Here is a 72089-nt window from a genome sequence, read left to right as displayed (position 1 = left end):
AAATAGATTTGATCTTATCTCTAAGCTTTGATATCTATCCATATGTTGGCTCAAAATGGGTTTACATAGTTGCAAATGGGTTTACATAGTTTTTTGTGCCATTACAAATAACTAGATCAATTTTGTGTTACTCAACACTTGATAATACTGATGCTCAACACATATTAAAATTTTGTCTTGCTTGGCACTTGAACTTGCTCAGCATGTATTGCTCATTCAACACTTAAAACTTGCTCGGCTTTGTCTATCTACTTGACACTTACTATTTACTCAACACATGAGTGACTTGGCACTCATTGAAACTTGGCATCTATATTATACTCAACATAAGCGTAGAAAATTTCTTAAGTGTGTTGACACTCAATTGTTGATACCAATCTAAGATCAACGTGAATGTGAATAGAGGAATCTTCAACAAGAGGGCTCCATAGATATTGAATCCTTCAATGACTAACAATGGATCTCCTTGATGAATTGGATGCTTGAATGCTTGAATGCTTGATAATGGATCATCCAATATAATGTCTCCTCATGAAAAGTAGATAATAACTTCACTCATAGATAATGGATGTCAAAATGAGAAGAAGGCTTCTTTATATAGTGATCTAGGGCACAAACTTCTAGAGAGGTCAACATTAGAGAATTAAATCCTAATTAACATTAACCCTGAGAAATGGACCTAGATTAGATACAATTTAAGAGAATACTATTTCAAAACCCAAAACAACTAACTCAAAAGTGAGAAAATGAAACTTTCTGATGCTTGATATCCTGAAACCTCCAAAACTTGAAATTTGGACTTGGGGTTAGGGTTGAGATTGACTCTACCCTAGGTTAGGGTCAAGGTCAACCTTGACCCTTCAGGTCATCATTGACCCAGAAAGTCAAAGTCTCTACTTTCTTACAGAAAGCTATTAGAAAGATGCTAGAAATAGGGGGAGAGGAAGAAATAGAATAGGGGGGAAACAACTAGATCTATCCTAAGACCTATTCAAGGTGCTTGACATGACCCCAAGAAACTTACTTGGAGGGCTAAACACTCTTATCATGGAAGTGCTTCCATTTTATGATGATTTAGTAGGTACATGTGCCAAAAGACTCTATGATGATATAAGGGCCAATCCAACTGGCTTCCCACTTGCATTTATTTTCTAGACTTGCTTATTTTTAGGGTTTTATTAGAGTACTAAATCTCTAATTTGAAAGATAAGTTATTTCACTTTCTTGTTATAGTGTCTAAAAAACCTATGTTAGCATAAATTCTAATGATACTACATTGGGGGAGTATCCTAAGCATTATAGAGTATTGATATGTTGCATTCATGACTGTGTGTGTCATTGATGTCAACATAGCAATATTTCTATAGAGACTAGAAGTATAGAAATTAGAGATCTCATGTTGTGTAGTAACTGAGTAAGGGTTAAGTGATATGAAGTTATGGACATGTACCTAAGAGTGTCTTGTTGACATGGTTAAGAGGATGAAGTTTGAATCAAAGATGTATGACACTTGTGTATGATTTACTATGAATAGTGTAGAAACAAAGTATCTATTTGGTAGTTTCTAATGTTTGCATTATATCTTTTAGCCAATATATAATGAGGTGATGCACAGGTAGCTAGTGATAGAGGATAGTTAGGTGATGATGTTAGTGAGTGCACAAGACTTGGTGTCACACATGTAAATTTTTGTATAGACTGTGAATTGACACTGCTATTGTAATTGTAATTAATTATATATCTTACTCTAATTAATTAGGAAAGCCTTAAGGAGGACTCAAGGAATTATTATGAAGATATGGTATATAGGAAAGATTTTTTTGTTGATTATAATGTGTGTTGAAGTATTGAGATAATTGTTAAAGTGTGAATTGCAAAAAGGAGTAGAGTATTGATTGAATGTGTATAACTTATCCAGGGGATTATTGGATGCACAATTCATGATCTAGTTATAAGATTAGAAGGATTAGAAGTCTAGTTGACAAGACAAAGACAAAGGAAGGAAGTAAAATTTAGTTTTATTATTCTACAAGAAATAATACAAAGATCATCTGGATAGTGGGTTCATTGGTCTTGCCCTCAAAGCTATTTGGACAGTGGATCTAGCTATCTTCCACAACTCCTATCAGGGTTAGAATCTCCTAAAAGGGATTCAAAGTCTCTTAATAGGGACTCATATGTACTAAATATTGTAAAATAATCCTAATAGGGTCTATCCCCTAACAAGGAATATTTATATTACTACATCATCTTGTGGGTACCATCTCCACTAGGGTTTTCCCTTTGATCAAGGGTTTTTATAGTTAACATATTTGGTGTTATTGTGTAAGAATATCTTATTATGGTTTCAGTTTACTTTAATTATATGATTAAGATTGTTTAAAGTTATTATTGGTGATATTATTCATATAACTGATTCACCCCCCGCTCTCAGTTATATCTGTGGACTATATATTCTAACAATTGGTATCAAAGCATAAAGTCCTTGAAGGTTAAGCTTAACAACTTTGGGAGATAAATGGTGAATCTTTTTAGAAAGAATAGTCCTAGATTTGATGGGGCCAACTATGATAGGTAGAAGGAGAAGATCAAGACTCATCTATTATGCATGGGTCCAAGATATTTGATCTTGACAAAGAAAAAAAAATTGAAGAATAAAAGCTAGAAGATTATAGTGAGGAAGAAAAAGATCTATTCATGTGTAATATGAGAGCAAGAGAAGCTCTATTATTAGCCCTTCTAGAGAATGAATACAATCAGGTAAAGTCTCTTGAAACATCTCATCAAATTTGGAAAGCATTAGAATTTACTTTTGAAGGTGATGATCATGCTGAAAGAATGAGGTTACAAAGTTGGACATGTGCATATCAAGATGCTAAAATGATGGAAGATGAATCTATAATAAGTTATATTTTAAAAATATCAGAAATGGTTGTAGGAATTTGATCTCATGGTGGTACCAAATATGATGATGAAGTCATATTGAATATTTTGAAATTTTTGTCACCACCTTTCAAGCCAATTGCACATATGATACAACTAGTGATGCCCTATACTAAGGATTTCACCAAGGAAACCTTGCTTGGTAGATTGGAATCAATAGAAGTAGATTTGAGATAATCTAATGAACTTGCAAGAGTCAAAATATCCTTTAGCTCCCTAAAAATATGACCTAATTTGACAAGGAGTGCAAGCACCTGTGGAGATTTTTCTAGCAGTAGAAGAGCTAACGAGGAAAATAAGATTGAGGAAGGAATAGCCCTTCTGGTGAGAAGAGAAAAAGATGGTAAGAAAATCTTTAAATGTTGGACTTATAATTAATTTGGTCATTATGCATCTAAATTTACTAAGAGAGAGAAAAAGTATAAGGGAAAGTTTAATCTTAGAAGAGATAGAGATAGAAACTATTTATATGCAAATGAGGATGAAGAATATGATGAAAAAGGTAAAAGTGAAAGCAAACATGAATTAGGATATGTGGCTATCAAGGAAGATGATATTGATAGAGAAATTAGAGAAGAAAGAGCTCTAGTTACCCAAGTGGAAAAGAAATCTAATTGGATAATTCATAGTGGTTGTTTACATCACATGACTAGTGATATGAATAAGTTTATTAAGTTCAAGAATTATGATGGAGGAATTTTTAGAGTTGGTAACAATACAACCTGTCATATTACATGAGTTAGATCCTTTAATCCTGATGGTAAAACTAACACTAATGATGTCTATTTTATTGATGGATTGAAGCACAACTTATTGAGTGCTGGACATTATGTAGATAGAGGTTATTAGTTGTAGTTTATTGAGAAGACCTCCACTATCAAAGACAAAGACGGTAAGATGATTAGAACTAGCACTAGATCCAGAGTTAATGTATTTTAGTTGAATCCTATTGAGATGACATGTTTGGCAGAAAATTTTGGTAACAATTGGTTATGACATAAAAGATTATGCCATATAAACTTTGATAATTTTGTGAAGGTTAGTACTACATTTACAGTGAGAGATCTACCAAATATTGTGAACCTTACTAACATTGTATGCAAGGAATGTATTTTGGCTAAGTAGAGGAAAGTGTCTTTTCCTAGCAAGGCATTCATTACCACAGAGAAGTTGGAGATTGTTCACATAGATATAAGTGGTCCTAAAAGAACCAAAGGATTCTATGGTGAAAGGGATTTTATGATTTTTGTTGATGATTTCACTAGAATGATGTGGGTAGCATTTCTTAAAGAGAAATAAGAAGCTTTTGAGAAGTTCAAGATAGTTAAGAATAGAGTTGAGAATGAATTTTGTGTTAAAATTAAATTTTTGAGATCTTATACAGGAGGAGAACTTACCTCTAGAATTATTTAACATATTTTGTGAAGAAAATGGAATCAAAAGATGTTGGAATTGCAAGGGTAAAGAGTAAACTTTGAAGAGTGGGGGGGGGGGGGGGGGGGGGAATCGGTAGTTTAACCTTGAACCCATAAAAAATTCACCATTCATTCATCACATGCATTAACAAGCTGAAATAACATGAAAAGAATATGCATTTAAAACACATAACCATGTAAGCATTCACACACATAACAACATATATGATTACCCAAAAAACCTCCAAGTGAGAAGGTAAAACTGGGGTAGGGATGACACCCAAAAATCTCCACTATTGTAGTAATAAAGTGTATCTAATGAAGGTTACAATGTTTTCACCATGAAACATGATCTACCCTATGAAAGGTCTACCCTATTAAAGGCTTACAAAGACTGTTAGGTCTCACCTTGTTAGAGGATTTCAACACCCTATTAGAAGTGTGCCTTGTTAGAGGACTTCAACTTACAACTAAGAAAACACCATATTAAAGGATTACATATAGCCTGTTAGGACTAATTTGTTAAGAGATTTAACTAAAATCACCTATTAAAATGTTTCAACATAGATCCTATGATTAGCACTTGCTTGCCTGATAATAGATCACCTCTACACAATGTCTTATTGATCCTTCATGATTAGATGTCTTAATGTTGTATTCTTTTCTCTATCCTCTGTTCTTCTCTAACTGATTCTACAATTCACTCTTTCATCATAACTTCTAGGTTACCTTGAATTCTCTACATGTAAACTATCTTGTTCACTTCTTCAATTCCTCCACATTCACTCTCCTCTATCATAAAGAGTTTAGGGCTTCATCCTCCTTAAGAAGACTTAGGTGACTTAGGGTTAAGTATGAATCTATGGCTAAAATTCATCCATTTTTCCACTTAAACCTTCCCTTTTTTTGATTGGTTGCATGTAATTACATAGGGAATCCAAATATAGATTTGTCCTTATGTCCATAATATCAAAATATAATCTTAAGTTAGCTAAAAAATGGTTTACATAGTTGTTTGTGCCATTACAAAAAAATATGTCAGAAGTATGTCACTCGACATATGAAGTCATTGCTGCTCAGCATGCACTATTATGTATACTATGACTCAACACCTACATTACTCAAAATCCACTATTTACTCAGCTCTTGAATCACTCAACATGGTCTATTTGCTCAACACTTGAGTGACTTGGCACATGAGTGACTCAACACTCATTGCAACTTAGCATGGTCTAATATTTACATGTTGTTCTCGACATGTATTACTAGTTCGGCATGAACTAAGTAAATAGCTTAAGTGTGTTGATACTTGTCAAAACTAATTTGAGATCAAAAAAAGACATATATTTGCACCTAGAACACTTGAGAAAAATGAGATTTCTGAGACAAGAAATAAATCTATAGAAAAACAGCTAGAGAGATGCTATTTGAGAATGATGTTTCTAAGACATTCTAGAGAGAAGCAATGAACACAATAGTGTATACTCTGAATAGAGTATAGATTAGAAAAAGTATGGATAAGACACCTTATGAACTATTTTTGGACATTCACCATTAGTCAAATATTTTAGAATATTTGGGAGAAAATTTTATATTAAGAGAGATGATGACATTGGTATGTTTGATCCAAGAAGCAATGAAGGTATGCTTCTTGGCTACTCTTTGAAAAGTAAGGCTTGCATATGTTTTAATTATAGAACTAACACAATAGTTGAGTACACACATGTGAGAATTGATGAGAAGTTTGGAACCAAAAAAAAGATGATAGATTATAATTTAGATGAAGAATTGGATAACTCTAGAATTGTTACACAAAAAGTTGAAGTTTTCCTTAAGACTAAAAATGACTTGCAAAATGATGTGAAAATTATTGAATAGGGAGAAAAGCAGAGATCTAAACCTAGAGAAGGGATAAGAGTTGAGATGTTAACTTCTACCCCTAACAAAAATTTGACAACAAATCACCCTCCTAAGAAGATAATTGGAAGTAAGGACAAAGGAGTAATGTTAAGGAACAAAGTAAATGAGGAGATATGTTTGATATCTCAGGTTGAACCAAAGTGCACAAATAAAGCAGTCAAGGATAATCATTGGATCCAAGAAATGAAGGAAGATTTGGATTAGATAATAAACAATGATACATGGGAATCGGTTCCTAGAACAAAAGACAAGAATGTGATAGTAACTAAATGGGTTTTTATGAATAAGATGAACAAGCAAGGAGAAGTTGTGAGAAACAATGCCACACTTGTTTGTAAAGCTTATTCAAGGCATTGATTATGAGGAGGCATATGCACATGTAGTAAGAATGGAAGTAGTGAGGATGTTTTTGGCATATGAAGCAAACAAGAAATCCAATGTTTATTAGATGGATGCCAATTCTGCATTTTTGAATGGAGAACTAGAAAAAATTCTATATTGAGCAGCCTAAAGGTTTTCCTTTATCAAAAGAAAAAGACATGGTATGCAGATTGAAGAAAGCTCTTTACGGTCTAAAGCAAGCACTAAGAACCTAATATGCAAGGTTGGAAAGATACTTGGCAAAGCTTGGATTTGATAAAGGTATGATAGACAATAACCTATATCTAAAAGAAATTGAAGATGATTTATTGATCATTGTAATATTTGTTGATGACATCATTTTTGGAGGCAATGATGAAGCTAGTGATAAATTTGCTAAAGATATGAAGAAAGAATTTGAAATGAGCATTATAGGAGAAAGGAAGTTTCTCCTCAGATTGTAGATTGAGCAGAATAATGACGGTATATTCATCTCACAAACTAAGTACTTGAAGGACTTGTTGAGAAGATTTGGTCTGGAAAGTTATAAACCTATTGGTACACACATGATAATTGGTCATAAGTTATCTAGAAAAGATGAAACAACTGTAGTAGAACAAAAGAAGAATATATCAATGATTGGAGGTTTGTAGTATCTAACTCACACAAGATTAGATATAGAAAATGTAGTTGGGATAGTAGCTAGATTTCAAGCTAATCCCAAAGAATATCATTTTGCACCTGTAAAGCGAATATTCAAATATCTAAAAGGGACATCTAACCATGGAATTTGGTATGAAAGATCTAATGATTTCACACTTTTCATATATATTGATGCTAACTAGGTAGGCAATATGGATGATAAAAAGAGCACCAATAGTGGAACATTATTTCATGGAGGAAGATTGGTTTCTTGGTTAAGCAAGAAGCAAGATTGTATTTCATAAAGAATAGCTAAGGCAGAGGATGTTGTAGCAACAAATAACTATAATGTAACGCCCCGCCAAGGGATCCAAAAGAATTAACCTAAAGTTTCACTAAGTTTTCTAAACATTTTTTTTTAAAAGTAAGAAAGTATAACATACACATCAAACACATAGTAGCGGAAGCAATAACATGTAATCATCGACAAACATACATTGTAAGTTACATTTCTTAAGGATCCCAAGACGTTGAGTCACGTTTAAATTTAATTAATTCTAAGTCTAACAATTACCACATACGTATGAAAGAATAATTAGAAAGTCCCATGTCCAAAATATACATTTGTTCCGAATGCCTCTTGGCAAATTAATTCGGAATGCTCAATCATCCACTGTACAAGTCACAGGGTATGAAAGGCTTAAAAGAATATACATATGTAAAAATAGAAATGCATCAACCTCTACGAATCCATGATACAAAGTATAGTAAAAATATATGAAACTATTCACCATACATGATACATCCATACATCCATAATGATAAAACATCTATCATAAAATCTAACCATTCATCATAATAATCCAAGAACATAGTGAAGGTAAATGCCAACCAAGAAAACTCTAGCCACGGTGACCAAGAAACGGATCTCAATGGTAAGAGTAAAAGCACTACCACCCGACCGCATGGAACCTAAATGGTCCACTCCCACCGCGCTAAGGAGATAGTCTCAAGTCCCAAATAGGATAACAAAACCTAATATCATAAATACTCTCTAAGTCCAGGAAATCCTATAAGTATGCTAACTCAAGGGTTCCTAAAAAGATTGACATCTAAACCCAGAGGTACCACAAGACACGTAGGAAACCTAATATGCAAGCGAGAAAGTGTCATCGCAAAAGTCATGTAGAAGTTACCCGAGCAATCCCTTAGGAATCTCAAGTCCCTACTGATCCCTGCGGCCACTAGTATCCTCTCGTATTGACGAGGCATACTACAGAATGCAAGGTCGTAACCAAGCGTTCTCTCTACCCCATCCTAGTCTGTACTAGCACTCAAGGCATGGGAGAGAACATACAATTATCTTGTTAGGTTCATTTTCTCTCATTTAGTGTAAATGTTTTCACTTATTAAAACAACTTACAATGGGTTACTCCAGGCAGCCTCTTAGAACCCCGATCCCCATTGCAAGCCACTTCCCGACACTACACATAGATAACCTACCCTAGGCTCATGAAATCACAAATCAAAGAATCATAATAAAATCACCTCAGTCCTATACAAGCAACCAAAAAACATCATGAAAGATAAGCCACAAAAATTACATCAGTTCTTCATGAGCAATAGATAAACATCAAATAATAATCATATGATCATGACAGTTCTCTATCAGCAACTAAAGGCATCAATGATAAATCACAAATTCCAATGGTTCTCCAATGAGCAACCAAAAAGTATCCCAATAGTAAATTACAATACTGATTGAAGACTCCAAAATGGTCAAGTCAAACCATAACATCATCAAGAACATAACAAAAACTTCAGTCCTCTCAAGCGATCGAAAAGCAATCCAAGTATAACTGATCGAGACTCAAAAATGTTTATCAAATATAACTGATCGAGACTCGAAAATGGTTAAGTCAGGTATCTCAAATTTATATACACCACAATGTCACATAAGAAGACAAAAAGCAATAACAACTAGTAAATACAATCATGTCATAGAGCACTCCATCACATTACCATGGTCGGGTTAAGAAAGATCAAGACCAAATCATCCTGACATCACATTCACAACCTCGAGCCTCTGGTAACAACCTAAACTGGTCAACGCTAAACCAACCCCATAACACTCAAAGCATAAAGAAAACATCAAAGTCTCAGAGATTGGATTTGAAATTATATTATTGAGTTAAGGTAAGGTTTATGTTTCAGTTTAACGTCGAATTCAAGTAACTAAGTTTTCACAATTACCCCTTACGATTAACCCATTTCTATAATAACTTCAATTAAGTCAATAATCCAAATCTACCATTTAATCAAATAATATTCATTATTAATTAACTTTAATTAAATTAATCAATAATTACTTGTTCTAATTACTTATTTTAATCTATTCATTAATTGTTAATTTATTAATATTTAACCAAAATTATTAATAAATTAATATTTACAAACTATGTTAATTGTATTATTATTTAATTATTAAATATTAATAAAGATTAAAATATTTATTAATTAAAAAATATATTAAAAATTTATTAATTAAAAATTTTAAATAATAATAAAATTTGTTTTAATAAATAATAAAAATTATATAAAAACCAAAATTAAAAAAAAAATGTTTTAAACATACGTTTATAGCCCGTCAGCTAGCAAGACCCTTGCAGTCTGCCGCAGTCCTGCGATCGCAGGGCCTGCGACGGCAGGTACTCTGTACCTATCATTGTAGTACCTATGAGGCAGGTACTGTCAGCTCCGCCGACAGTGGGGGTGGGCACGGGATAATTCCCTCCCCCCCACTATATCATTTTCAATTTTATATATTATTTTTTAAAAAAACAACGAATTTGTTTTTAATCAATTTTTTTTTTTAATTGAAATTTAATTTTGTTTGAATATAAATATAAATATATATATATATATATATATATATATATATATATATATATATATATATATAAATTTATAAATATGCTAATTTAATTCCTATACATATAAATATATTAAAAGACATTGCCTCCTTCATTAAATTGGTATAGAAATATAGTCAACCATCCGAACTTCTAATTTAGAATTTCAGTCTTAAATTCAACCCTTCCCATTTAAAATTTTGTATACAGAAGTTTATAGACAAGCATATGATAAATTCTAATATCGTAATGTTTAAACATTCATCACAGAGAATTCAGATTTACAAACCCCAGACACGAAGAAGACAAGAAAAGATAATTGCGTATTTAATCGATAATCAAAAACACAAGGCCCTACCTGATCCTGATGCTATTATGCAATCTCTAGGAACTGTAATAGAATTTGCTCCTCTCAATAACCTTCCTCTAGAAAACTTTCTTGGGTATTAGCCTTCTCAAATTCACTTCCAAAAGTTGTCTCCCAAAAATTCCTGTCCAAATTCGTGTCCTCCAAGAATGAACCCCCAAAGTTGTGATAAGCAATTTTCTCCTCAAATCGGGGCACTAATTGTGCATTCACCCGAGAAGACTCTTTGCACAACTAAGTTAACTCCAAATTAACCTTTCTTATCTTTTCTTTTATTTTGCATTCAACTTTCATGCACATTAAGTTGATTTATTAAATAACTTTATTTAATATTCTACTTGACTTCTATTTTAAATTAATTTATTACTTTAATCTCATGTGCACTTTATAAAATTAAAATAACGTTATTAATTTCTATTATTTAATCTTTTAATTTATTTCTCATATTTAAACTCATGCTTAGATCATGCGATCTAGAATCCTTAATAATTTAATATCTTTCAACTTTTAATTTATTTTAGAACTTAATTGATAACATATTTAATTAATTTAAATAACAATAATATTTAGCATTTATTTAAAAATGAACTCCAAATATATTATTATTAAATTAAATAAATATTATCTTGTTCTCAATTTATCTTTGAACTTTAATTTCCAAATTTAATTTTTTTATTTAATTAATTTCTCAATTAATTAAATATTAAAGATATCATATTAATTCTCTATTAAATTAAATCATTAATTAATCTTTTTAATTAGACTTAATTAATAGAAAACACATCAAGCACTCATATAACAACATACGAAAACCCTACATAGAAAAACACATACTAAAACAAAACAAAAAGGGTTATAATCTTGAAATTACATCATTTGATGCATTCGGAGGGTACTTAACTCAGATACTTGTCCTAATTATCAATTAGGACAATTGGCTAAAGGGTTTAGGAATTGGACTTAAGAGTTTATCTCCCCTTTCTTATCATTGAGACAATGCGATAGGGTACGCTCATCCTGGCAATTCAGGGAAGTCGATACCCGGTACCTGCAACCTGCATAAAATCCACGCATGTACAAACACAATATTCTAATCTAAACAGACAATGGCAGGAAGTGGTGCATTGTGTAGATCCTGACTAGCAGGTGACTACGACTCCCTTCCTTAACCACATCAGAAACACCATACATAAATAAAACAAACATGCACACCATACACATGCAGTATGGGGTAAGTATCCATAAGAAGGCACATGTGATAATAAACCATCTAATTAATCATCATCGATAATTGAAAACATTGAATAATCATCATACATGCATGAAATATAGAGTACCAAGTAATCTCATCATATAATAAACTGAGTGTAAAATAACATCTGATAATCTCTAAAATAATAATACTAATCATAAAACATAAATTGGCCTAAAAGAGTTTGGCAATGATATCAGGAATGCGACTTAGGGGTAGGCACTACATATAATCAAGTTATGTGGATGAAAAAAATATTGAAGGATATCATAATTGAGATTAAAGAACCTATTATCATTTACTATGATAACACAAGTACATTGAGTATGTCTAAGAATCATGTATTGCATTCTAAGACAAAGCATATATCAATCAAGTATTATCTACTAAGAGAAAAAGAAACAAAAAAGTAGATTAGATTATAATATATAAGTACCAAAGATTAGATTTTAGATATATTTATGAAGGCTTTTCCTAAAGATACATTTAAGTACATAAGAGGTATGCTTGGGGTTATGCCCTTTCCTACTTTTGAGTAGGAGATGCCGAGAGTGCATTAGTCTAGTGGCACAAAGCACTATTATTTGAATGGACTATATGATGATAACTTATATGGGGGAGTATCTGGTATGTGTTGAGTCATTGAGGACTCTTGGTATTTGGTATATGATATTGAACATTATCTCTAGACACTCAAGTTTGTTAATGACTTGGAGCAACAAATTAACAATTAGTATGTAATAATTGTTTTTATGATTGACACCTTTGACATTGATGTCAATGGGGGAGATATAGGCATGAAAAATGTCTCCAAAGGAATAGAGGATAGTGTCCACAAGAAACACTCCTAAGCAATGGGGTAGAGATATCTTTTTTCAGAGATTTAGATAGATTTGTGTAACAATGCAGGAATATGTAGCCAAAAAAGTTTATTTGGTATTCTTGGAACTTAGATAGTTTTTCATATATATTGGCATCAATGCTAAAGGAGGAGATTTTTAGCATGAATGGTGATGATACTACATTAGAGGAGTATCCTAAGCATTGGAGAGTATTGGTATGTTGCATTCATGACTCTGTTTGTCATTTATGTCAACATGGCAATGTTTTTGTAGAGACTAGAAGTATAACAATCAAAGATCTTATGTTGTGTAGTAACTAGGTAAGGGTTAAGTGATTCATGGTTATGGTAATGTTTTTGAGAGTTTCCTATTGACATTGTTAAGAGGAAAAAGTTTGAATTGAAGATGCATAGTAGTTGTATATGATTTATTATGAGCAACACAAAAATAGAGTATCTGTTTGGCAATTTTTGATGTTTGCATTATATCTTTTAACCAATATATAATGAGGTGATTTCCAATAGTGAGTGCACAAGACTTGGAGTCACATGTGTAAATTTTTGCATAGATTGTGAACTAAGAGTGCTATTATAATTGTAATTAATTATATATCTTATTTTAATTAATTGGGAAAGCCTTAAGGCCAACTCAAGGAATTATTATGAAGATATACTATAAAGGAAAGATGTTTTCCTTGATTTTAATGTGTGTTGAAGTATTGAGATTGTTCTTAAAGTACAAATTGCAAAAAGGAGCAGAGTATTGATTGAATTCATGTAAGTGATCCAAGGTATTATTGGATGTGTAGTTCATGATCTGGTTGCAAGATCAGAAGGAGTAGAAGTTCAGTTGATAGGAAAAAGATAGAGGAAGGAAGTAGAATTCAATTCTTCTATTCTATAAGGGATAATACAAAGATCACTTGGATAGAAGGTTCATTGGTCTTTCTCTTGAAGCTATTGGGGTAGTGGGTCCAACTGTCTTTCAAAACTCCTAACAGGCTTGGTACAAATCCTAATAGGGTTGGAATCTCCTAATAGAGATTCAAAGTCTCCTAACAGGGACTCATATGTATTGAATGTTGTAACAGATTCCTAATAGGATCTATCCTCTAAGAAGGAATATTTATATTACTACATGATCTTGTCAGTACCATCCCCACTGGGGTTTTCCCTCTAATAAAGGGTTTTGCTAGTTAACATATCTAGTGTTATTGTGTATGAGTATCTTGTTGTGGTTTGAGTTTACTTTACTCATATGGTTAAGATTATTTAAACTTATTATTGTTGGTATTATTCTTATAACTAATTCATCCCCCCTCAGTTAAATCAATGGACTATATATTCTAACAACCTATTCTAATACATTTTGAGGTGTTCATGGGTTGTGCATTGATGTTCCTCCAAGAATTTCAATTGTTCTAAGAAGGCCACTCTATAGCCTTCATCTATCATGCCATCATGTAGGGTGAATCTCAAGGATGAGATTTCAACTTCTAAAGGGAGAATTTCTTCACTTCCATACACCAAAGAAAAAGGGGCTTACTCTAGTAGGGATTTGAATGCTTGTTCTATAGGCCCAAAGTGCAAGATTTCACTATAAGTGCTAGTCCTGACTAGTGTCATTGATAGTTCTTTTGAGGATTTTGATGATGTTTCTATTGGTGGCCTTTTCTTGGTGAATGCCTTGGGGATAATGAATTGAAGAGGAGTGGTGAATGATTTGAAACTTTTCACATAGCTCATCAATTATTTAGTTTTTGAAGTACAAGGTATTATCTATTAGGATGAGATGAGGTTGCTAACAATTGGATATATGTAGTGATATAATTGTTGTCATTAATGGCAACACATGATGTACATACTTGTGGTAAACCTTGGAAACAAAGATACTTAGCTTTTGGTATTTAGAAAATTGTTTAAGTATGAAATTGGTTTATAACAATACATTGTTTTATATGTAAAATATTTTTGACATCATATTATGACTAGTGAAGTTAGAAAGAGACAACATACATGTTGATGATGATGTGTATAACCTCAAACATTAGTACATATAGTATGGAAAAGAGATATTTTTGTTTTACCAGTGAAATAGAATAACACAATTAAAGGTAACAAAATAATTAGTTGACCAATTAGGGCCGACATCCTAGATGTTTACTCTAAGTTGGAAAAGTATATTATGGTCTTAGATGACCTAGAAACAATTTGTGAAAAGGAATGGTATTCATGCAAAGGAAATCTTTAGTAATCAAATGTGATGAAGTGTGTAAATTGTATTGTGATAAGTAATATGCAAAATTTTTGTGAAATGATATATTCAAAGTTTTGAGAATTGAATTTTGTGATCTGAGATTGAGTTGAGGTCAGAGATTAGTCAAGTGAGAAGTTACATCACCTATATATCTAAGGACTAATTACTTGTTTGGGTAGTGAACTCTTCTTGTAATTGGAGGTGCATGTTTGGGCAATGAGCTCTTCTTGCATCCATTGTACTACAACTCCTAACAAGGTTGGAATATCCTAATAGAGATTCAAAGTCTCCTAACAAGGACTCTCTATTCTAAATTTTCTCATTGACTCCTAACAGGGTCCATCCTCTAAAAAGGAACATATATAGTAGTATATTATCTAGTAGGTATCATCCCCATTTGGGTTTTCCCTTGGCTAGGGTTTCCCTAGTTAACAAAATATGGTGTAATGAGTTCTCTTTATACATGGTTATTATTTTTTATTAGCGTTAGTTGTTTACTTTCTTATGCATGGTAAAAAGTAATTTAAAATATCTAGTAGGTGAATTTTTTTTTGTAGAATACTAATTCACCCCCCTCTTAATATTCCTTATTTCTAACAATTGGTATCAGAGCATAGTTACTCAAAAGAGGCTTAACAACTTGAGTAAGATCTGTATGGATATAGACCAGTTGATGAAGAACCTTTAAGAGGTACTTGAACAAATTGATCTCCTTACTGAGGAAAGAGATAAGATGAAAGATAGATATGAAGATTCTAAAGTATACATTGGACAGTTGAAGGACAAGATTGAACATCTCAAATCCAAGCCTAAATCAACTGAATCTACTAATGATGATGAATATTCAAAACTAAAAATAGAGTACAAGATCTTGAAACATGAATTGAAGATTACCAATTTAAAGTTAAGTTTGATGAATGATCCTAGAAAAAATGAATCTAATTTGAAGACTAAAACTTTAGATCCTAGAATGAGTCTAGTGAAGAAGATATCTGAATTTAAAACATTGAAAGAAGATCATGAAGAACTTCATAAATAAAACACTATTGTGAAAGGTGAAATAACTCAATGCAAGAAACAACTTGAAAAGATTTACACTAAGAAAGAAAATCTTGATAAATCTATGTCAATACAAAGACCTACCTATGATAAAACTAGTCTTGTTTATCTATTTACCATGTTTGCAAAGAAACCTAAAAGTAAATTAGATCCAAAAGAGAAAGATAAATCTGATGATAAGATTGAATCCAATCAACATTTTGATAAATCCAAAGAAGTTGAGAAGGAAACTGTGAAATTAGATGAACCTAAGTAAGTGGAATCTCCTAAGGAAATTAGGTATGAATTTAGAGGTAAAATTTTTCATGTAATGAAATAGGTCATACAAAAATAAATTGTACAAATAGATCATTTAATCATGTTACAAAATTTTACTGTCATAATTTTCATGGTATTGGTCATAATGCAATTGATTGTAGAAAACCTAAATATGATAATGATAGAAGAAATACTAGAATGTATGGAAACACTAAGCCTATTGATAGAAGAAAATCTAATGAAATGACATCAATATAAAGTAGACCTTATGAAGAAAGGAAGTATATTGTGTGTTATAAGTGTAACAACTTTGGACACACAACTTGGATTTGTCAACACCTATTGATCTATAGAATCCTAGAAGTAGAACCCCAGTATGCTAGTTATGGAACAATTTCAGACATACAAAAAAATATTGTAGAATGGATAGAAGCAATAATGGAAGAAACTTCATAAATGATAGAAGGAATCATGGAAGAAACTTTAGAAATAGAAGCAATAATGGGAGGAACTTTAGAAATGATAGAAGGAATCATGAGAATAACTCTAGAATGAAGAAAGACAATGAATAACAAAAAAATGTAGTCATTGAACTTCAAGAAGAACTCAATGAGGAATTCATAATAGGATTAGACATCTTAGAAGAAAATTTAGATGAAGGTGAGACATGAAAATCAAAGTCATTAATCAAGTTTGATTAAACCAATTTGAAATAAGATTGTTTACAACACCAGAATTGGAAACTTCATTTAGAGATTGAGCCACTTGTAGTGAGGTTGAGGAAAGATGTATCTTGATGACTTTGGATTGTAGCTAAGCTTGCATGCAATATGGAGCTTAGTGGAACAAGTTAAAAAGGAAATAAGAGCTACTATTAGAACAAAGATAGTTTACTCTTTGACACAAGATGAAATTTATGTTTCTACAAAAAATTTCATGAAGCAAAGTTTTGTGAAGCATTTTCATGATGAGAGGAAGCTATGGTGAACTTCAGATAACATTCAAGATTGGAAAGTTGATCTCGAGCAGATATTTAATTTCAGAGTGAAATAAACAACTTTTTTGATTGAGAGAAGTACACAATTAATGCAAGTTCTAGATGATTAAAAGGAGTACAAGCTTGATTATTTCTACATTGGGATCATCTTAGAAGCTAAGAGCACTCAACAAAAATTTGGAAAAAGTAATTTCAAGAAAAACCCTACTTCAAAAAAGGTATTTTATCATTTTCTGCACAAAAATTCTTCAACAAATTTATTTTCAGTGTAATCATGGATATGTCAGTTGTTCAAAATGTTGAGAATATTAAGAGACCCAAATTGAAGGTTGTTGTCTTGGAGCCCTTAGAGGAAAACTCTAATTTGGCCTTATCAATTACTTTGGACAACATAGTATTATTGGAAGATGTAGGAGGCTATATGTGTAGTAAGTTTGAAACTATTGGAAGTGAGTTTATGAATAGAGACACTAATACATTAGGGGTCAATTTGAGATGTCAATTTGTGATGGCGGACAAATGTTATGTGTTTTTTTGGCTTTTTTTTTTCAATTATGGCTTGACAATCTTGCAATTGTGACGTCTAGAAAAGTATGTGTTGCAATTGTGACATAGTCAGGCTATAATTGAAAAAAAAACATTTATTGCATTTTGTTCAAGTATACAATATATGCCATTTGAAAAATTTCCGCCCGTCACATTTTCGTTGGTACAAAGATGATGTGGGCAAGGGGATTGGAATGCTTTGAGAATTTGGATTTTGATCAGGATTGAGATATGCATTTTCTTTAGGGTGTTTGGTGATCTTGAAATTCGAGCATTTTGGATTTGGAGAGGGTGTCCACTCAGGTGAGGAGATCGGTTCATTTGTTAGATGCTATTTGATTGCTTCAATTTTGTTGAGATTGATACAAATGCAATGACATCTTGTATCAGATTTAGCGAGTGGGATTTGTTATATCTTCATTTTGTTCTATTTCTTTTATGATTGTAGTGCCACAAACCCTCCAGTACTAGCTACAAAACCAACATACATTTCTTCCTCCAGAATCTTGGACATACATTAACCACGTTCCAAGGGAAAGCCTAGGTTTTGTACTATATAGAGTAGCTGGTTGAAGGAAGGGTGATTGGCAGGAAGAAGGGTCTCACTGCTAATGTCTAGTATTTACATATCTCCATTTTTTTTTAATGTTAATTGTTATGCATACAAGAATGTAGGGTTGTAGTTTTTTTTAATCAGTTATATGTTAGTTTGAGATATTGTTATTATTTTCCCCATAAGTTTTCCTATGTTAAGAACTATTCATTCTATATGTTAGCTATAAAAATAATTCAATCATGTATATAATAATGTTTTCTTCCCATGTTGTACTTCATTCTCCTTAATGTGCAATGGTATTGTCCTTTTTTATTTACCCTTTCATGTGTTCTATTTTATTCCTCAGGAACTCCAATCCATGCCGATCCCTCTGTATTTCTTTTCAGGATACTCCTGTGATGGTTATACTTCATATCCACTAATGTATTGATTGCTTCTCATTCATAACCCAATACTCACAATAATCTCGAATCAATGCAATTGTGAGTTTTTTCAAATTTGTGACAGGAAATATTGCAATATTTAGAAGAAATTGTTCTTTCACTAAAGAGAAGGCACATGAAATGAAAGTTACTCTGATACCATGATAATAATATGAATAAATTGATAATAACAAATTATTAATCTGAAGGCCGATACTTATATTTTTATTGCTGCCTGTTATATATATTTTCGAAGTCAACCCTCATACTAATATATATATATATATATATATATATATGGACAACCACTTAAAAGTCATACTATATTAGTAATGACCATTCATACAAATGGTGATCATTCATAATGAAAATTAATTATAATTATGTTTATAACTTTATATATATGCATGTATGTATGTTTATTATTTCCACATATATATTAAATATACAAATATATATACAAACTCATATCCATTCCAAATAATAACCAATATAGTTCATATAGAATTCAAGATTAATTCTATATTAATCCATTACTAATTTGACTAAAGCTATAACACTGACAACAATATCATAGATTCATGAATTCAAATACATTTGGCCACAAACAATACAGGCTTACAAAACATACATGTATATACCTATGCTCCATGGTATAATGGCCCGCCTAGGGCAAGACATGAAAAATAGAAAATTGCATTTTTTCAACCAAAAAAAGATATAATAAATTATACATTGAATTCTCTCAAATGACTATGAAGCACTGTGGGAGTTCAAGAAAATGGCATGTTTATTCAACAAACCTTGGTTCTGGCAGTGAACATGCCAGTGGGTTTGGAATTTTATTACACTATGCCAAACTATTCAAAAAGATCTACCAAAACACATAGAGCAAGGAATCAAAGAAAACTAACTAAGAATAACAAGAAAATGTGAATTTCAATTCATATTAAGGTAGTTTCTCGAGTTGCAAGCCAGACTGTGACAAAATTGCAGTGTAAATGCTATTACTTGCTATTAAGGTTTGAGAAAGACCTCAACCAACATGTACACTAGGCCTTGGATGACCTTATATATCTCCATATGCCATGTTCCAACTATTGGAACTAACCCATAACCACCTTTGGAGATTTTGTAAAATCTTGCCCAAATGTTGAAGTTAAAATGACAACTTTACAACTTTGCAACATCTTGACTCCTATCAACCTACCATCACCTCAAATCACTGCAAAATGCCTTCCTTAGCTAAATGAACCATGGCTCCATCCTTTTCAAACAATTACACACTTTGTAGGGTCATTTGGCATGATCTCATTTTTCCAAACTTGGCAATTTCTTGTCATCTATTGGCAACTTTTGCCCAAACACACACAAACTATCCTCAACACCACTTAGACCCTCTTGGAGTCTTTATTAATCAATGACTTGGCTAGGATCACAAAGGCACACAAACTACCCTGACACACCACTTAGACCCTCTTGGAGTCTTTATTCATCAATGACCAGACTAGGATCATTTACAAGCTAGAATATCTTGGGGTTTTAGCCAAAACCCTAGGTCCTCCTACACCATGGTGCTAGGAACATGTTAAATAGATCTACATGAGAAAACTAGCAAATTCAAAATAATTTTGAAAGAAACATAGAACTAGAATGAAAAGGAACAAACTCAAAGCAAATGTTTTTGGTTGATTCAAGATTTCCAAGAACCACTTATGCTCCACCTTTATAAACTTTTAAATTTGGCATGATCTTTAATGGACATCCACTCATCAAAATTCCCATTTGGAACAAGCATAGCTTAAGTTTATGAGAATAAAACAATCATGTGTCCCACAAGATGACATATAGTGAAGAAACCTTTCAAATACTTCATACAAACATGTTTCCCACAAGATGACATCTAGTGAAGAAAACTTTCAAATACTTCATAGGCTTGCAACTCCCATTCCACATCTAGTAAAGAAACCTTTCAAATATTTCACAGGCTTACAACTCTAATTCCACATGCTCTAATAATGGTCAAAAGGTTGTAGAACTCAGCTTTATTCTTGCTAATGGCATTTGATTGTTAGTTTACGAGGCATTTTCAACAGATTTAATTGTGTATATCTAGCAATCATTATACACCATGAAACAACATACCATACTAACTCTAGAATTTTATCAATGTTACTTGGGATGTGTCCTCGACCTAATTTCCCTTGTCCCAACACTGAGGACATTTCCAAGTCTTGGGAATAGCCAATAGACATCCCTCCCACGTCCTAATTTTTGAAAAAAAAAAGGAACATCCCAGAAACTTGGGGACTATGCCCAAAATTGGGGGGCATGCCAAGATGTCCCAAGGATGACTATAGAACTCTTGGAAGTCCTAGTGATGAATACGCATCCTCAACAGGATAGGCTACATCTACACTTTAAAAACACATTTTTCTTTTATAAAATTTTCTTTTTTAATATTAATATTGTTTGGTAGTTAATTCTTGTTATTTGGGGTCCTCTATTTAGTAGTTGGCATTATTACAATAAGAATGTTACAATCATGTTGCATGCTCATAATCATATAGAAAACTATTTGCAAGGTTTTGGGAAAGTATGAAAAGTGCATTACAAACCTAGACCATGCATCTTTATGTCATTTTATGGTAATACATCAGTTCTTGGTTGGTTTTGTGTTGATTTGGGTCCTTTATGGAAGATTTCATGAATTTTGACATCTTACAGTATCATCTTGATCAAGGTTACAATCATGTTGCATGCTTATAATCATATAGCATACTATTTGCTCATTCTATGGCAATACATCAATTCTTTAGACTTGGGTTCTTTAGAAGCATTAGCATTAGCATCAGCTCCAACAACTAGCTCCACAATTAGCAACCCTTGTTCTTGCTACTTCATAATATCTTCACTCTGAGATAGGATCTCAATTGATGATTGAACTATGGTTGGAGATTCCTACTTTTCCACCAGGTGCATCTCAACCTCTTCAGTTATATCTTGTTTCACGAGAGTTTCAAAATTTTCAAGTCTTTTTTCACTAGAATCAACCTTACCTAACTGGCATCCATCTTCCTCAAGTGGTTCATTCATTTCCTTTTGTTTTTCTAAAGACTTTGGTTTCTCTACTTCACCATGTTCCTTAGTAGCACTTGGATGAATGGTTGGCATATCAGTGGCTACAGAATTTGAGGCCTCTTCAATCATGGCTCTCTCATCTAATTGAGCCTTAGTATAAATCTCACCAAGTGATGAAGCAAATACCTGTGACAGACCATTCAATATCATTCTTTAGAAAAAGAATAACCTTAATTTACATTGAAATTAATTGTAATAAAATTAGAACAAAAGTGAATATAATAGATTAGAGAGCATTTGGCATCCCCAGATTTTCATAATAGAAAATGAATTGTCTCTTATTATATGAACATAACTCTCCTGTACTAAATGATAATTGTGTGGTTTATTTTATTTAATAAGTATAATTATGGAGCGGAAAATTTGATAAAATTTTCTATGAAAATTTTGCTAAAAGTGTTAGATGATACTCATCAATGGCAAGTTAAAGCAATGTAAAGTTCTTCTTTTCCTGCAACACATATAACATCAATTATAAATGCTTGCAAGGTATATACTTATGAATAAATATTACATCCTGATTTAAATGTATGAAAAAAAATTTCATTCCTTTTAAGCTTCATTCATCTTGAGGTGTAATTCACAAACTCAAAAATAGTGGCTTTTGTTCTTCAGGATACCTTTAGGGGAAGAGTATGTGAATCCCTTGCATGAGTTATAGCCACACGCTTGGGTATGAAAATTGTATATTTTTTAATCTAATGTATATTTTAACTATACTTTTAGCTTATATGTTTTGAAATTGCTATTAGGCCTTGTAGCTTGTATAATTTGATTGTTGGAGAGCTTCTACAACTAAGAAAGAAGGCCGTTGCATGAGTTATAGCCACACACTCAGGTATGAAAATTGTATATTTTTAAATCTAATGTATATTTTAACTAGACTTTTAGCTTATATGTTTTGAAATTTCTTTTAGTGGCTTAATGTTGTAAGGTCTCTTGAAATAAGACCTTCAGGCGGTTAGTCAATTTTTTACAAATAATCTTATCCACAAATTTGCCTAGAGCAATTGATTGAATGTTATAAAAGGTGATTGGGTTAAATGTCTTAGGAATAAAGTCAAAGAAAGTATTTTTAAAATATTAAAGTATTTAGCTAGGTCTAAGAAGATTTGTGTACTTTCGACAATTTTGTTTAGTTTGTGAAAGTTGTAGACCGAAGTTTTCATAGCTCAATTTTTTCTTTCTGCGAAGAACGATCATGTCAAATAATATAAGTGAAGAACAAAATAAGGAGACAATCGCTAGATTGTGGTCTAACTTGAAAAGAAAAGGTGATGAAAAATGTAATTGTCCTTGCAAAATTTGTAAGGGCTTAAATTGTAGAAGGCTGCTAATCAAAACAATTAAGAGACATTGTAGGGAGAATGGTCACATTGAAGGGGGGCATGACTATCATCCACTGGTAAGTTATTCATTATATCATTTTAACAATTTATATACATATGAAATCACTTGATGATGAGTTGATGATCATGGTTTATTTATGTTAATCAATTTTATATAGGATGATCTCCCCAGGGAAGTACATGATATGAACCACAACAATTCGAAGAATATGGTTTTCAAAGTGGAGGAACATGGAGGTACAAATATCCAAGGTGAAGATAATGATCCCATGGAAGATGATGATCATGTGCCAGAAAACACAATTGAAGATGATGGTATAAATACATTGATCCATGACACATTTAGTCCAAGCATATCTGATGATAATGATGATGATAGCCTTGATGTACTTCTACTTGAGAAGGTCTACGAGCCCCTATACAAAGACTCCCAAACAACTCTTCTCTCTATTGTATTGATGTTGTTGAACTTGAAGGTTATGAATGGTTTATCCAACATAACAATGTCATGTATGTTAGGGTATGTCATATATGTCTTTATAGTTAACCAAGGGTGAATAATGTACCACTGATATTGTTTATATTAACAACTTATATTTTTTGCTGTAGATTGATAGGCAAGTTTCTATTACCACCATCAAATATTCTACCTCACTCATATCAAGAATTATTTGTTGTTATGAAAGATATTGGAATGGAGTATGAAGCAACACATGCTTGTCCCAATGATCATATTATATATTATAAAGAACATGAATTTGCAACACAATGCCTTGTATGTCATATGAGTAGATATCAAACATATCAACTAACAAAAAAGGTGCCTCAAAAGGTTCTTCATTACATCCCCATTATTCCACGGATGTGACAATTATTCAGGTGTAGTAGCTTGGCTCAATTTATGGATTATCATGCACGCAATAGGAATTGAGATGACATTATTCAAATCCCTGCGGATGGTTCAACATTTATGCACATAGAGGAAAAGTGGCAACACTTCAAAGAAGAAACTCATAATCTTAGGCTTTCATTGACAGCGGATGGTGTCAATCCATTTGGAGAGACGAGATCTGTTTACTCAATGTGGCCTATTTTTGTTATCAACAATAACATTCCTCTGTGGATGTCAATAAAGAGGGAGCACATTATACTGGCAATGATTGTTCTAAGTATCTTATCATTTGATAGTTATTAATTTACATGTACTTACAAATATTGTAGTAAAACGGTCACAATAATAATGTAATATTATTGTTCATTCAAGTAGGTAAATATCAAGTTAAAGATATGAATGTATATATTGAGCCTCTTATTGACAAGTTGGTGGAGTTATGGAACGGTGTCACTATGTATGATATGTCTAGACCAATAGGACAAAGACAATTTCAATTCCATGCAATACTTGCATGGACAATACATGATGCCCTAGGGCTAACACATTTTTGTGGTATGTGATAGTGAATTCATGTTGCACATGGTAATTCTAGTTATAAAAATCAACATATTTAATAATCCAATTATATCATTATCTTGTAGGTATTCAAACAAAGGGAAAATTTACATGTCTAGTTTGTGGTCCAAAGATGAAATCTCATCATTCAAAAAGTTTAGGAAAGCAGGTGTTTGATGAGTGTAGACACTTCCTCAACAGGAATCATAAGTATCGAAGTACGGAAAAACATCTTTTCAATGGGAAAGAAGAGACTACATGAAAGCCACAAAGAATGACACCTCGACTATCGAAGTTGGAATATAATAGAATTAATAATTGAGGTATAGTCGTTCCACCTAATGGTTTATGTTTGTAATTTATATATTTCTATTGTGATTTTTGTTTACTAATTGTGTAATTGATGATCATGAAGGTCATCAAGGCAGTACTAACAACCTTCCAAAGGGACTAAAAAGCTATCCTAGACAATTTAGAAGGTTGCCCTACTATGAGCACTTACAAATTGTGCATTTGTTTGATACTATGCATATTGGAAAGAATATAACAGAGACATTGTGGAAAATATTGGATGGAAGGCATGACAAATAAAAAATTGTCAAAATTTGTAATGACATTCATGAATCCAATCATGCATTGAAGAATTTCATTCACTCAAATAGCAACAGAGATCAGATTAATATAAGTTCCCTTCCTTGGTTATTAATGAAGCAGCAAAGTGATGCCATAAAAGAAGTCATACAAAAAATTTGATTTCCCATAGGATTTACTGTGAACATAAACAATCTCATATAAAAAAAAAGTGAATTTGGGCCAGGGCTCAAAATGCATGATTGGCATACTTTCATAAGGGTAAGTTATGTTCTTCTATATTTACAATATATTCATAAACTACGTGTACTATTTGTTATGTTATGTTAGAAAACAATGAAATGATTGGTTTATAATTACTGTAGTATGTGCTTCCTCTATCTCTCCCAGAGACCTTCAACAATAACATCAAACAAGTGATATACAATCTTGGAAAATACATGAGGTAAGTAGTAATGTCTATTCAATTTGTTGTATATATTTATTATATTCGTGATTTGTTTTTCTTGCTATGTAATATATTGTATATTATTTTGTAAAGTCTTGTATCTATATATTTTTTGTGACTTGAATCTCTTAATGTAGGTGGTTGTCATCTAAAGAAATCCATAAAGAAGATATAAACTATTGGAAGAGAAGAATTCCTCATTTACTATGTGAAATGCAAAAGTGTCTACCTCCAACTTTTTTCAATGCACAGGAACACTACCTCATACACCTAGTTGAGGAGATTGAATTGTGTGGACCTATACACACTAGGTCAATGTGGATGGTTAAGAGGCACTTGAAATCTTTGAAGGATTTGGTTCAAAAAGGAGCACATCCCGAGGGTTCTATGGTAGAGGGATATATGATATACCAGACTATGGTGTACATTACTGAATATCTTCCTAAGTTTGCATCAAATATCCATGTAGATCACATTTGGGATCTTGAGCCTTTTAAAAAATTAGAAGGAGAGTACTTGATGGGGAAAGGTACATAGAGAAAAGTGAGAGGTAATAAATTATAAGATGTTATTGTAATAAATAATTTCTTAATCTTCAAAATAAATTGGCAGTAAGTTGTCTATTTTTTTTTTTGTACAGGTGCTCGAGAGTGGGATGCACTACATTTGTATATTGCAAACAATCTGGATTGGATGATAGTATGGATTGAACAATGTCAACATTATAGTTGGACATTAACATGGGAAGGTGTATCTTCATTGGTTAAAGAAGCTCATCATAATGGAGATTCTAATGTTACGTAAAGGGAAATAGATTTAGCATGTGGTTTAAGAGATTTCCAAGCACGCACAAATTTATCAATCACCTGTATGTTTATCAACTCATGATACAATAATTTTGACATGTTTCACATATTATTGTAGGTTAAACACCACAAGGCTATGTTCTATAATGGTCAAAATTTTTGCATCAAAGTGTTGGATGACACGAAGAAAACTTGTGATTCAAGAATAACTAGAGTCTTTCAAGTGACTAATATTTCATCTAGAAACAACTTACATCCTCGAGAGTTTGAAAATTGATACTATGGCATTTTGGATGATATACTTGACTGTGAATTTAGTTCCTTCAAATTAGTACTCTTCATTGTCAAATGGTATAGGCTACAACTTAATCCAAATGATCCTGATAGAACTGTTACGACTTAATCCAAATGATCCTGATAGAACTGTTATTAAACATGATAATGGATTTACAATGTTTCATACAAGGTTATTTGAGCCGATTGGGGATGAGCCCTATGTTCTTCCAAGCCAATGTGAGAAGGTATTTTACTCAGAGGTTCCACATAAACTGGGTTGGTCATTTTGTTGTTAGACATGAATCGAGAGGAAGGCTAATAAAGTATAATGCGATGGAAAAAGAAGATATCAAAGAAGTAGAAGATGATGTAGATGCTGCTACTAATGATGATGATGAAGATGATGTTGATGTTGATGATGATGATGTTGATGATGATGACAACGATGATGACGATGACGACGACAATGATGATGGCGAGGATGATGATGACAATGACGATGATGATGATGACAAGGATGATGATGATGATGACAACGAGGATGATGATGATGAAATTTAGAGGTATGCCATCAATCCTTAATCTATTTAATATTAATTTCTTGATAGAAATATATTTGTCTTATATGGTTACATAGTTTATTCATTATCTATTTAAAAGCTACAAGTTTTAACTAGAAATAGAGTACTGCTAATCTAAATTAACTATTAATCTAAATTAATTAAATAAAACTATTTAAAACACATATTGATGCGTGAATGTATTGAGCCTTATTTTCTTTTAGGTCAAAAGCATTTGTAAGTGTTTAGTTTAGAAAAGGGAATTCATTAAATATCTAAAAAAGGGAGTTGTACCTAGAATAAAATTCATAGGGAAAACATAATATAAGTGCTTAGCCCTTCACTATGCCTACTTCCCTAGTAGGCTTATAATGTGAACTGATTTAAGTGTTATATTATGTAACTTTTAATGTTTTTAATTTTTATGTGATACTTATGATGGATGTGATTATGATTATGATGTGATTATGCTCACAATAATTGAATTACATTTGTAGGAAACTGAACCCCTTTCAGGAGCATCCCACATAGTCTCATGGATCGACAGGTATAAGTCAATACTCCTTATAGATAGTCTATTTAATACACTTATCAATAGTAAGATTGATGTCTTCTAAGATCTCTCCCATTTGTAGGTACTAGTGAATAGGTATTTGTTAGAAGTGTCTTCCTCAAGTGAGGGAAATATGGGAATAGAAGAGGAAAGTGAGACATGTAGTTTATCTAGAACAGGGAGATTAACTAGAGGTCAAAGGACTAGAAGGAAATTCAATAAATGCATGAAATTTTTCCTTCTCAAGGGGGTCATGTTCTTATGATGATGAGACAAAAGGTGACATCGAGGTGCCCTTGAGGTACCAACATCTACAAAAACATTGGGTACCCAAGGAACTTCCTCCAATAAACACTAATTTTTGTGTTAATGAGAGGATATATCGCATGGCACCATCACCATTACATGGTTTGGGACTATTTTCTATGGATGGCATAAAGGTGTCTTACAACAAAGTTTTTGAATTGATGGAGTATGTTGGACCATGTTATGATTACAAAAGTTTGATGCATATTGTTCAATATAAAAAAAGTACATGTAGGTATGCCCTCTTGGCAAATTATATACAACAACTAGACAATAATCAAAGTAAAAGTGTGGCTATATACATTGATGGAAGGCCAAAAGAAATAGGGAATATTGTAGGTTTTATAAATAGTACATGACCTATGTAATGCCCCACCAAGGGATCCAAAGAATTAACCTAAAATTTCACTAAGTTTTGGATTTGGACATGAGAATTTATCTCCCCTCTCTTACCATTGAGATAATGTGATAGGGTACGCTCATCCTAGAAATTCAAGAAAGTCGATACCCAATACCTGCAACCTACATAAAAACCACGTATGTACATACATATATAATGCTAAGCTAAATAGGCAATGGCAAGAAGTGGTGCATCGTGTAGATCCTGACTAGCAGGTGACTACGACTCCCTTCCTTAACCATATTAGAAATGCCATACATAAGAACAAACATGCACACCATACACATGCAAGTATGGGGTAAGTATCCATAATAAAACACATGTGATAATAAACCATCTAACTAATCATCATCAATAATTGAAAGCAATATAATAATCATCATGCATACATGAAATGTAGAGTCTAAATAATATCATCATACATTAACTGAATCCATAACATAATGTTTGATAGTCTCGAAACAATGCTACTAATCCATCAACATAGTCTGATAATAATAGCAACAATATGTCCAGAAAGATGTGAATGAGGGTAGGCACTACATCCACCCCCCCTTGGATTATTCTTACTCCTAGAAGCCTACAAATAGGTAGGGATATAACTCTCATAATCTAGCTGCATCCTCCCATGTAGCTAAAGAATCATCAGGAGAGTCCCTTTGGACCCTTACCTACTCGATGGTTCGACCCCTGAGGGTCAACTCCTACTGCTGCAGAATATGAACTGGCTCCAAAGCCAACTGCCTGTCCTCTACCTGCAACACATTCCAATCAAGAACATATACAACATCAAGAATATACTGCCTAAGTACTGAAACATGGAAAACATAATGAATGAGAGCTAGGCTGGGTGGTAGAGCAAGGCAATAAGCAATTGGGCCAATCCTCTCAAGAATCTTGAATGGTCCCACAAAGAGAGGTGCTAGCTTTGAACCCTTTCTATATCAGATCAAACTCTTCCATGGATGCACTCTCAAGAAAACCTTATCTCCCATAGCAAACTACTTATCTATCCTATGTGCATCAGCATACTTTTTCTGCCTATCCTATGCCGTAGTCAAGTGCTCACAGATATGTACTACCTATTGCTACATATCATGAAGCATCTTAGAACCCAACAAGATGCAATCCTCAAGACTATCTCAACTCAAAGGTGTATGACAAGGACATCCATATAAAGCTTGAAATGGTGCCATGCCAATAGAACTGTGATACTTGTTGTTGTAAGCAAACTCCACTAGGTAGAGATAATCCTCCCAATGTGTCTGCCTATCCATCACATACATCCTTAACATATCTTCTAGAACCTGATTCACCCTCTCTGTCTAATCATCTGTCTCTAGGTGATATGCTGAAGTAAAATTCAATTGAGCTCCAAGCTCATGCTGCAGTGATGTCCAAAATGCAGGTGTGAATAGAGGATCCCTGTCATAAATGATCTTTCGGGGAATACCATGTAGTATCACAATGTCACGCATGAAGATGTTAGCTACAAAAGCTGCCATGTAGGAAGACTTGATTGGTGAAAAATGTGCCACCTTAGTCAACTGATCAACAGTGACCATGATAGCATCACAACGATGAATAGTCATAGGTAATCCTACTATGAAGTCCATAGAGATGATGTCCCACTTCCATGAAGAAATGATATTTGGTTTGCAAAAGTCCTATCGGGTGCTGGTGTTTTGCCTTGACTCTCTAACACTCAAGACACCTAGTCACATAATTAGTAATGTCTTGCTTCATCCCAGACCAATAGAATAAATGCCACAAATCAACATGCATCTTCTTGCAACTTGGATGTACTGAGTAAGGTGTACGATGGGCTTCTGCTAGGATCAAGGTGCGAAGCTCATCCAGTAATGGCCCATAAATTCTTCCTAAAAGTCTTAAAAGACCATCTAATTCTCGGATGTAGCCTATGAACTTACCCTCCAAAGGCCTTCCTGAATCTATCTCTCTACACACTTCCTAAAACCAAGAATCTGTAGGAAGTGCCTAAAGAATCTGACTCCTCAAATCAACACTAAGAGTCATAGATGATATCACATGTCTCCTACAACTCAAAGCATCTGGCACCACATTCTCCTTCCCTTGGATGTAATTTACCTCAAAGTCATACTCACATAAAAATTCCATCCATCACCTTTGGCAAGCATTCAAATTAGGTTGAGTGAAAATGTGTTGAAGACTGCGATGATCACTATGTAGCTCAAATCTGTGCCCCAACAAGAAATGTCTCCACCTTGTCAAAGCATGAAATACCACTGTCAACTCAAGATCATGTGTAGGATAATTCAACTCATGATCCTTGAGCTTGTGTGATTTGTATGCAATCACTCTTCCATTCTGCATCAAAACTGCTCCAATCCCTTTAAGGTAAGCATCTATACATACCATGAAATCACCTTTCGGATCAGGTACTGCTACGATCGGTGCACTAGTCAAAAGCTCTTTGAGCTTCTAAAATGCTTCCTCACATTTCTCTATCCAAATAAACTTCTTTCCTTTCCTTTGAAGAGAAGTAATAGGATGCACTATTTTGGAGAAGTTTTGGACAAATTTGCGATAATAACCAGCTAGACCCATGAAACTATGAATCTCTAACACATTAGTCAGTGTAGGCCAATCCACTATTGGTTGAATCTTTGTAGGGTCCACTAAAATACCATCACCTAAAATGACATGCCCTAAATATTGAATCTCTAACTTGAAGAGTTCACACTTAGCTGCATTGGCATAAAGCTGATTGTCTCTTAAACACTATAAAACCAATCGCAGGTGCTCTTCATGCTCCTTCTAAGACTTAGAATATATCAATATATCATCAAGAAACATAAGTACAAACCTGTCAAGATAAGATCAGAACACACCATTCATCAAACTCATGAAAATTGATGGATCATTAGTCAACCCAAAAGGTACCACTATGAACTCATAATGTCGGTTCGAAAGGTGGTCTTGTGAATGCCAGCTTCCTTAATGCAAAGCTAGTGGTATCCTGACTTAAGGTCAATCTTGGAGAATACTATAGCTCCCTTGATCTGATCAAATAAGTCATCAATCCTAGGTAGAGGATACCTATTCTTAATGGTCACCTTATTCAACTATTTATAATCAATACAAAGGCCCAAAGAATTGTCTTTCTTTTTCACAAAGAGCACTGGAGCTCCCCAGGTGACACACTAGGTCAAATGCTCCCTTTGGCTAGGAGTTCCTCTAGCTGAAGACACAACTCACCCGATTCTTGTGTAGTCATATGATAAGGAGCTTTAGAGATAGGCTCCACTCCAAGAATCAGATCAATGCTGAAATTGATGTCCCTCTTCAGAGGCATGCCTGGAATCTCACTTGGAAAGACATCTGCATACTCCTGTAAAATTGGGTGATCTAAAGTCTTCCTCACAGGATTTTCCTCATCAAGGTCATTTACCATAACAACGAATATCTGACATCCCTTATGGGAAATTTGCTTCAATTGCATAGCAAAAATCATCTGTAGAGATATAGGCCTTGGTATCCCAACTATCTTCACATCATTCCCTTGGTCATCTTGGCACATAATAATCTTCTTCCTATAATCTATACTAGATCTATGAGATCCAAGCCAATCCATACCCAAAACCACATCGTATGAACCAAGGGGTATAACCCAAAGGTCAACTGTAGTATCAAATCCTCCTCTACTAAGCCCACACTTATGAACTATAGAATCCAGCTTATACCTAGCAACTATAGATGGAGAAATAAGTGAATCTATAGCTCCTAAATCAATCAACACTGAAAGAGATGTACCTCGAATAGCTCCTATGGTTTCAACCACTATTCCATGATGATCTGCCTAATGATGATCTACTACTGCAAACACTCTATGAGCTCTTCCTACATCTCCTAGTGTAGGCTCGGATGCTATTGGTCTAGGGCCTAAATACTGAGGTGCTTGCTAAGGATAGTGAGTTGCAAAATGTCCAATCTACCCACATGAAAAACATCCTGTATTTCTACCAGATCCTCTACCCATAGGTGGTGCATTTGATTACTGACGACTATTCTTGCTAACAAAAGACTGACTGCTCTAAGCTGGCTGATTGGGTTGATTCCATTTATTGCACTGAGCATTGCAGTTGTTCTTGGAGTTAGAACCTCTGCCACCACCTTGAGCTTTAAGAGTTTGTTCCCTTCGACTGTTCCATCTGCTGAGACTACTGTTGATACTGTTTCCCCTTAGAAAAAGGAGGCTTCCTATTACCACCTGAATTGTAGTTGCCTTTAGATCCTGATGCTATGGGCGCTCCTATAAAACCTCCCTGACCAAGGTTGACACTTTTTTCAACAAGGATGGCTCACCATACCACATCCTTGAGGGTTTTTGGCTCAAATACCTTGACACCCCCAATTATATGATTATTCAATCCTCTAATAAAGTGCTATGTCAATTGAGCTAAATTTTCACTGAATCCTAAAAAGGAAATAAGCTCATAAAATTTGTGCTCATACTCTATCATAGTCATAGAATACTGCCTGAGATTACGGAACTCATCTGCCCTTTGCTGCTTCCATTCCTCTAGTAGGAATCGTTCACAAAAACTCTCTAAGAATAGCTCCCAAGTGACATTGCTTATATCAATACCCAGCTTCTTTTCCTCAATTGTCCACCAAGTGGACCCAAAATTCTCCAAGTTAGTAATGGTGAATCTTACCTTAACATTACCATCAAAGTCCTACATAGCAAAAATCCTATCAAGGGTGATAAGCCACTGTTCAACCACATATCAAGAACCCTACCCATTAAAGGGCTTGACCTTGGATCTCGCAAGGTCCTTCATCTGAGTAGATACAATGGATCTCTGTTGATCCTTTTGAGTGCTCCTAGACTTGGGTCTATGCTCTTGTTCTATCTGATGTGCTTTAGGTTGTTCATGAGCAGGAGGTAGACGATCAAGAATGGTCTGCATCATCTATCTCAAGTTAACCTCCTTAGACTTAGCTTGGTCCTCTCTACGGCTCTCTTCCTATTGCTTACTAGCATGCTCTCCTCCTCTCTCTTCATGAGCAGATCCCTCATGGATAGACTCATGGACACTGATAGCTCTTCCATGACCATGACCTCTACCACAGCCTCTACCACAACCTCTAACAAAAGACCTAGTCCTAGATACCATCCTATAATAGTAAAAAGTACTATTACAACCAAAAGGCACATGTTTGCAATAGACTAAGTTCAATATTAGTTTTGCCTATGTTTAGGTTTAAGTAGAATTTTTAGTTTTGAAAGCTAAGTGTTGAAGTATGAAAAATATGCAAGTAACAGTTTAAGTTTTGTTTTAGTTCACCTAGTTTCAAGTTTGAAAGAGATGCACATAATAGTTCAAAGTCCTAGTTTGTTCCAAAATACTCAGAGCTCCCAATGTAGAAACTTGGGCTCTGATACCAAATGTAATGCCCCACCAAGGGATCCAAAAAATTAACCTAGAATTTCACTAAGTTTGGGATTTAGACTTGAGAATTTATCTCCCCTCTCTTACCATTGAGATAATGTGATAGGGTACGCTCATCCTGGCAATTTAGGGAAGTTGATACTCAGTACCTGCAACCTGCATAAAAACCATGTATGTACATACAACATATATAATGCTAAGCTAAATAGACAATGGTAGAAAGTGGTGCATCATGTAGATCCTGACTAGCAGGTGACTATGACTCCCTTTCTTAACCATATCAAAAATGCCATACATAAGAAAAAACACACACACCATACACATGCAAGTGTGGGGTAAGTATCCATAATAAAACACATGTGATAATAAACTAGATATCTAACTAATAATCATCAATAGCTAAAAGCAATATAATAATCATCATGCATACATGAAATGTAGAGTCTAAATAATATCATCATACATCAACTGAATCCATAACATAATGTCTGATTGTCTCGAAACAATGCTACTAATCCATCAACATAGTCCGATAATAATAGCAACAATATGTCTAGAAAGATATGAACGAGGGTAGGCACTACAACCTGGGTCAACTATAAAGTGACCCAATTGCATATTTGAGGCCCACAAGGGAAATCGTGTATTCATCTATGCGATAAAATCAATATGTGCAGGGGAAGAGCTTCCTATTGATTATAAATTGAACCGCATAGATACAAATGAGGCTACCATCATGGGGGCGATGCATACTATTAAACCAACTTCTAATCAATGACTCCAACATACCATTTAGTCAATAAATTTTTGGCTAACATTTTTATACTTGATCTTTGACACAAGGGCACAATATGGAGCAACCGCCCAGAGGGGATGCTGGCAATGTTCCTGGCTCATCTACACATGAGCAAGTAAAACTCATTGTAATTGTGTAAACTAGATAGAAGTAAAATGTTATTTTTTTAATTTTGTTTTCTTCATTGTTTTGGAGTAATTTTAATACTAATACTATTGTTGTCATAGAGGGCCAGTGGTCAAAGGGAGGGCAAGGAACCTATAGTCCCTCAGCAACCCGCCCCTGAGGAGGACCCTTTTTAAATTGATTTAGTAGAGACCGATGACCCGATCGGTTCAATTAAAAAGTTGCTAAAGAAAATTGGTAAAGAAATTATACGTTTGGAAACCATTAAGCCTACTACTCAGGAAATAAAAGATAGGGCATTTGAATTGTTGCACACCTTTGAAACCTTAAAAGTAAGTATTAATGAAAATTTTAAGTATAACAAGAGTTCAATAATGGTTTTTATGTTATGCTCTTTTATGGAATTAATTATAATATGAATGCATTGTCTTTACAGAGTTTTTTGCATGATTTCAAGCCCCATTCCCATGATGAGGGTGCTACAGGTGGTTTAGGTAGATTGCATGTTCCATTCCCCACTTGTGTTTTCCACTAAATATATATAGGAATTATCATAATCATTGACAATACATGCTCGAACAATCCTTTTTTTTAATGCTCTAACAATCTTGTCCATGCTAGTCCACATGTTCTATATTTATGCATGCTCTAACAATTTTATTCTTACGCTTCAGATCCTATGATGATGCCACCTCCATCCAAGACAACCACAAATCTCTTTCTGACTGCTGAGTCGACAACACGTAGATTATAGGCATTGATTGTTGCAGCATCTACTAGTACATAAATCCCTCTTTTTCTCTCTTTTGTTATGTGTTTAAGTGTTATGTGTTTACGATGTAGATTGTAATGACCCCCCTTTGGTAGTCACTCAATGTTTAAACTTTTTCACAATTTTTTTACAACTATTTTTTTGATATGCCTTTGGTTTTTATAATTCATGTGAATGATTAACCAGACTCACATGTCTACTATCTTTGAATCAAACATTACTTTTTCGTGTATTTTTAACATCTTCGTGCATGAGTCATCACCTTCTTTTGACTGTTACAATTACTGACTCCTGTTCAGTTGCTATTTCAATGAGTACACCAAGCCTGCACAATTATACTTGTTCATTGCAGCCTAAATAGATTTACACTAACCACTAATGCTGTCATGGCTTTTCAAAACTTTTTTATGGCTTAATACATATCTGGTTGGCATGTTTGGCCTTTCCTATAGATAGCAGTGAATGTGAATGTGCTTCCTATATGCCAATTCTTCCACCCACAAGTTCCAACAAATGTCTGCTTCTACTTAACCTATGCTTGTTCTACCATATCAATGAGGAATGGAACTATCAACTTGCATAAAAGGGTATGGGTACACATTCTTGCATAGTATTCTCAACACTGACATAGAGATGTGTAGCCTCATATCCTTGTGATGCCTCAGGAAGCTCATGTATTTCATCAGATTGTAGCAACTATAAATTTTCCTATCTGTTCCTTCCTTTAGCTGTCTTGACATTGATCACTATCTCCATTGGAAGCCACAGGATGAATTGTTATACTTTTCTTCTTCATGTCTATTCATTTGACTATCTTTTGCTAATCTCTCTAATTACTTTCTACTTAAGCCTATATCTCTCATGTCATGACCTGGCATACCTTTTGTGACTATAGAGTGGTCAATTCTTTCATAATTAAAATGGTGTGCATATTGAGCTACAACATCTTCGCTACAATTAATCGATAAATACATGCATTATGGATTCTGTTTGATAAAGTATTGCCTAGTCCTATCATGTTGAAAGTGGAGTATATTCTTGAGGTGCAACATTGTATAGATGCAATAGATCAACCAGCTTGGAGGTCGAAGCCATTATTTGAGTTGTATAGCTATAAATATCTCTGTCCATGTTCTTACCATGTTTATGTTCACAAACTTTTCAAAAATTTTGGCCTCAAATTCCCCATATCTTAATATGATTAGTTGTCCTTTACACTCTCTAGATGAAATCTGTTTAGCACCTAGATGACCAAGCCATGTTTTTGTTTGTGATATTTCATAAGACCATCTGCCATATATATCTGCATGGCAAGCCCTTGATTTGGATAAATGATGATCAAAAGTATGCCATTGCAAGGTGTAAAACATATATGGTATAACAATTCTACAACTAGCATAGAAAAGCATTTTCCTGAGCTAATTTTCCCACATTGTTACAATTCCTTTTCAGGAATCCACAGTGACATTTTAGAGTTGGTTCTATTCCTTATTTTGTCTATAGGGAACATTGCACTAATGCACTTGGGACTACATAGAATTATAGCTAGTTGGAGAAGAAATAAATGTTAAGATTCAAGATCATTGATTAGATGTTCAACCATATCCAGTGAAATTTGGTTTCCAAGAAATTCCCTTCTCAGCTAAAGCTTTGCCAATTATCTTGCAACAAAAGCTTGATATGCTTCCATAATGGCAACTTCAACTTACCCCTTCTACTTGATGGCAAGTGACTTGACAGACGAGTCACGAGATTGCATACATCCTTGAGTAGTATCTTATTGCCTAGATATCAAAAATGTATCATGACTAGCCTTTAAACCATCTTACATTAATTTTTTTTTTTCCATACGGCTCAGTTGAAGGCTGAAATGATACTTCAACATGACAATTAGATTCCACAAGATGGCTCTCAATTTGTTGTATATAAGGCTCCTACTATTATTGTTCAAGCAAAGAATGTGATTGTTGTACTTTGAAATTGAAGGCTTTCTCTTCCTAGATAAACCTCACTCAGCCAGCATGCACTTGATGTTTTTGAAAAAATCTCTTTTAACATTTTAGCAAACATTTTGTATGCATTCTCCCCAACTTCAACTTCTTTTGGCATTATGCCAAACAACTCATGCCTGAGTTGATGCTGCAATTCAACTTCTGATATTCAAATCCACTAAAAATCAACGTTCTCTATGTAAAATTTATGAGAATCCTCATCAAAACTAATGGATTATTTTCTACAAGGCTACTTTATGACATTCTTGGAGTAGACCACAACTAGAATAGCATAACAACTAGAGGTTAAAGATAATTCCTGCAGTTGTATGCACTATCAAAGTTCAACATTTTTTTTTTTTTACAACTTTTTAACATCAATTATCATTTGTTCTTTTATATTCCATGACAAAGAATTATGAAACTTATGAAACTTTTTTCAATAGGAGCTGCAACATCATTTCCTAGATGTTCCTATGTTCCTAGTACGAGAACGGTGAAGGATGTCATATTGATCGTCAGCAATGATGAAGGCATTCCATTAAAAGTAGCCAAAGTTCTAGGTACTTTAAAGTTATTATTCTATAGTGATATAATAGTAATTTAGTTTTTGATCACTCTTCATCAACTAATGATCCCATGATTGTTTTGTAGGGAATGTTGTTTTTTGGAGAAAACTTGGTGATGAGTGTTTGCGAATATTCGGGCCCACCCTGTGTACCTAGTGGAACATCATATCCTAACTAAAACCCAAAACCACTATTTTGATTTCATATCATTGCTAGAATAGTTTTCCTTTTCATCCATTTCTTGAACTATATTAAAGGTAGCTTCACTTCATTTATGAGTCTAACATGTTTTTTTACTTAAAAGGTGGAATAACCAAGACAAATCATTGAAGGATGATCTTATAGAGAGCATGACCCAACTCTTTGGACCTCATGCATTCAAGAGAAACAAGCTCCTTGAAAAATATAGTTTATGTTTGAAGTATATTAGGGACCAGTAAAAAAAAAATTTACGGGATAACCCCAGGTACGAGCGTCTGCCCTATGTTCTTGAGGCTAAGTGGCAGGCTCTGATTTTGGATGGAAAGTATAAAGCTGACAAGAAAAATAATATTACACTAGTAGAGAGTAAAACAAGGTATGTGATACTATTGAGAATGTGATTATGTACTAATTAACCTCTATATTTATACTATCTAACATATTTCAAACTTTTCATAGATTGCCTGACATATCAAAGGCAACAAAGGCAAGACTAGAAAAGCATGGGAAACACAAGCTCGGCTCTGCTGGTTTTTCAAAACTTCAAGCATGAGTTGTAAGTATTAGTAAATGAAAAATTGTATTAAATTTTTTATATATTGTGATGGGAAATGCTAGGATAGACTAGCTTGTCTATGCTCCTGATCCTCAACTTTTGCAACTTTTGTATTTCCTTTTGATGTTTTAACTACCCTCCATTGGTTGATGAAAAAATGCAAGTAAAATTCACCATACCACGCAAAAATGGAGGGCTTAGAGTTCAAGAGATGCCTCATAGAAGAGGATAAGAGAATTGGCTTCCAACAAGGCTAGAGAGCCGTGGCTGAATGGCTATGAGCTGAAATTAGTGTGAAAGGTTCTAATAATGATGCATCTAAGCCACAGGTAAATAAGCTGAATGAAATTTATTTCAAATTGAATACTTTACCAATTAGTCTATTTGATGTTAAGTTCCAATATAAAGTGAGTATATCTATTTTAAGCAAGCAATGATAACAATGCGTAGGATGTTGGAATGCAGCCTAAAAATCCTTCTACACAATCTGTGAATGCTGAAGGTTCGCATGATGTGCATCACAGTGGTGGAGGTATACATTTTCTATTAAATTTTTTATATGTAATTGTAATTGGTGTTTGGATTAACATAAGATTTTGTATAGTAGTTGTAGAGGATCGAGGGGTCGATGTTCATGAGTGTGTTGATGTTGAGTCCAAACAAAATGATGTGGTCAGATCAGGTAAAGAGCGCCATAGTTATGTTATTTAAAATAATTAAATACTTGTAACAATTATAATAAATTATTTTTAATTTAACTCTTTTATTTGTTATTATAGAGGACCCCCCTTTGCAACAGCATAGGAATTTGAGATCATCAAGAACAAAGAAAATAACAACTGATGAGGGGGGAATTGATGATAACATTGATGCTCCTCTTAGAGCTTACATAGAAAAAAGAAATAGAAAGAAAAAAAAGAAATGATTGTAATCTACATACCTTAATTGATAATGACTGAATTTTATGTCTTAATGAATTTAATTATGTGCTAATGAATGTTCATGAATTATGTGTTAATGCAAAATATTGATGAATGTTGCATGTTTACGAATCTAATGTGTTAATGAATGTTATCATGTGATATTGATTGAATGTTAGATTTTATTAATGGTTGAAAGAATGAATGAATGTTAGATGTTAACAGGGAATGTAGAGTGATGTTAGGGGGAGGGGGGTGGGGCCAAATGAGCTTCCACCTTCATGTGGTTGGCCCTATTTAGTAGAGAATATTACACTATTCTCGAAACAAAGTGAAGCTCAATAAGATATTAAATATTTCTCTATTTTGTCCTATGTTTAGACTATTGTCCTATGCATCTAAGGCTTCATGCTTTGAACTGTCATGAAGTTCTAAACTTGTAGCTTTTTTATTGCATCCTTCGATCTTAGCACTGTCTTGGGACTGTGTTATCACCAATGATATGATTATCATAATTAACTAGGGACTAATGTATTACTGATGCCAAATGTATTAGTGAATGGGAAAAGTTGACTAATGAATTATTGAATAATATAAACTTCTAATTAGGCCATGAAAAAATCATCGACAAATTCATTCAAGAAAAGCTTAAAGATTTCCAAACATTAGAACCATGCAAAGTGAATTAAGCATATCTAAAAGGTGATCTAGTAAATGTAGCTGGGCAAAATCTACTAAATTTATGCTCACATTGGTTGCATTTCCCTCTTCTTTAGGTAGGTCTTTTCTCTTGCACCTCAGCATGAAAAGGACCATTCTTGTTATTTGTTTGTTTAACTATTATTTTTTCATCAACTAGGATGTGGTAGGCTTGCAAGTACTGGGTTCACAATGAAAGCATGGAAAATTTCATGAACTTTCTATGTCTATTAAATCACTATTAATATTAGTCATTTTGTCAATGTAGAATACACATTTTTTCTATTGTTATGTTTAGTCTAGATGATATGCATATGATATAGAGCAGATCTTAATGTTTTGATTTGCAGCTAAATGAGAGTGTTGGTTGCAAGGAAAAGAATATGGAGATTAAGAAGAAGGTTCTAATTTTGTTTACAGTATTGTGCAACTTTTGCATTTGTGGCTCTACAAAACAAGGTCATCATTTTCTTTTATTATTCTTGGTTGAATTGTTGACCGGTCATGATTTTCTTGTATTAGTCTTGGTTAAATTGTTAATCAGTATCAGTGAGTGCCAAAGTAATTTGGATAATGAATTGGATAACATAGACTTAATGCTTGGAAGTTATAATTGTGTTTTATATATGAACATTGCTTACATTGAATTTCTTTTGAGATAACCAATGTTCATAAATTATAAGAGATTTTAGGAAGTTCGTGTCTAAAAATCAAATACCATATATTATTAAGGATATGAGTTCTCTGCAGTCCATTATAATTGAAAGCAATATTGTAGGTTAAACTGATTTAATGGATCTCAATGACCTATTGTAGGTTAAACTAATTTTATGGATGTTTCTAATCACACTCAATAATGTATTACAAAAAGAAAAAGGATCCAAAAGTTTAATCAAAAAACTTGTTTTCAATGTGTGTGCATAGTTTTCTTCTAATTTCCTCTTACTAGTGTTATATGATGTTCTAAAGATTCCTAAAGAGGAACATCTCTATCTAACTTGGTTATGCTTGTTGTGGGCATGATCTCAATGTGGACATCTAAGTTTTTCTAGAGTTACATGCATACTAAGCATCCTTAATGTGGAAGGATTTGAACTGATATTACCTATCAATAGAATTATTTTTAGTAGTACATAAGGGAACAGTCTTTTCATGATCTACCAGTCTGAAAATTGATTTCTTTTTTCTTGAGGTAATGTTGGTGTGCTCAATACCTGCTCTTAATGCTTCGATGTTTTTATAGTCATGTTATTAGTTTTAACTGCCTAATGTTAAAAACCACTACTTCAAACCTACTCATCAACTTGGCTCTAAGTGCATGATCAACCTACTTTCTTCCATCTTTCATTGTTGAGAAATGTTTTCTATTACTCCATCTAGTGTTTCATGTTGCTTCTATACCATCCTTGACAACCAACTTACACCACAGCTTATGGGAGAATTTCTCACAATCTTCATTCTAGATTAAAAACTATCACATATATTCAATGATTTCTTTCTTCCTAGTTAACAAATTAATGGGCATTATATCTTGTTATACACACCCATTGGCCCTAAGCATTGATTTGTGTGTGTAATATAACCAGTGACAATGCCACACCATGGTAGATTCATAAGGGAGGCAACGAAATCTCCCATAGTAGTGACATATGGCTACATAATTGTGGGAGCAGGAATAGCAGGATGTCCACTGGCAGCAACACTTTCATAGAACTTCACAATATTGCTTTTGGAAAGAGGAGGGAGCCCATATGGGAATAACAACATTACGAGACTAGAGAATTTCTCAGCAAATCTGGTAGACAATTCCCCAGCATCTCCCTCATAACAATTCATGTCAGAGGATGGTGTATACAATCACAAAGCATGTGTGTTAGGAGGAGGAATTCATTAGTCAACTTTGCCCATTCACTAATACATTTTATTGCATCCTTGGATCTCAACACTGTCTTGGGACTGTGTTATTACCAATGATACAATTATCATAATTATCATAAGGTGCTAAAGAAAACTGGTAGAGAAATTATACATACTCAGTGTCTCACCTCATTGTAACTGAGCCTAAATTGGAGAGTTCAATCTTCAGAAAAAATTGCAAACCTTACTTTGATTTCCACTTTTTTGTATCATGGATTATTTAAGCAGCATACAAATCTAGTCTTAATTTCATTATTGTTTTTTCTTGTGAACGTATATGGGCAGGTATGAAAACTGTGCGCTATTTTGATGGGAAAACTTATGAATGGGTGGGAATAAGCCGACAACGTAGTATTATGGGTAAGGTAAGTATTATTTTCATGCTCAATTTTCCTTATCCAAGTAGAAAAGTATACTATTTTTTAAAATTTCCAATCTAATTATATAGCTCTAGAAATAATGTATTCATAAGGCAGAATGTTTATCTATCTCATCTTTTAGAATTGTCGATTGTATCTCTCAAATCTTAAGAGATTATTTTTATGTGATGATAAAAATCTTAACTGAATTGAATCCAGAAACCAATCACTATGACTATAATAAATAGTAGAAATTTAATATCTGATTCTCTATGATTATAACTAAGAAGGATATATATGATATAGATTTCATATATTTTTTCTTTACAATGTTGTTTAGATGAAATTGGGAGGGTTAGGAGAAGACAACATTGGATCATTGTAGCTGTTTCTACTTATTTTTTAAGCTTTGTTTTTCTCTTGATGTCTGATGTTTAAGAATGGTTGTTCTGAATTATGCAAAATTTTATAAGAAAGAATGGCATGATGCAATTTTGATTTGGTTGATGGCACTCTTATGTGATTTCCATGGGAGAACATTATAAAGGAAGCATGAGGGCTCATCTGGCTGCAGAGTCTCATTATGAAGTCATGTCATCTGTTTTGGGAAGGTAATAGATATAAACTTTAGAGCCCTATTAGTTAGATATATTTTGTATAAAATTAAAAATAATCCTCTGTACCCATTGCTTTACAAGAGTCCATTAGATTCTACATGGATCAAGGGGAATATGTGAATTTTTGATATTCTTCTTCTTGATTATATAATAGATCAAATTATGCACTGTAATTTGAGTCCTTTATAAAAAATTAATTCTATGCTTATGCAATACTAACAGTTCATTTTTCAGATTCATTTACATAAATAAGATGTTACATATTTTTTAAAGATTATTTTACCCATCATTTAGATAATCCTTGAAATTTATATTGTTTGATTCAATTCTCAAATCTCAATTTTTTATTCAGTGATTATAAACTTAAACAACAATATTTATAAAATACAATCATAAACATATTTTTTCTTGATAAATTTTTGAAATACTTTTATTTTCTTGTTCATATTATATAGGTCTATTGATATGTAGATTTTTGTTCTTGAATTTGATTGTATATATTTTTTGGATCAACATTCTGTCATCTTGATGATAGATTGCAATCAAATTGAAAGACAAAAATCTACCATTCAAACTAATCAATCGTTTCTTTCATTTTTTTATCCTTCCAACCATCCATTGTTGAGTTTGATCCCTCTTTATTGTAACTTAATTGAGAATGTGAAACATTTAAAAACCTTCCCAAATCCCTACTTTAGCCTTATCAAGAAAAAATGATATTTCTTTTATTCCTCTATTTCTATGGATGGCAATTGTTCATTTTTTTCTCATAAATTCTCCATTTTTTCGACTATTTTGAGTAATTTTTTCAGCAAGGATGCAGCCAAGGAGTCAATCTTCTATTCATACTCTAAAACTATTAATGGGTTTGTTGCTAAACTCCAAGAAGATCATACTCTTTCCATTTCAAGTAAATTCTTACAACTATGATTTTTTCTTCTCATTATGTATTGGCAAACCATATGTTTAAGATCCCTAACAAAATAGTTCTACTTCAGAGCTCCCATGAGTAATATCCGTGGTTCCTAACAGTCTGTGAAAGTTGCAGACTACTTATTCATGGGATTTCTTGGGCCTAGAAAATGCCAATCAACAAATCCTTGTGCAATCACTCTGGAACAAAAAAAAATTCAGACAAGATGTCATTATTGCTAACTTGGATCCAGGTAGAAGCTCATCAGAAGCCCTATCGTTAGACTATATATACAGAGGATTATGTCATATATAATGCAATATAACTAATCTTGTTTTGCCTCATGTCAGGTGTGTGGCTTGAATCTGCAAGCTTCAACAGCAAGGGTTATGGCCCCATTCCTTCACGGTGGAGGAGAATTTGCCAAAATAACACCAGATTCACTTGCAATAGGTACTCTCTTATACCCATCACAAATCCAATCCGGTATTCTAAGTTTTCAAAACATTTTTGAGCAATCCAAATGCCAATTTAGAGTAATTAGTGTAGAAGATTCATTATATTTATATTCAAAGTTTTTGACAGATAAGTGTGTGTGGGATGTTCTAATTGTTAAGAAGAACTAGGGATCTTTAGTAATTAGATAGAGTGAATAAGGATATGAGCTTTCAAATAATTGCTGGGTTATTGTGCTTGTATATACCCTCGATATAACTAATCCCTAAAAGAGATTTCCAAGTATTAGAGGAAGAATGTCCCTTTTTAATGGATTTTTTGATGAATGTCCCTTTTTAATATCTTCTTATTCATTCTGATGATGGATCACGAAGTGTGATTCGAAATGTTGATACTAAAAATAAATATAATCAAATTTAGAATTGTATGATAACAATTATGATTAGATTGTAGAAATTTGATATCGTTGGTAGATTTGTAGAATAAAAAACCTATGTCTTAAGATTATTTGTTCTCCACCAGGAAGTTGATTGGAGCAAGGTACTTTCACAAGGGATTTGAGGCTGAAACTGGGCCTCTTGACGGAGAGGAAGAACTTTCGGCTCGAGACATGAATGGGAATGGATCTCATACCTTGTCCACAGCTAGTGGGAATTTTGTGGAAAAAGAAAATGTTTTTGGATATGCCAAGGGAGTTGCAAAGGGAGGGGCTCCTATTGCCAAAGTTGTGGCCTACAAAGTTTCTTGGAAGTCAAATAGTAGTAGCACAGAAGTTGGATGCTATGATGCGGATATTCTTGCAGCATTTGATCAAGGGATATATGATGGAGTAGACATATTCTCTATTTCTCTTGGAGGTGTTCAGGGTGCATTACTATGCCTTTCTGATGTGGTTTCCATTGGAGCACTCTATGCTATCCAAAAGGGAAGGGTTGTGGTTTGTTCTGCAGGAAACAGTGGCCCAAGTCTAGGCAGTGTGTCAAATGTTTCTCCTTGGATTTTAACCATCGGAGCAAGTACTACTGATAGAAAATTCACCTCAGTAGCTTTCTTGGGAAACCAGAAGCATTATAAGGTGATCACTGAAAAATTATTTTATAAACATATCATTTTCATGAGCTTTTTTGTTTTGAAATTCCTTTAGGGTATCATATTTAAATCCATCTTTTAAGATGGTTATAAATTGAAGGGCATTTTGTTACAGAAGAAGAGAGATGATCTGTAGAGAACACTGATGTTTAGTCCAAAGGGAAAGGTTAATATTAAGTTATTTGCATCACACAAACACGCAAGCACACTCTAATTAGTAGCCATTCTTGGCCTAGACAAAAACCAGAATCTAATTACGAAAATTGTAAAGGTAATCTAAAAGAAGCCAACAAATTTTTTGTTTTGTTTTACTTTGTATTCATCGTAATTGTGACATCAACCATAAGCATTGCAATAGGCTTGCTGTAGTGGCAATGCCCACTGCCATCACAATTGCCAGGGTTTCCATTGCAATTGTGATGCCAGCCACTAGCATTGCGACAAGCATGTTGTAGCAGCGATGCCAAACAACCATTGCAATTTCCAAGACGTACATCACAATTGCAATGCCAGCCACAAGAATTGTGATGGGGTTGGAGTCACAATAAATGGGTTGCAGTGATGGATATGTGTCATAATTGCAATGTCATATGCTAGATGTCGTAATCTACAACGAAAAAATAATGATGTCTATTACTATCACAGTGGTGACACATGGCTATTGTAATTGTGACACATAGCCATCACAAATTGATGCCAAATGTATTAGTGAGATATGGAAATTGTTTTCAACAATGATATGACTATTAAGCCCAAATATGAGCATCTTCAAGGCTTAGACTTAGCCAACTATCATTTCTACCATGAACTTGATACTATGGAATGGACACATATTATATTAACTAGAATCCATAATGGAAAGATTTGGACAAGAGATAATGTAGTTAACATATTTGCCAACCTTATTCATGAGGTTACTAGTCTTACCAAACAACAAAGTGTACCTATTGGTGAAAAACTAGTTAAGAAGAAGGTTGAAAATTATACTAAGGTAGTTTACAATGGTAAAGCAATGGTGATCAATACCATTTGACAATATGATGTAAGATTCTTGAGAAGAATCATTCCACACTCTCTATGTACAAGTTCTAAGAATGATGAGTTATTAGAAGGATTTATTTATATAACTTATAAGATATGTGTTGAGAAAGAACAACTAAATTTGAGTGAAATTATAAGAGTACAACTTATTGAAAATTTAGAGAAGATTAAGAGAACTAAGAATGATGTATTCAGATTTCAATCTCTAATTAATCATATTTTCTTTCATGTATATAAGAGATTTCCATTCTTATCAGTTACTAATATTATGAGTAGTGAAAAGATGTACTATAGAAAAAATAACAATTGTATACAGAAGGAATCTAGTAGAGAAAATCTCAGATAGTGAAAATTTGATCATGAGAACATTTTAGAATGAGATGAAATAGAGATACAAAATTTCCCCTCCAATTGTTGACATATTCAAGAATGATATATGTTTTATGGTGGACACTAACCTAACCTATATCAAAGAGGTAGAACCTCATGACACATTTCTTGAGCCCCTAGGTTATGAATTGAGTGATGATATAGTTATCAGTTATATTGATTTATTGTTAAAACTGAATATAGATCAAGCATCATACAGATTCAGAACATATGAGGAGATAACCTAGTGAGCCTACCAATAATCTTTAGAAAAGGCATCTCATAAGAAGATTGCATCTATAATGAAGAAAGAACTATTGGAGGCCGAAATATCAGAAGAAGAATCACAAGTAGGAAGACAAACTATCTTCAGAATGGAACAAATTAGTGAACATAGTGTAATGTATGTGACACCTCTATCAGTTGGCCAAGCATCTAGTGTATCTATTTTAGAAACTCCTATAGAATAGAGCATTCCATATGCTACTATATCAACCAAATAACTAGTTAGATCCAAAAGATAGTCAAAGAGGGTCAAACAACAAGCTATTAAACCTGAAAAGAGAAAGAAGACATTATTGACAATTGAAGACTCCATTGATGAAGAATAAGAAGAGGAACTAGAAGACAAAAAACTAAAGAAAGTTACTATTTTTAAGAAGCCAACAAGTAAAACAAGGCAACCATGGAAACCTAAGATAGAGAAGATTAAGACAACCATTTTTAATGAATGGAAATTGTTACAGATGAATAAGTTCTATGATTTATGCAATGAAACAAAGAAAGAACAAATTGACATCTCTACTATGAGATATATGATTATAAATGACTTGAAACTTGAGAGCATTAAAGACTTGGTAAATCAAAAGGTTTATGATAGACTTATAGCAATGAAAACACCAGTTTATGAAGAAAACATGAAATTTAAGAAGTCAGTGCTGAGAATTGTGTAAGATAGATAATGAAGATGGAATCAATAAATTAATGGAGAAACTGGTAGCTTAATTGTGAAGTAAGATGAGGTAATTTCTATTCATGGGAGGAGAAAAGAATGTTATTAGAAGTGAAACTACAGTAGCCATCAATCAAATGATGAGTGAACAAAAAACTCAGAACTATCAGTAAGTGGTGATACTATGCAACTTGATTAGATAAATGTTACAATTAACATTGATGAAGACCCATTCAATCAACTTGAACCCCATTCCAAAGATATTCAGGATAAGTTAAGACTAATTGAGGAAGAGAAAAGATAGCTAGAAGAGGAAAAGAAAAAGATTGAAAAAGCCAAGCTGAAATTACTTGAAGAAGAAAAGAAGTAGAAAGAAGATGACAAGAGGAAAGAAGAAGAAAAAGAGAAAATGTTGGAAGAAGAAAAGAAAGAAAGAGGAAAAAAGAAAGAAAGAAAAGGAAGAAGAAGAGAGAAGATCAAAGAAGGAAGTAGAAGAGAAACTAAAAGAAGGTGAGGTGAAAATATCTAGCTCATCCTCTCCTATAACTCTTACAAAACTTACAGGTGATGATGATGATCAATCTAATCTAATCTCATCTTTGACACAATTGTTTGAGAAGAACAAAAAAGTGAAATTCTACAAAGAGCACTAATGGAGATGATTGATAGATTACACAACACCCTCACAACCAAACACACTAAAGTAGATCTTGAACAAAGAGTACAAGTAGTTGTGAAATCATTTGATGATGAATTTACAAACTTATTGAATGTTGTTGAGTCTAAGGCTCAAATTTCACATGATGCTAATATTTTTCGCACCATTTGTCAGAACATTTAGAATGATTTGCTGAGTCTTGATGCTTGTATCAAGGAACTCTAAAGATGTCAAAACATTGCCAAGGTACTATAGATAAAATTTACTTTATCCCATATGTTGACCAAAGATGTGGATAAAAAGATTCAAGGGAAGCTAAGTGAACAGGAAGCTAAGTGAACTGGAAGCTCTAACTAGTTAGGTATAACAACCCTCTTTTAGAATTGATGAGTTAGAAGGACAAGTTGTTGGTGTAAACTCTAACATTAGGAAACTAGAATTTGAAAAAGATCTAATTATGAAGAGACTATTAGAATTTAGAGAGTCTATTGCTCTAAAGATATTGTTGTGGTATCCACAACACATGCCCCATTCCTAGTGAGGAATGGGGACCCCCTACTTTTTTCGACTCCCAGACTCATAGTTCAAGAGTCAGGAGAAGAAAGTTTTGTTAGAGTTAGAATTTTAGAGTCAAAAATTGAAAAATCACAAAAACATTAGAAAATTGAAAAAACACGAAAAAAAAAAGAAAATTTGAAAAAATGCAAAAAACATAGAAAATTTGAAAATAAAAAATAAAATCAAAAAATTGGGAAAATATTTATAATAAAAAAATAAAAAATAAAAAATAAAAAATCATCACACAAAAAATTCAAAAAATGAAAAAAATCACAAAAAAATGTCAATTTGAAAAAAAAAAATGAGTATATGATCGCGCACGCAGGTGCAATGCACACTACGCATCGACGCATGCACCGAAGTGCATTGTGCACTTGGTTTGGTGTGAGAGTTATAAAACCCCCCTTCAACCCTCCACACTTCATTGTTTCCATTTTGCATTTTTTTTAAGTCGCTGCAAACACAAGGTAATACCTATGCATCATTTTCCTTAGCATCGTGCACCGCGCATTGTGTTGCCATGTGGGCACCCCATAATTTGGTGCCATTTTTCTTTGTAATAAAAGTGCCACAGCACCCAAACCACCAATTCCACTTTCAAATGTATTGTGCGCTGGCCGTGGCACCGCACATGCTAACAAAAGTGCCACTCACAAACCCTCTGCAGATGTTAACGTGGAGTTGTGCGTGCTAACAAAAGTGCTGCTCACAAACCCTTTGTGGGTGTTAAACGTGCTGTGTGTACTAACAAAAATGCCGCTCACAAACCCTTCATAGGTGTTAACATGGCACTGTGCGCAGTAACAAAAATGCCACTCACCACCACAAATGTGTCGTGCCCTTCTCACAGGTGCCTCACTTCACTAATCCTGCCATGCACTCCTCCACTAGCACCATGTGCCCAAAACTTTAAAATTTAAAAAAAAATAATAATAATGAAAGGAGATAAAATAAGGAAATAAGAAAATAAACAAAATTCCCAAATGGGGGCATTTTTTTTTCTTTTTTTTTCTTATGTTTATTTCAATTCATATATTTTTTTGTTTTATTGGACTAATAAACACTTTTTTCTCATAATGTATAGATAATCAAATGGCGTCCACATCCAGAGTAGCATCCAAACCGATCATGTTTAAGTTCCAAGGTGTACCTTCAAAGTCAAGATTCCATAATGATTACGTTGAGATCAAACAAAATGACCTCAGACACATAGACTTAGGTGAATTCTTGAGAATTTGTAACAAGCCAATAGAGAGGTCAACTTTGGTGTTTGCATTGATCTATTTCAGGTTAGTGAATGCAACATCTCACCTCGTATCAATATAGTCACCAAAATTAATCATGGTCCTATCACAACACTTTTTTCTTGAAGAAAGGGTAGTCAAAAGTGTCACCAGAGATGTGGTGTTGGATTTACGACCCGAAAATATTGAGAGGATCTTTCATCTTCCTAGAGCAGACCAATTCATTCAACTTTCCTATGAAACTGTTAAGAGATGGTATAGGGAGCAACAACAGGAGGCCATAGACCTAATAAATCCTCCTACCTCATTGAGAAGCATCCTCGGGGAAGGATAACTAGAAAAGTGGATATGACTCAGGGATACATGAAGGAGGACATTGGGTACTCCATTATTCTCTAGAGTAGAGTCATGGGCTTAGCCACAATAGGTTACCTTAGGACATTCATGGTCAACTTCATCGAGACCATTAGATAGGCAAAGATACCATTGGATTGGGCCACCACACTAAGTGAAAACATGTGTGAGCAACTAAGGATAGTGAAGGATAAGAAGAAGTTTTATATGACTTCTTACATGGTGTACCTACTAGCAGTGAGGTAAAAAAACTATCCTAGTTTGTACAGGAAAGGTAGTATACAGGACCCCAATGCCTAGCCATACATAGTTTATCCTCAGTTGGTGAAGAAGAAGCTCTAAGGATAGAGCAAGGAATATAGGATTGTGAATGATGCATTCATCTTTACAATCATTCAATTCATTAAGGGAAACTATGGGAAAAGGTTATCTGATGAAGCCAAAGCACAAATCATAGCTTTTAGAGCCTACTTCATCTAGTTCAAGACATTCATGTATCTACCTATAACTAGTGCATCCATCAATCCTAAGAAGCTCCTGAGATATCCTAGTGACAAACTGGTACTGTTGGAGATATCTCAGCAATGTGAGTTAGCCTACAAGAAGATAAAGAGGCAATAGAGACCCTACTAGGCATGGCCATTGATCATAGGACCGTATTAGGTAAAGAGTAAATAAGATATTATATCCTTTGAGTGGGAATGGGAGAACTATCCCCTTGGCCATATTTTGATAATGTTGGGAAAGTGGAGAGCCTAGAGGGAAAAGACTTCCACCATGATGATGCTGTTGAAGATCACTGGATGAATGCCACAAATGACTACGATGTTTGCATTAGGGACTATTGTAGGATGACTTTGTATCTAGTAGAGAAGGCTCTCCAATTGAACATCCTGGAGGAGATAAAGCAACAAGATTTGAAGGAGTTACTAGACCCCCTATTCAACATGGATAAAATTGGTGTAAGATCTATTTTGAATGTAGAGGTTGAGAGGGAAGAAAGGGATGACATTAATCATCGAGCAAGACATGTCATCAGATTGGCAAAGGATTGGATCAAGAAACCTTTTCCACTTGATCCAATTCCTGATACTATAATCTTTCATGCACATGCTCACCCAAAAAGGGGTAAAGAAAGGAAAGTCACAATTCCTACAGGCCTTATGCTCCAATCTTCTATCAGGCCAGAGATAGTCTACCATCTTGTTTGCTTGGTTGGATATTATCACCCTCCTGAAAGGATAGGAAAGAACAAAAGAAAGAGGACCTCTCCTCAGAGGATTTAGATAGAATAGGTGCTTCCTAGTAGTAGGAACATAGTCCACAAGGGTCTCAAGATACTAGAGCTACCCAATTCTAGGATGAACCATAGTTGCCTCCCATTGTGTTTAGCCAACCAGAAGAGGGAGAGATTCCACAAGTCTCCATTCCTGCTACACAAGATGAGCCAGCTTCTCCTTCTACCTCCAAGAAATAGAAGAAAAGGATTAAGATTTGGATGAAGAAAAGGAAAAGGATCAGTAGAAGATTAATGCCTAATCCATCTATTCCTAAAAGTATTCTAGAAAGAGATGAAGAAGAAGAAGAAACAAAATCAGAGGAGGAAGAGGAAGAACAAGTACCCCTACAGGGAAGAACTTAGCTACCTAGAGCTATAGAATTGAAAAGGAGAAAGAGTGCCATGGGTACCCTACCATCCACTCAAGAAGAACTATTAGAGCTCTCTTCTTCAAAAAATGAAGTACAAAAGTGGGTGGATGAGTAGAGTGAAGGGAGTGATGATGTTTTCTCAATGTCAAATTTTTATTTCATGCCTGTAGGTACAGAGTTGATTAGGGATAAGATCAGGGAAACCCCTATAGGTGAACCTCAGTAAGAAGACTGGACATAGATGCTGCCATACACACAAGGTCTTGATCTTACTCCTCCATCTCCACCATGAGTTATAGTGGTAGAATAGGGCTTGGTGACCCCTCCACCTTAGAGTTCAGAGGAAGAGCATGTTCAGAAGGAGCCGCTATCATAGGAGAGACTGAAAAAAATGGTGACTGGTGAAGTGTTAAAAGGACAAATGGTAGAATATACTCAACCACTTTCCCAAGACACTAAGGTTTAGGCTATAGGGTCTACTGAGATTGAGGCTATAGAAGGGGAACCCTCACAACTAGAGATGACTCAAAGTATGAGTGATAAAGGGAAGGAAGTAGCAAAACACACCCCTTCATCATCATGAGCTAGGTCGTTAGCAAGGTGCATCTCTAGATTGATCCGAAAGGAGATAATGAGGAGTACTAAGCCTCAATTCCATGCTTTAGAGGAAGACATTTGTGATATTGCAAAGATTTTGAACAAACCCGAGTCTCCATCACATGAGGTAGCACCATTGGCTTTTATCACCACCATACAAAACTAGGATTTATTTGCACAAGTCTCTCTCCCTCCTGAAGGCACAAATGCAGAAGGCCTTAGCCTCAAAGATTATGAGTTGAAGGATGTTATGTTGGGAAGGCCTACATGAGATTCAACCTAACAAATGATGACTATGGGAGTCAAAGAGGTCCTCGAGTACATGGAATAAGAGGAGATTGAACTTCATGTACTTCAGAGAAAAGTTGAGATCCTAAAGGGATATCTAGCCGAGGTCGTTGGTCCTCTTGATCTTGAACACCCAGAGCATATTTTGAACACTGTAACTAGAGAAGTGGGAGGTGTGAAACTTGATCCATTTTTGAGAGCTTGTTAAGAATGGCAAGAAATTTTTGAGGAGAAAGGTGTTACAATTATCATAAGAAATTTGAAGTTATTTCATGCTACATAGGAGAATGTGAATAAGATCATAGCAATTTTGAAGTAGGACTTCAATATTATGGATGAGGTACGAGCTTGGAGTAAGGATTTGTAGACTCTACAAGCCATAAAGGGCCAAAAATATTGGGTTTTGATTGATGTATATACCAGGGAAGAATTAGACATGAATGATGATTGGATAGAGAAAATAATAGATAGCAATAAAGTAATGGAGACATTACATGAGGAGATCCATTGGCTCAAGGACCAAGCCCAAGGGAAAATTTTGGAAGCAGAAAGGCACTATAGTGATGCATGCTTGGATATTTTTGAAGATGAGGAATGTGAGAGGTTGTTACCTACCTATAGAGATAGTAGTGGTGAATTTTAGGAAGATTTTTGTGGAGGTTGCTAATGATGAAGACATCTAACAAGCCTTTAGGATAGAAGAAGCCCTATTAGAGTTGGACACAAAACTTGGGGATTTTGCAAAAACTCAAATTGAGGTGGATAACTATAGACAGAAGGTCAAGGACAAGTATGAGGCTTTAGATCTTTCAGATGCGGCTAAGATTATTAAGATGATAGAGAAATTCAAGGGCAAACATCCAAAGATAGGTTTGGGATGAAGAAGAACAAAATCTAGATGCCATAATTTCAATTTTGACACTTAGTAAAATTTTTAGATTTTGACCCTATCGAGGTCCGCAGCTCCACAACTCCATAGCTCCATAGGTGCATAGGTTTGTAGCTCAATAATTTAGAGGTGTGTTGACAATTAACTACCAGATCCAAAAATAGCACTTTCCATGCATTGAGAATGCATTCTAATGATAGTTTAACTTTCACACACACCTAGTAAAGGAATAGCTTCTATTTTTGGCACCTCCAAATGCTCCTACTTTGATTGAAGGCTTCCCCCTACTTTCTCTGTCATATTTTTTCTATTTTTGACATGCAAAGGCTCATGCATATGATTAATGAATAAAATATAGATGGAGTACCTCTAAGCACTAGATTAATTTTTAGTCTATATATATTTAGTTTGTTTAATGTTTTAAAAGCATTTTATTGCATGAAGATATCTCTCACTCTCAACCCAAATCGAGGAGATGATTTCTTATAAATACCCCATTGTAAAATGTAATAAGGACTACCATTATTATGCAATAAAATTATGCTTTTGGTGCTAGCATTTGGAGTGTAGTCATTCTTTCCTAAATGTGTCATATTTTTGTGAATTTTATTCATGATATTATGATTGAGCCAAAGGTTTATTGCATTGTTTTTGGTTGTGCAATCTTTTAGTTATGGTGTTTGCTATAAATTTATGAATTCTACTAATATAATGAGCTTGAGAAGAGATCATCAAATTGTGTCTCCATAACCTTTTGTCTTACATGAGTGCACTTTTCATGGCCTTGCAATTTTATGAAAGGTGAAACATCATACGATTGTTAAAGTTCTCACTGATGATTGCATCAGTGGACTCTAGGAAGCACTGCTCCTATTTTCATTGGTTTCCTACTAATTTCTTTGAAAGTTTAACTCATAGCATGTTGTTTTTTTATAGCTTATGTCTATTTAGGATTTTAATTTCAAGCTATTTCAATTTCATGTTATTTTCTTTTAGTTTCATTATTTTCTTTGCTAACTCCTTGTTAGAATAAGAACTCATTTTAGTTGCACTGTTAGAATTGCATTCATTGAAAAACTAGAATATACAAAAATATAGTTCTTTTTGTGTGTTATTTTGAGATAGAAAATAGATTTACTTCATTCTGAGATCATATCAGAACCAACAAAGGCCTCCTCATGAACAATCACATTTATCTTCAATTGAGTAGATTTTGGTATGTCGCAAGACAAATACTGAACCTTGGAGTTGATCCCAAAAGATTAACTTTTCAAGAGAGGAATTGTCCAATGGATTTTTTCCATTGACCTCATGCAAAAAAACTACCCAAAAAAAGTGGTGCTAGAAGGAGGGCCCCTTTTGACCTCAAAAAAGGAAGAACATTTTTTAAAGTTTCAGAATTTTTCACTTCTACAATAATTTGCACTTCACAAAAGTCCAAAAAATTTCTTGAGTTTTTTGACAAATTTAGGTCTGTAGCTCCATAGCTCCACAAGAATGTAGGTCCACAACTATGCAAGTCTATAGGTGTGGAAAAATCTATGGTGCACAAAATTTAGAGAGGTGAGAAAGTGTACTTCTATAGAGGTGCACTTTTTCCAAGAATTGATTCAAGCTGGAGGATATTGATCCAAAATCCCCATTTCAGTGAGCATTATGGTCTAGCCCAAGTGCACATGACTTTCTCAAGCTTACCCACATTCATAAACCATGTAGTGATAAGGGAACATCCCAAATTCAACTACTTCCATTTGAACTTTAATCATCTTCTTCTACTCCACCTCCACTCCAACCACCTAGTGGACCACCACACATTCCAATAGCTACTCCTCAAAAACCTCTATTAGGTCCACCAAACCCTCCAATGGCCTTTTTCACAAATGCTATAGATTCACCAATAAACTTGAGAGGTGCACTCCATGACCTCCCTAAGAATCCTAAGAAGTTTTGCCCTAGATTCATCTATGGTGAGACATGAACTGCTGAAGATCATGTCAAGGTATTCAAGGAAATTTGTAATCGCAAGCAAGTTGCTAATGAGGATGTGGTTCTTCATTTATTTCCCTACTCTTTGGGGGAAATTGCCTTCAATTGGTACATCAATTTTCCATCTAGATGCATTGGAGATTGGGATACATTCAAAAAATTGTTCTTGGAACAATTCAAAACAATCATCAATCTAGTTGTGATACATCAACAATTTATATCAATCAAAAGGGATCCAGTTGAGATAGTTTCCCACTTCAACCATCACTTTCATATGGCTTATCACAAGTTGGAAATTCCATACACCATACTAGTTGAAGCCACTATTTAGATTTATCTGAATGCTATGGACCATCTTACTGTGATCTTTCTTAGAAGACTTCCTGCAGAAACTATTGACACATTGGATAAAGTCTTTGTAGAAGCGATCACATTCATGAAGCAAGCCAATCCTAATGGAAGAGGAATGAAGCTTTAAGCACAAGTAGTCCCTACAATACCAACATACCCCATTGGAGCATCCATGGTGCCTAAGTAGTTCATACCTATGAATCCAATTCCATTATAGTAGGCACCCACTCCAAAAAATCAAGTGATAACATATCCAAGGTATGAGCCTCCAAAAATAGCTTTCTTTGAACAGAAGGCCACAATTCTTGTGGAAACTGACAATAACCTCATTTCAGAAGTTGGTCAAATGAAGAAGACTATTTCATAGATGAAAAATGAATTGACATGTCTTAGATTGTCACAAGGAAAAAATAACAACTTCCACAAAAACAACATTGGCCCCTACAACAACAATTTTGGTTAGAATTACAATAGGAACTTCAATGGGAACAATAACAACAACAATGCAGGAAATAACAATGGAGGAAAGAACTTCAATCCTCTTGATTGCGACAATGGATTCCAAAGGTAAAAACAACAATGGAACACCTAACTGAATAATTGAAGCATTCCTACTGATAACAACAACAACAAAAATGTTCAATATGCTGATATCAATCAATATGATGATAGCCAAAATGTGCTTAACAATGATGGTTCTTACTACAATGGCAATCAAGAGATGAATCAAAATTCATAGGTAAATGACAATCCTCCTCCTATACAATTCAATGCTATTCTATTGAAATCCTATGATTCTACACATAATACACAAGCTAAACAACTAGCAAGTGATAAGGTCTCATTCCCATTCAGTCAAGAACCTGATATCCAACATGATGAGATGTTTTCTTTTTGTAATGACAATCAAACTATGTATAATTTGAGAAATAGAAAGGAACCTTTGATGGATGAGATTCCTCTAGGTTTACAACCAACTAAACTTGATCCAAGGGAAAGTAACAATTCACCACTAGTAAGACCAGTGTATGGAGGACAACTGAATCAAAACCTAGTGAATGTACCAACAATATTGAGGAATCATGCTTGTCCACTGAAAAGTACAATGCGGTATAGGATTTGAAAAGAACTAAAGCCAACATGTCCATGTTTGACATGTTATATAATTGTCCACAATAAAGAGAAGTTATCATGAAGACATTGGATAACAAAAAGGTTTCCCACAATATGAATGTTGTTCCTCAAAAGATAGTGCCTCAACAAGTAAATGTTGCAAAAGTGATGCCCACTATGTTCAAAGACAAAGTTGAGGTACCCCCATTTTTTCTTAGCATCAAGATATATGGTAAGAATCTTCACAATTTCCTCATTGAATTAGGAACTTCATGTAATGTGATGCCATTATCAATAGCTCAAAGGCTAGGAGTTAGTCCTCAAACCTCTAATCGAGTGGTGATACAGTTGGACAAAACAAAGGTAAAAGTCATTGGTGTATTGAAAGATGTGTGGATATAGCTGACAATTAACCTTAGGATATAGGATGTTATTGCTATACATGTGGTTGAAATCTTAGAAACATATAGGTTACTTCTAAGCAGAGAATGGACAAAATGCATGAACAATGATCACAGATTACAATGCCCCAAATGAGATAGCATTCTTACAATCAGATCTAGGTTCATACAAAGTAATGATATTGGATATGGTTCCAAATAATACACTTCAAGATTGGAATGAAGAACCTAAGGTGCTAGTACCTAAAAGTGAAACCATGACACAATTCATAGACAATATGGTGACTAATTTACAATGTTTAGGAGAGGAAGCTGATCCCAACATCCTCCTCCTTCCAGGATTTTGTCAGTTACATAAAGTTAGTCACTCAAAATTTGAATGCTTGTCATGCCAAGAAGTAATTGCAAAGGTACTGACACACATAATGGAAAACAAGGATAAAAGGATCTCAATAGTTGAACTCATAGAAAGCCAAAATTTAGTGGACTCATCCAATCTTGTTGAAAAGATCAAGGAAGAAAGTGAAGATCTAAATGTGTCATATAGCGATACCTCTTCAGATGGTGGAGGTTTGTCTCCTCCTCCTCTTGGGATGATTAAAGTACAAAGAAGAAGACAACATGTGAAAGGTAAAGGATGGAATTTAGTAGTCATTCATCTTGAACCTAAAGTTGAGAAAATCAAAGAACTAATAGGGGAAATTCAAGATAAACAAGAAAAACACACACTTCCTCTATCTATAGATTATGGAGGGGACTCATCAAGTCCTACACAAGGAAAGTTATAATGGGTTCCTAAGAAATAATCATTCAATGCTCAAGTGAAGGAAAAGTTAAGGAAAAATAAGCATAAAGTCATAAAACCTAAGGAAAATTTAATTTGGACACTCCACTTTGATGGTTCTAGGTACAAGATGGGAGCCAGTGCAGGTATCAAATTGGTCAACCAAAAATGTAGGTCTTTCTATGCTGCATACCGGTTACAACTTAGATGTACTAACAATGCTACAATATATGAGACATTAATTTGAGGACTTCTCTTTGCACTGGAGAAAGGAGTCACAACTCTCATAATTGAAGGGGATTCTCAATTGGTCATATGACAAGTAAAATCCATATACTCTTGCAATGATAGAAGAGTACTTTCTTACAAAAAAAGGGTATGGGATATGTTGGTTGACTTTGAAACCTTAAACATCAAATCCATCCCAAGAAGAAAGGACATGGTAGTAGATGCTCTCACCATCTCAGCCAGTGCATTGCAACCAGTTGAAACAACCAAGTTGAAAAGATTTTCAGTAGAATTGGTTGTTGTTTTGTCTATTCTAGATAATATCACAAACTTTCAGGTCTTTCAAGATGATCAACATATACTTGAGTTTATCATGTGTAGTTACCATTTTGAGGGATAATAAATTGATGATACATTAGATGATAGACCTGAGGATGATGGGCTTGAAGATGAAGATGAAATTCTTAATTTGAAAACCAACACTATTCCAAAAGGAATGGTTGAACTAGAACGTATCTTTGACCATGATGAATCAACACTCAATAGAAGGAAAATTCAAGAAAAGGGAATCAAAGAATGTGACTAGTACAATTTGGGTACTAATGAAGAACCAAGAATGGTATAGATAAGAAAAGCATGCAACTCATAAGAAAGGGAAGACATGCTCAAATTACTCACCGAGTAAAAGCATGTCATTGCTTGGAGCTATGAAGAATTAAAGACTTATGATCCTAAGATTATCACGTATGACATCCGACTGAAACCTGATGCCAAACCATTCCAACAAAGACAAATATTGGTAAATCCTATTATTGAACCACTAATCATAAAGGAAGTAAAGAATTTATTGGATGCTAAGATCATATTTCCTATCTGCCATTCCACATGGGTGGAAAATTTGGTTCTGGTGTGGAAAAAGACTGGAGAGATTCATCTTTGTGTTGGATTTCACAACTTGAAATTGGCTTCTCAAAAGGAAAATTATCCTCTACCCTCACTTGATGAAGTTCTCCAAATTGTAAATGGTTCAAAAATGATGTCTTTCCTAGACAAATATTTAGGATATAATCAGGTGATGATTGATGAAAGAGATAGGTTAAAAATGACTTTCACAATGAAGTGGGGAACTTTTGCCTACAGAAGAATGCCCTTTGGACTAATTAATGTAGGAGCTACATTTCAATGAGCAATGCATGAAGCTTTCAAAGAATTGATTAATAGATGCATAGTCATCTACATGGATGACTTGACTATCTTTTTGAAAGATCAAAGTACCCACATTGCTGATCTGAGACAAGTATTCAACAGATGTCATAAATATGACATATCTCTAAATCCCAGGAAATGTTCATTTGGCATTACTAAAGGAAAGCTCCTGAGACATGTTATTTCTAAAGCTAGAATCTCCATTGATCTGGATATAGTTGAATCCATTCTACAATTAGCACCTCTGCATAGTCAAAAGGAATTGAAGTCTTTTTCTAGAAAGATAAACTTTGTGTGAAAATTCATAAGTGGATTTGTAGAGATAGTTCATCCCCTTAATGATTTAATAAAAAAGGGGGCTAAGATGGAATGGGTGCCTAAGATAAAGAAGTCATTTGAAGATATCAAGGTTGCCATTTCAATAGCCCCAGTTTTGGTGTGTCCTGATTATGAGTTGCCTTTTAAGATCTATTCCTTTGCTTCTAGACATTCTTGCATAGGGATCTTGACATAGAAAAGGGAAAAGAAAGATGGAAGACCAATTGCGTTTATGAGTTGTCCTTTGAAGAATGCAGAGTTGAATTATTCAAATCTTGATAAACAATCCTTTCTATTGATCAAGGTAGTAAAGAAGTTTCATCACTACATACTAAGAAGTAAGGTGTATGCAATTGTACCTGATCCAAATAGTAAAGATGCTTTTAATGAAGAATAAACTTGGTGAAAGGAGAGGAAAGTGGATGGCCATACTTCAAGAATTTGATCTTGAAATTCAATCTATGAAATTAGTTAGAGGTCAAGGGTTGTCCAAGATGATAGTTGATAACTAGGATGGAAATGAAAAAGAATTCAAGTTTGACCATGAAACAGATAAGGATGATTAGAAGAAGATGGTTGTGTCACAAGTTGACATTAATTAGGGAGTAGTGATAGATGTTTGGTATCAAGACATTGTTTATTATCTCCTACAAGACCAATGCCCAAAGTGGATGAACAATTCACAATGTAGGGGACTTAAGATGAAATGCGAGTCTTACATGCTACTTGATAACAAGTTGTATAAAAGGAACTACAAAGGCATTTATCTAAAGTGTTTAGGCCATGAGGAAACAAAATAAGTCTTGGAAAACTTTCATGATAAATATGGTACAAGACATGGTTCAACAGAAGGAATGACCCATATGATTCTAAGATCAGGTTATTTTTGGCCTTCGATATTTAAAGACACTTTCAAGCATGTACACTCTTGCCATATCTATCAAACTCGTGCCAACAGAGAAAGGAATTTGGTAATGCCCTTATAGCATGTGAATGAGATATGCCCCTTCACAAAGTGGGGGCTAGGTTTCATTGGTCTGATCAACCCACCATCATCAACTAGACATGCATTTATTCTTAAAGCTACAGATTACTGCACACGATGAACAAAAGTAGAAACATTCAGAAATTGCACTGCAAAAGTGGTGACAATTTTTTTGGAAGAACACATTGTTACCAAATTTGGAATACCATTTCCCCTTGTGTGTGATAACAAGTCTACTTTCACATCTGCATTCTTGACCCAATGGGCATTTGAAAACAAAGTCATTATCAAGTTCTCTTCAAATTACTACCCACAAGAAAATGGGGTAGTAGAATCTACAAACAAGATCTTGATCACAGTAATAAGGTAATTATTGAAGGAGAATCCTAGGGATTGGCATACGCAACTCAAATATTCTTTATGGACGAGTGAGAGTCAAAAATGCTTTGGGAACTTCTCCCTATTTGCTTGTCTATGGACAAGAACTAGTGTTCCCACTTAATCTTAAGATTCCAGTTTTGAAATTCATGAGTGGGTATGTTGAAGATGCTAATAGAGTACAAATTAGATTGATGAATCTCTTAGAAATGGATGAGAAATAGATAGCTTCATTGGAGCATATGGCTAAACATCAGGCTATTATGAAAAGATGGTTTGACAAAAGGGCCATGATCATATCATTCAAGATTTTTGACCTTGTTCTACTCTAGGATAAGGTAAAAGAAAATTTAGGTAGCCATACCAAGTTTCAACACTTGTGGACTAGCCCTTATCAAATCATGGTAATTTTGGGAGAAAACACTTTTAGGCTTAGTTCCTTATAGGGGAAATTTATTCCCTTGCCCATAAATGGGCAATTTTTGAAGCCTACAAGACAAAAAAAAAATTAGTTAGATTTTATTTGTGCTTTTAGCTTAGAGTTTCATTTCTACAACTGTGTTTATTTCTGCAAGTGTGTTTTCTTTCATGTTGTGTGTTTGCTTTCAGTCATGTGTTTCTTTTCAAAGTTGTGTGAGTCCTGGGGGGTAAGGTGTACTTGAGATTTTCTCTTAAGATTTCACTAACCACTCTTTGGGTTCCAATTTCAAGAAGAGGTATTTCTTTGTTAAGACATTTGGACAATTGTGTGTCTTATACCAACCAAGCAATCAACATTTCTTCTAGAAATAGGGGATTTTTAGTCTGGAAATTAGAAGCCTAGAAGTAAGACATAAATTTTTTTGGATCCAAGGATCCTAGTAAACTAAGAAACATAATTATCTTTTTTCCCCTTCCCTTTTGCATCTAGCAGGATCTCAACCTAGTCATCTATGAGGAACTTGAAGAGCAACTTGTGGTCCTCCATATCCATACTCATGTCCTCCTTTTCCTATGTCAGTAACTGGAGGCTGGTAGCTATAACATGTGTGACTTTGAGGCCAAATTTGGAGAAGGTAAAAAACTCTTCCTCTCGAGTTTTAACCCTCCTTTCTTGATTAGCATACCAGTCTTGTAGCACCTTAGTCCCTTCTTTAGTCTTGACTTCCACCTTAAGTGCTTCCTCCTTGGCTTTCTACACCTAGATATCATCTTGCAAAACCCTTGGGTTAGAGAAAACCTTAGAATTATCCTTAACTGGGGAGCAAATAGTTATGGGGGAGGTGTCCATCTTGCTGCTCTCTTCATAAAACTGGTAGACACTTGGGTGATCTCCGTATTCACAACAGTCCTCAACACTTTGCAAATTTAAAATTTTATTATTTTAGGTGTTGTTGAATTGAAGTCAATGATGATGAGGGATGATCCAAACTTTGATTGGTTCAAACAAGAGGGGTCTCCTCGGCAGGTTGCTAAGATCATTTTTTGGCATGAGAGTTTCTAAAAGTTCTAAAAAAGGAATGCAAGGGATGTTCACAAGAGATCAAATCCAAGAAAAAACATCGATTTCCTAACTACAAAGCCTAAGCATAGTTAAGATACAAAAAAAAAGAGAAAATACAGTGTTAAGTCTGAAGGATTCTAAAAGATCTGAAATGGCAAAAGATACATTCTCAAAATAAAGTATCTTGTATTCAAAATATTGTTTCATCAAAAGTAACATTTTGAATGACGTGGAGTAATTATTCAAAAAGCCAGAAATAAAAGAATGCGGCATCTTGTCAAGAGCCCTCCAACTGATTCTCTCATCTGGTCAAGCAATTGATTGATAAAAAGCCTTCATGGAAATTTTGAATGAATGAGCTAGGAAGGGTCATAGATTGTTTTAAGTTATTAGAAAATTTTGATTGACTACATCCTAACACATCAAAGGGAATGAATACACAACACACACACTAAGTTTGAAGGTTTCAAATTCTAAAAATTTTTATTGTAAAGTCATCTGAAAGATGTTTGAGATGTTCATGGTTTGTTGGTGTTTGACACACGTTGGAAGAATGTTTGCTGATGAAGAAATGCCTTGGTCATTTCTTCCTTTTTTTGAGGCTATTTGTTGTGGTATCCACAACACATGCCCCATTCCTAGTGAGGAATGGGGACCCCCTACTTTTTTTGACTCTTGGACTCATACTTCGAGAGTCGGGAGAAGAAAGTTTTGTTAGAGTTATAATTTTAGAGTCAAAAATTGAAAAATCACAAAAACATTAGAAAATTAAAAAAACACAAAAAAAAAAAAAAAAAAAATTTGAAAAAATGCAAAAAACACAAAAATTGGAAAATACAAAAAAAAAAGGGGAAAATATTTATTAAAACAAATCAAATTTTTTAAAAAAAAAATCAACACAAAAAAGTTAAAAAGTAAAAAAAATCACAAAAAATTATAAATTTGAAAACACAAAAAAAAAAAGGTGTATGATCGCGCGCGCGAGCGGAGTGTGTGTTATGCATCGGTGCACATGCCAAGGTGCACCACACACTCAGCCTGGTGTAGGGGTTATAAAACCCCCCTTCAACCCTCCACACTTCATTGTTTCCATTTCACATTTTGTTTAACTCGCTGCAAACACTTGGTAATACTAGCGTGTCATTTTCCTTAGCGCCACGCTCCGCGCTTAACGCACATGCCGTGCAGGTGCCCCATAATTTGGTGCCATTTTTCTTTGTAACAAAAGTGCCACAACAATAAAACCACCAGCACCACTTTCAAATGCGCCATGTGCTGACCATGGCATCATGTGTGCTAACAAAAGCACTACTCGCCACCACAAATGTGTCATGCACTTCTCACAAGTGCCACACTCTGCTAATCCCACCATGTGCACTCCTCCATTGGTGCCACATGCCCAAAACTTTAAAATAATAAATTTAAAAAAAAATAAATAAATAAAAAAATAAAAAATAAAAATAATATTTAAAATAATAATAATAATAAAAGGAGATAAAATAAGAAAATAAACAAAATACCGAAATGGGGGCATTTTTTTCTTTTTTTTCCTTATGTTTATTTTAATTCATATTTTTTTTCATTTTATTGGACTAATAAACGGTTTTTTCTCATAATGTGCAGATAATCAAATGGCGTCCACATTCAAATTAGCATCCAAACTAATTATGTTCAAGTTCCAAGGTGTACCTTCAAAGTCAAAATTCCATGATGTTTACATTGACATTAGAGACACTGACCTTAGACACACAAACTTAGGTGAATTCCTGAGAATTTGCAACAAGCCAATAGAGAGGTCAACTTTGGTGTCTGCATTGATCCGTTCTGGGTTAGTGAACACAACATCTCACCTCATATCAATATAGTCATCAGAATTAATCATGGCCCTATCACAATAGTTTGTTCTTGAAGAAAGGGTAGTCAAAAGTGTCACCGGAGAAGTGGTGTTGGATTTGTGACCCGACAACATTGAGAGGATCTTTCAACTTCCTAGAGCAAACTAGTTCATCTGAATTTCCTATGAAACCATTAAGAGATAGTATAGGGAGCACCGAAAGGAGGCCATAGACCTAATAAAATCCTCCTACCTCATTGAGAAGCCTCCTCAGGGAAGGATAACTGGAAAAGTGGATATGACTTTGGGATACATGAAGGAGGACATCAAGTACTCCATTATTCTCCTGAGTAGAGTCATGAGCTTACCCGTAATAGGTTACCTTAGCACATTCATGGTCAACTTTATTAAGACCTTTAGACAGACAAAGATACCATTGGATTGGGCCACCACACTAAGTGAAAACTTGTGTGAGCAACTGAGGATAGTGAAGGATAAGAAGAAGTTCTACATGACTTCTTACATGGTGTACCTACTAGTAGCAAGGGCAACAAACTATCCTAGTTTGTATAGGAAAGGTAGTATGTAGGACCCCAATGCCTTGCCATACATAGTCTATCCTCAGTTGGTGAAGAAGAATCTCTCAAGACAAAGCAAGGAATACAGGATTGTGAATGATGTGTTCATCTTTGCAATCATCTAATTCATTGAGGGTGACTATGGGAAAAGGTTATCTGATGAAGCCAAAGAAAAAATCATAGCTCTTAGAGCCTACTTCATCCAGTTCAAGACATTCACATATATATATATGGGTAGCTAGTGCATCCATCAATCCTAAGAAGGTCACAAGATATCCTAGTGACAAACTAGTACTATTGGAGATATCCCGACAAATTGAGTCAACCTATGAGAAGATAAAGAGGCAATAGAGACCCTACTAGGCATGGCCATTGATCATAGGACCGTATCAGGTAAAGAGGAAATAGTATATTCTATCCTTTAAGTGGGAATGGGAGAACTTTCCCCTTGAAGAGTACAGCTCTCCTTGGCCATATTTTGATACTTTTGGGAAAGTGGAGAGCCTCGCAAGAAAAGACTTTCATCATGACGATGTTGTTGAAGATCATTGGATGAATGCCACAAATGACTATGATGTCCACATTAGGGACTATTGTAGGATGATTTTGTATCTAGCAGAGAAGGCTCTCTAGTTGAACATCCTAGAGGAGATAAAGCAACAGGATTTGAAGGAGTTACTAGACCCCTTATTCAATGCAGATAAAATTGGTGAAAGACCTATTCTAAATGCAGAGGTTGACAAGGAAGAAAGGGATGAAATTAATCATCAAGTAAGACATTAGATCAAGAAACCTTTTCTACTTGATCCAATTCCTAATACTGGTATCTTTCATGCACATGCTCACCCAGAAAGGAGTAAAGGAAGGAAGTCACAATTCCTACCTTTGCACTCCAATCTCCTATCAAGCCAGAGATAGTCTACTAGCTTTATTGCCCAATTGGATATTATCACCCTCCTAAAAGGAAGGGAAAGAAAAAAAGAAAGAGGACCTCTCCTTAGAGGATTTAGATAGAATAGGTGCGTCCCTAGTAGCAGGAACATAATCCACAAGGGTCTTGAGATACTAGAGCTACCCAAGTCTAGGATGAACCACAGTTACCTCCCATTATGTCTAGCCAACCAAAAGAGGGAGAGATTCCACAAGTCTCCATTCCTCCTATGAAAGATGAGCCAACTAATCCTTCTATCTCCAAGAAATAGAAGAAAAGGATTAAGATTTAGAAGAAGAGAAGGCAAAGGATTAGTAGAAGATTAGTGCCTAAAGTATTTTAGAAGGAGATGATGAAGAAGAAGAAACTGACTTAGAGGAGAAGAGGAAGAACAAGTGCTGCTACAAAGAAGAACTCAGATAGCTAGAGCTATAGAATTGCAAAGGAGAAAGAGTGCCATGGGTACCCTGCCATCCACTCAAGAAGAACTATTAGACCTCTCTTCTTCAGAAGATGAAGTATAGTAGTGCGTGGATGAGTAGAGTGAAGGAAGTGATGATGTTTTCTTAATGTCTAATTTTGATTTCATGCTTGTAGGTATAGAGGTGATAAAGGATAAGATCAGGGACACCCTTATAGGTGAACCTTAGCAAGAAGATTGGAGGCATATGCTGCCAGATACACAGGGTCCTGATCTTACTCCTCCATCTCCACCATGAGTTAGAGTGGTAGAATAGGGATTGGTGACCCCTCCACCTCAAAGTTCAGAGTTCAGAGCATGTTTAGAAGGAACCATTATCATAGGAGAGACTGAAACAAATGGTGACCAATGAAGTGTTAGAAGGAAAAATGGTAGAATATTCTCAACCACTTTCCCAAGACACTGAGGTTCAGGCTAGAGGGTCTACTAAGATTGAGGATACCGAAGGGGAACCCTCACTTAAAAAACTCCACTGATGTAACAAGCTTGAGAAGAGATCATCAAATTGTGTTTGCATAGCCTTTTTTATCGCATGAGTGCACTTTTCATGGCCTTGCGATTTGATGAAAGGTGAAACATCATATGATTGTTAAAGTTTCTGACCAATGATTGCATCAGTGGATTCTAGGAAGTGCTGCTCCTGTTTTCATTGGTTTCCTATTGATTTTTTTGAAAGTTTAACTCATAGCGTGTTGTTTTCTATAGCTTATATCCATTTAGGATTTCAATTTCATGTTATTTTCTTTTAGTTTTGTTATTTTCTTTGCTAACTCCTTGTTAGAATAGGAACTCATTTTAGTTACACTATTAAAATTGCATTCATTGAAAAACCAAAAAATATAAAAAATATTGTTCTTTTGTGTGTTATTTTGAGACAAAAAATATATTTACTTCATTCTAGGATCATAGTAGAACCAGCAAAGGCCTCCTCATGAAAAATCACATTTATCTTCAACTGAGTGGATTTTGGTATGTCGCAAGACAAATACTGAACCTTGGCATTGATCCCAAAAGATTAGCTTTTTAAGAGAGGAATTGCACAATGGATTCCTACCATTGAACTCATGCAAAATGATCACCCAACAGATATGAACTATTGAAATATGCAAACTTCACCTACTCCAACCTTAATGTAGTTGAGATTGCATCATATGCCTTATGTGAAATGCTCACTACTACCAAAGTATCAAAGGATACATGGGAGAAAGGTATGGATAGTTTAAAGGTAAATTTTGATGATAGTATGAAGATTTTAACAAATTAAGGCAGCAAGAAAATATTTTGATAGTAGTTAGACAATATTTTTTGATTTTATGACCTTTGTCATTGATGTCAAAGGGGGAGAAGTTGCAAAAGAAAATTGTACTTGGTAAGTTATGTATGTAGCAATCATATTCAAAGGGGGAGAAATTAAGTAATTGAATATTTGTAATATTTAATGTAATAGATGATAAGTATTATAAGTTTTTGTTAAGGTTTTGTCACTTAGCCAATTTTCCTTACTTTGTTGTCATTAATGCCAAAGGGGGAGATTGTTGAAAACTGGCTATGTGTAGTAATGTAATTGATGTAATTAGTGGAAATACATGATGTGCATACTTGTGGTAAACCTTAGAAATAAAGATACTGAGCTTTTAGTACTCAAAAAATTGTCTAAGTATGAAATTGGTTTATAATAGTACATTCTTTTATATGTAAAATGTTTTTGACATTATATTATGACTAATGATGTTAGATGGAGATATTATACATGTTGATGATGATGTATATAACCTTGGAAATTAGTACTAATAGTACAAAAAAGAGATATTCACATTTTACTAGTGAAATAGAACAACAAAATTAAAGGTAAAGGAATAATTTTATTTACAAAATAATTACTTGACCAATTAGGGCTGACATCTTAGATGTTTACTCTAAGTTGAAAAATTATATTACGGTCTTAGTTGACCTAGCAAATTTTTTTTAAAATGCATGGTATCTATGTAAAGGATGTCTTGCATAATCAAATGTGATGAAGTGTGTAAATTGTATTGTGATAAGTGATATGTGATTTTTTTGTGAAGCGATATATGCAAAGTTTTGAGAACCTAATTTTGTGATCCAAGATCAAGCTAAGGTTAGAGATCAGTCAAGAAAGCAATTACAACACCTATATACCTGAGGGCTAATTACTTGTTGAGGTAGTGAGCTATTCTTGTAATAAGAAGTGCATGTTTGGGAAGTGAGCTCTTCTTATATCTACTATATTACAACTCATAACAATGTTGGAATCTCCTAATAGGGATTCAAAGTCTCCTAATAGGGACTCTCTATACTAAATTTTCTCATCAAATCCTAATAGGGTCCATTCTTTAATAAGGGAAATATATATCAATATATTATCTAGTGATTATCATCCCCACAAGGGTTTTCCTTTAGCTAGGGTTTCTCTAGTTAAAAAAATATGGTGTTATGACTTCTCTTTATGCATGGCTATTATTTTTGTTCAGGATTACTTGTTTAGTTTCTTATGCATGGTATAAAGTAATTAACAATATCCAATTGGCAACAAAAGTTTGTAGAATACTGATTCACCCCTCCTCTTAGTATTCCCTATTTCTAATAGAGGAATGTTGAACCAACAAATGATGTGGTTAAGGGTGAACAAGGAAATTTGATTTTCAGTGGCATTTGTGAGTGGTACTACTTTAACACATTTGGTGAAGTATTTAGTTGCTATAAGAATCTATTTGTGACCACTGGAGGAATGTGGACTACTGATTCCTATCAAGTCAAAACCCCATCAATAAAAAGGTCATGGTGTGGCTAATGGGTTGATTTCCTAAGCTGGTGCATGAATGAGATTACCATGAATTTGACACTTCATACAAGTTTTGACATAATCAATAGAATCCTTTTCCATGGTAGGCCAAAAAAAGCTCATTCTAAGGATTTTTTTAGCTATGGTGAACCCAATGGAATGTGACCCACAAATACCCACATGAAACTCTTGTAGAGAAGCCCTAGACTCTTCATTTTCTAGATATCTAAATAAAGTTCCATCTAGACCTTTTCAATAGAATGTATTAGACACCAACATGTAACACAAGGCCTATTGGATAAAGTTTTGTTTTTGGTTTCTGGATAGATCAAGGGGCATATGGTTATCTCATAAGTATGTGGAAATGGAATCATACCTAGGGGAGTTGGGAGTGTCTAGGAAACACACGATGTGGGATTCAGGTTGAGTAAATGTAGGTTAAACCAACTCCTCTACTAAGAATTTATATCATTCATGTTGATTAGGTAACTAGAGCTAAGAGACCAAACTAGCCATATCTTCAAATGCCCTATTTTTATCTTTGGGAATCTGCTCAAATGTAATCTGAACAAAGCATTCTTTGAGTTTATTGACCAAATGTTTTTAAGTTAATAATTTTTCATCTTTGGTCTAATATGTGTTATTAACCTAATTGATGACCAACTGGGAATCTCCATAGACCTCTATTACCATTAATTTCCATTCCAAGGCTAATTTGAGACCAAAAACTAAGGCTTTATATTCTGCCATGTTATTAGTGCATGGGAATAGTGGCTTGTATACCTTTGGTAGGTCATGCCTAAAGGTGTGATGAATAGAATTCCTGCACCTGGACCATGATGTGTATAGAAACCATCAAAATAGAACTTCCATGTGACTAGTTCTGTCTAAAGGATGTGTGTGTCGAGAAAATCTATTAAGATAGGATTCAAGATTTCAAAGGGTGCATTTGCTAACTAATATACAATGGCTTGTCCTCTAATAGCCTTCCCATCAATATATTCTATGTCAAACTCACTCAAGACCATTACCCACTTAGTTAGTCTGCCTATTAATGTTGTTTTTCTTAGAACGTACTTGAGAGGATATATTTTAGCTATGATCTTTACCTTATGGGGTAAGAGGTAGTGGCATAACTTTTGAGAAGCAAAAAATATTTCCAAACATGCCTTCTTAATGAAAGTTTAATTGATCTCATAATTAACTAGAGTTCAACTAATGTAGAAGATAGTGTGTTCCTTTCCTTGGTCATTTTCTTGTGCTAATAGGGCTCCTATTGATTTATTTGTGAGGGAAATATACAACAACAAAGGTTTGTGTTGCATAGGAGGCACCAAGACAAATGGATTCATTAGATAATTCTTGAGGAGGTCAAAAGATGTTTCACACTAATTATCCCACTTGAAAAATAAATATTTGTGGAGAAGGTGAGTGAAAGGCACACATTTCTTGGCAATTTGAGATATGAACTTTTGAATAGAATGAAGTCTCCCTTGCAGATAATGTAGTTAGATTAGGTTCTTGGGAGGTTTCATGTCAAAAATAGCTTGTACTTATTTGGGATCTATCTCTATCCTTTTGGC

The sequence above is a fragment of the Cupressus sempervirens genome, chromosome 11 (assembly GCF_028749045.1).
Source record: "Cupressus sempervirens isolate cs-2001-9-10 chromosome 11, ASM2874904v1, whole genome shotgun sequence".
NCBI classification, from domain to species: domain Eukaryota; kingdom Viridiplantae; phylum Streptophyta; class Pinopsida; order Cupressales; family Cupressaceae; genus Cupressus; species Cupressus sempervirens.
The sequence above is the reverse complement of the archived record's forward strand: the minus strand, read 5'-3'. Positions refer to the sequence as shown.